The 72,089-nt window shown below is 39.7% G+C and overlaps 2 protein-coding genes across 2 annotated transcripts; both read left to right on the top strand.

Moving 5' to 3' along the window:
- Positions 1 to 12,547: 12,547 nt before the first annotated feature.
- LOC309477563 (vitelline membrane outer layer protein 1-like) lies at positions 12,548 to 69,081 on the top strand (the record flags this gene model as incomplete). The annotated part of the gene is made up of 5 exons (XM_082140837.1): positions 12,548 to 12,625; positions 12,838 to 12,959; positions 13,063 to 13,176; positions 13,425 to 13,606; positions 68,965 to 69,081. 4 exons carry the CDS (start codon positions 12,548 to 12,550, stop codon positions 13,603 to 13,605), a joined length of 495 nt encoding a protein of 164 aa, XP_081996963.1. The 3' UTR covers position 13,606; positions 68,965 to 69,081.
- On the top strand, positions 17,375 to 19,974 carry LOC309477562 (uncharacterized protein; the record flags this gene model as incomplete). Its single annotated transcript, XM_082140836.1, has 3 exons — positions 17,375 to 18,685; positions 18,728 to 19,408; positions 19,962 to 19,974. Exons 1-3 carry the CDS (start codon positions 17,706 to 17,708, stop codon positions 19,972 to 19,974), a joined length of 1,674 nt encoding a protein of 557 aa, XP_081996962.1. The 5' UTR covers positions 17,375 to 17,705.
- Positions 69,082 to 72,089: the final 3,008 nt, after the last annotated feature.

Here is a 72,089-nt window from a genome sequence, read left to right as displayed (position 1 = left end):
TCCCACTGTGTTTCCTGCTCCATCCTGGCTTCTGCCACCCCATTTCACCTGCAACACAGAGTGAGAAGTGTTATGTAGCAGTACTTCAGAAGTTTTGATATAACATCATCCAATCAGGCATAACATGCACAAATGTAAAACTAATCCTTTGCATTGAAGATTGCATTAATGCATACAATTATCTCTAAAACATCTCATGACACAAGCTTTTTATTTGGTGGGGAAAAACAAAATCCCTGTCCAACAAATTTGAAAAAGCAGCTGAAAAGCAGTTAGTGAAAGATAACACACAGCACGTTCTATTATCCGACCCATTATTTCCCTATAGCTACAGCCATACCAGACTTAAAGTTATTGCATGTACCTCGCATTTTGCTGTATGGGCTTTGGCATGCATGACGCTCAGGAATGGCCTCATTTCTGTTAATGGCAGAAGCTCTGGTAAACCCTCTGCTACTTTGTTAAGGTAGGGCCAGTACCTAAAAAGCAGGAGCAGCATCATGTGAGTGTAACAAAGATCCATTTTTAATTGAAATCTAAAATGACTAACATCACTGTAAAGCTGAGAAACAAGACATTTTAATCATGGAGTTGGATTTGCAATATGACAATGAGGATTATCTGCATGTAACATCCATACAGAAGAAGGTAACATTTGCCTTCTTTGACATCTCTCTTTGAAGAAACATCGGGTAAGCAAATATTTCTCCACGGTAATGGTTCAGTCCTCGTAAAAGAAACCCATGTCTGATAAATCAGAAGAAAATCTAGTGGTTAAGAAACAATTGACCCAGTAAGACCTGGCTTAAGCTCACATCTCTGTCAACTGAGTGCCTATAACAAAATATATGATAAATATAATACTTGGCTACTACAAAGGATAGATAAATACCACTCTGCAAGCAAGCAAACGTGTGAAAGACTTGGATTGTCATTAAAACTCAAATATCAGACTCCAGGATCACACACACACACACACACACACACACACACACACACACACACACACACACACACACACACACACACACACACACACACACACACACACACACACACACACACACACACACACACACACACACACACACACACACACACACCTGCAAACTGCAACTTGAATGCCCTCCTCATCTATCTGAGCACCAGACTTTTTGGACATCTCTCTGCCAGCGGTGAACTTGGCAATACCGCAGACAGCACTGTCATTTGTCTATAAAGTCAGTTTATAACACATTTTAAGATACATAAAAACACAAAACTAAAATATCTGTATAAACAACTATTATTAAAAAAAAAAAATCTAATGTTCATACACTTCTCATGTTGCCTCTGACAAGATCAACAAAGGTAGCAACTTCCTCGTCCTTGGCCAGGAACAAGCCCTCATATATGGGTGGCTCCTCAGTCCTGTCCATGATAAGATAACATGCGTCAGTAATAAAAAAATCACAAGTACTACATTTACTATTTGTTAAAATGTAAGTTATGATCACTCAATGACAACCCGAAGGGCTACTATTTGTGTTAGACAAGTCTAAAATAAACTTCTGAAAAATACCTATACCTACCCTTTTGACTTGCTGAAGCGGTAATGCTTTCGGTTCCCATCAGAGCAGACAGCCAACATGTCTGGAGAACATGCTGGACACTCAAAATGATGGACCTGGCACATATCCTCTTCTTTGTATTCACAGAACGTAAACTCAAAAAAGCTCCGCTGAAATGTATCAGCACAGATACTACCTGTCTGCATATTAAGAAATGATTGGTTAGAATTTTTTGAAGCAATGCCCACAATTAAATATTAGGTATACAGTAATATAATTTTGTTTGTTATATGTTTCAATGATATTCAGGCAGATTTACCCTTCCAGCTTGAACAGATCTGTGCTCCAACATTTTCAGGAAGACCTGCCTGGACATGGCTGGTGCAGTCACCTTCATATGCTCAAACGAGGTGAAGACATCAAACTTGTATAGGGTCTGGCAGCTGGTGCTAGCTGGCCAGTACCGATAAACAAGCAGGTCCTTCACCTCGGGAGTCCATTCTGCAGAGCATGATGGACAGGATTTCCGAGGCAAGCAGACATTGTATCGTCCTGTGAACAAGTCAATATACTGTAGTAAAGTCTAAAATAATTTCAGTAATCAAATTGCAACAGATTGCCTTCTATACAGAGATACAAATATATGATATATTAGCTATTTGACATGGCATTTGGGCATTGCCTGAAAATGACATGGTTATAAAAAGCTTTGCGTTGCAAACAGTGGTAAAGTTCTAGTACAATAATACTTGCACAAAAAGGAGGGCTTTCAGAACAACATACCATTGATGGTGACCACAGAAATATGCTTCCCTGGAGTGATTGTGAGGTCATGAGTGCATTCACAAATTGACCTTGGTGCAGGAACAGGCAGTTGACATACTGCAAAACAGAAAGAAGTTATGAAGGGTGTATTTACAGCTTCTCCTCAGTCCCTTAGATGCATTTCCCAAAACGCTAACCTCATTTTCAAAATAGTGCTTTAAAATCCAACAATTAATCCAAACTGGCCACACCACTATTCCACCTGTAATTGTCATTAATGTTGAAACAACATGTAAATGCTTAAGCACATTTTGAAAAATATTAAGACGCAATTGACTTAGCTGGTCAAAGATATGCTGGACAGAACTGTCAAAACCAATCATACTTTTGTTATTCAGCTATTAAATTTCACACTTGCACTTTAGAGTTTTTAGAATAAGCTTAGAATGAGATTAGCATTTTAGAAAAAATGTCTAAGCCATTTAGAAACACTGTTAAATATAAACATGTGCACTATCTACAACAACATTTGGACAATTACACTATAAGTATGAGACAATTTGATATAATGCTAATTTTAACATACTTTGTTCACAAAACTGAGGCTGGCCATTTTCATTCACCACCACAGCAGTTGTAGGGGGAATGGGCTCAAGAAATCCATGGAACACAGCCTCTCTGTCATGGAAGACATTTCTCTTGTGGGCCTCCATGTCACAGGTAGCACAGAGGAACTCCATGTCCAGTGGTACACAGTCCAGGCACCTAATCATAGCTTCTACAGCACAGCATCTGTGACAGTTTTGGATGAATACTCTCTCGGCTGAGAGCTTTGCATCCAAAAGCATAGGCCTAGCAGTTTTCATTCTCACATCTGTGAGAAGCTGCCTTTGTTCCCAAGCAGAAACCATTCTGTCTGTTCCCTCCGGAACCTGGACTGCAGTTATGGTGTCCCTTAACTCTTGGAGTCTTGTTTCTAAAAAACAAAAATATACATTCACTTGTCCTTAAAAGGTCTTGATTATGATCACAAGTATATATCAGTTATACTGTGAGTCTGTAGTGGAAGCATAGACAAAACATAATGCTTAATTATGATTAAATAAATGGTGGAAATTGGAAAAACTGTAGTGTAGTGTAACTACACTACTGTACTACTGTAACACTCAGTATTCTCACCAAGACTTGCCAACTCTTGATCTTCTATCTGAAAGCCCTCCTCATGCACAGGATCCCTTCTTCTGGCTTGAGAAGCAGCTGCAGAGACAGTCATTTTGCTTAACCCTTTGATCAATTTGACATGAAACTAATTCATTTCCAAATGAAAATATTCCATAAGGACTGGAGGGAGGGGAACTATATAAATTATTAATACACAACACAAGTAAGGATTATCAGTCGCATGCTCTTTAACTATCTTCTATATTAGTAAGAACATTTTTCACAAACATTGCAACACCATTTTGTCAAAGTGGTATCTGACTCTCATTTTATAATACGTGTAACCACCAAAACACTATTTAATGAATTATCTTTATTCTTAGATACAGTAATCATGTTTTAGTAAAGAACAAACCTGATTCAGGGCAGTGTGTTTCCCAACGTTTCTCACGCCTGCCTGTGACCAGTGGATTAGTGAGGGATCTCTTCCTCCTTTTCCTCATTTTTTTTTTAGAAAAGGCAGTTTCCATGGCCATGGCAGCCTATATTGCAGAGCACTTATATCAGCAGCACTTATAATTGAGCATTATTCAGTAGTTGCATAAAAGGGTCTTACTAACCATTTACATCACATCTATAAAAGCAATAGCAATTAGTATTTTCAGACTTAGTCACTATTTGCTTATCATGACAAGCCTTACCCTGGCCTCATGGAGATAAGCATCACTAATTAATGCTGCCATGTGGATCCTGGCATCATTGGGATCATCAAAGATCCTCATGTCAGAATTGAGGGACATCACAAACAAATACAAACAATATAAAAAAAATACACAAAATGAAGAAAGAGAGAAAGAGAGAGATCGAAAGAACAAGTGAGAACGAGAGAGAGTGGCTCTTAAAAGTGCCGTTGGTTTGATTTGTGTGCGTGTGTGTGTGTATATGTGTGTGTTGGTGGAGTCAAAGTGTTGCAATATAGCTGTAAAACAAGAAAAAAGCAAAAGATTGTTAGAATAGCATTTGTAGTAAATGATCATTTCTTAATTGTTAGGACAGAGTAATTGTACTTATTAATTGACTATGTATCAATCACAAACACTACGTACAATACAAATCAATCCTTACTGTGCAAATATCAGATTTGTACCACATTCACTTGACACAAGCAAGTACCAACACAAATCTATTTTTATTTAGGCCTACAAATAATGGAAAAGGTGGTCTTCTACTGTCCTGTTACATAAAACGCTTCTCATAATATCTACTGCTCTCTCTTCTCAATGTCACACATAACTAAAGTAACAATTATGATTCAGTGTCTTCTAAAATGGCAAAGTCTTACAAAAGTATGGCACGAAAGTGTTACAGGATAATTATGTTAATTACAAGTTAATTATGCATTAATTATATCAGGTATGAACGGTCATTGACATTGAGTCGCACTGAGCAGTCAAATCCTCTGGAAAGACTCCCGGTCCACTTTTTTATTCTAGTCCATCCCCGATTGCGGTAATTCTCCTTAGTTACACTTCTGACATTTACTATGCACTTTGAATAAAACTTTAACCACTGCAACAACACGTTGTTAATTGTTGTCCTCACAACACATGGACAAATACATGAGTTTAAACTGATTTTTGTTGTGGAAGTGCCACATTCCTACTGTGCCGGGGACGGGACAGCTGTCATTTAGCTGGCTAGCTAACGTAACGTAACTACTTCGGCGGGTAGCCGTGTAAATGATAATGCAACACTAACAAATTCAACCTAAAATCCATGGATGATTAAATCCAGCTACAACTAAAGAAATAACAGCAAAGGTTTTACGTGCTTTTTAACAAACAAACACCCCGAGGGGTTGAGATACTTACTGTAGTCATGTGGCGGGAGAAATGAGTGGTAAAAGCGCGGTGATTATGGGTAAGAAGCGTGCGTAACGTGACGTATCGTTGCCGTGGTAACGACTGAAAGTCTTCTGATTCATAATAATAATAATTAATAATATTCGCTGCTATGACAGACAATACATTTGAAAAGAATAAAATATCGTAAATGGTTTAATAAAGTAAAGGGAACGATCTATTTAACACATCCTCGGGCCATTCTTTAAAACTACTCCATCTATAAATGGATAGTTATATCACAAACAATTTACTGTTATTTAGACAACAAAAATCGGAAGTAATACACTACAATAAATTATAAAAGGAGGACGTTTCGTAAACTAGAAAACAACATTTACCGCTGCCCACTGTGACGTTGTCTAACCAGGGAATCCGTGTGTCCACCACGACAAATGAGCCTCATTGACTTTGTATGGGTGTTGTTTTCGTGGTGCCGACACGTAATTGTAACACATTACGTGCCACCACCACGCAAATCGGGGTTAAGGGGTCGTGTTCATTTCACGTAATTCTGTGAGATCAGGTTGGTTTCGCGCATCTCGGTCCTAAGTTTCCATATTTGCAATGCAAAATTTGGATGCTAACTGTAAAGAAGGCTTTAAACTTCAGTCGAGTCCCAATACACGTATAGGCTAAATCATCATCTTCACAGCATGGGAAATGAGTTTGGAATAACTGCAGTGCGGCACAGCCTTTATATTGTACAACAGACAAATTAAATTAAGCAGAATAACTTTTTATATATTTGGTTGACTGTGTTTTATTTTAATAATGAACAGGCTGCGATGTCAAGTTAGCAATGCCAGAAGTGAACTGATAATAGCCTATGTTGTGAGAGCGAGCGATGCGTCGGCGCCATCACTTGGATTTGTTGCTCAGCAGGGGAAATAACTTCGTTATTTGTTACTCTGTCATTCGAAACAGTAAAAATTTATATTTTTATTTGTGTACATTCAAAATGACTACAAAATGCCATGCCTTTGAAAAATAAAGAAAACAACATGATTTCTACTTTAGTGCGTCTCAGTCTCCTTGAACATCTTTCTGGCGCACACCAAAAATGAACCAAAATAGAGTGAATAGCCTTCGGACGCGCCTACTTTTCAAAGTCAACATTTAGATTATTTGAAGTAAAATGCATTATATAGTCACTTAGGAATAAAACTCAGCGTGGTTCATGATAAAAAAGAAAAAAAAAATTACAGTTCGGATAATATGAAAATAGCAAACCCCTGGCACTTGAGAACTCTGGTCTACAAAGAAGAAAGCCCCGTCTAGTCTATTCCCCAGTACGGGTTGTGTCGAGCCATTCATAGTCTCGTTGATGGAAAACATGAAAAAGTTGCAATAAACGCGTTAAGAATCCACACAACGGAGGACTCTTATTCTGCAGTGCAGAACTGAGGAAGAACTGATGACGGGACAGTTTGATCTTCGGCTGACAAATCAGAGGAAAGGGGCGTTTCATTCCCGCCCACGTGTAGAAATCGAATTTTCCAGCTGTTTATTAATTTTGCTACCTCAGAACGAAAAACGAAAAATCAAGCTGAATTCTTGTTTTTCGTTTTTTTGGAAAAATGAAAAATCGAAAAAGGAACTGTTTTCTCATTTTTCTACTTTCAATATTAAATCAAAAAACGATTGAACGAATGATACACGGATTTATTTCATTTGACTGATCCTATCTTTACCCGGAAGTAAATTACACCGCTGTGCGAAGTGATAGATAGCCTATATGTCGGACGTGTAACTTATTTATGTCCGACACGGTCAGACATGTATTTATCATTGAGTCCAGAGAAAATGTAAGGTTTTGATATTAAGATAATCTACTTCTTTTTCAAAATATAATGCAGACACAGTGGCGCTCGGGCCTTTTAAATATCAGGGTAGATCAGCGCTGTACCAAAGCCCTGGAGCCCTGGAAAGATAGTGGTACCAGCAGGGTCTGATCTCAGAAAGGAGGGTTATCTCAACAGATGCTTCCAACTCAGGTTGGGGAGCCCTGTGCTAGGGCAGGCCCGTATCCGGCCTCTGGTCGAGCTCGGAGCAACGCCTTCATATCAGCATTCATATCAACATATCGAGGTTTTTCTAGCCCTAAAAACCTTCCTTCCATACCTGGTGGGACACCACGTCTTGGTCCGCACGGAAAACATGTCAGTGGCGTCTTACATAAATCACCAGGGCGGCCTCAGGTCCCCAAACCTGTTAGCCATAGCCTCACAGCTACTGCTATGGGCTCAAACCAACTTGCGCTCACTCAAGGCAGCTCACGTGCCAGGCACGATGAACGTGGGAGCAGACATGCTTTCTCGGGGCAACGTTTCCCCAGAGAAATGGTCTCTCCATCCCCAGACGGTTCTCCTGTTATGGATTGGGAGGTCTACGACAGAGCAGAGGTAGACCTCTTTGCCTCAGAGACAACTGTCACTGCCCAATCTTTTTCTCAAAGAGCAGGGATGCGCTGGCCCACGAATGGCCCAGCCTCACCCTCTGTGCGTTCCCTCCAGTCTCTATGATTCCTCAGGACATCAAACGGATCAGGTCATCGAACGGTTTAGCTCGGAACCTCGACCCAAATACGTGCGAAGTACCATTGGTCCTCTCCTTCCTGAAAAAAAGGACGCTTTACAAAGTTGACTAATGTAAGCGTTGAACGTCAGTGCAGGGTCAAGAATAATACCCAAGTTTTTGACAGTGGCAGATGGAATTATTGCTGTAGCTTCGAGGTCAAGTCTGGGAATGTTGCTTAAATTTTTTGTTAGAGATGGAGGGCCAGTGATTAATATTTCTGTTTTAGTCAGATTCAGACTGAGAAAATTGGAGTTGAGCCAGGCCTTTAGTTCATTAATACATGATGATAGTGATGTGGTCGGGTGAATAGAATCCTGTCGGCAAGCAGTATATATCTGGTGGTTTATGGTGAGTTTTCTCCCTATTTATACTCTTCTGACATGTCGCTCAAGTTGGCAGGGCATCAAGCGCTCCTATTGGACCACGCGCGCCCGGGCACTCACCATAGGTTTGTGCAGTTGCCGCTGCACAGTCAATCAGCCCGTTTCGCGGGCTATTATGCTCTTGCTGTGCAGCTGCAATGCGTTTTAAAATAAAGGCTTCAATATTCTCGAGAAAAGGAGTTTTCCCACAGCGTTTGCAATGCAGTACTCGTTCCCTTATCTCTAACGAAGGGAAATGTCTCCGTTTTTCAAAATAACCATGTATGTGTAAACGGGGCAATTAGCCGTCAAAGCATGCCCGGTTTTGATAAAAATAGCATCTACTTTATTTAAATTTAGGCCCCGTTTACATGTACATGGTTATTTTGAAAAACGGAGACAATTCCCTTCGGTTGTGCCCCTCGGAGAGCGGGTTCAGCAAAAAATCGACAGCTGGCAGCAGGAAGTAGCCGCTAATAACCAGAAGTCGGAGGTGGATGCAGCTGTGCTTATTTATATAAAATACCTATATTAGTAAATATTTTATATTATTTTATTATTTTTTTAAATTAAATATAAATTATTATTAATTACCAGAACCACATCCTCTTCTACCACTGTTTGAAGAATTCATCTTCCAGAATACGTTTTAATACGTTTTGTGAGTTTATTTTTAGTCCATCTCCTACCCTGAAGTCCGTTTTGCAGAGATGGACTAAAAATAAACTCACAAAACGTATTAAAACATATTCTAGAAGATGAATTCTTCAAACAGTGGTAGAAGAGGATGTGGTTCTGGTCCTTCAAGAGTCACTCTCAATCTGTCTGTATAAAGCCTATAAAAAAACAGTCTTCATGTATTTTACTACTCTTCAGTTTGTGATTCTTATTAAGAGAGGGTCGTTTTTTAGGATTCTTTGCCTACCCCAAGTCTCTGAGACCCTGACACCTTGCTCTTCTGGAGACTCCAGGTAGGCTGCAGTTCTGGAAAATGGTGGCGCTGAAGACTAAAGGGTTCCTGATGGTTTCACACTTAATTCTTCACCTTAATTCTTCATTCTTTTGCAGTTAACATGTGTTTTTTCTTCTCCACCTGTTTTTGTCTGACCCAATGAGCATTTCACTGTCCAGTGGTCATGCCTTAACTGCAATCTCTAGTATTGCATTAGTATTGCATTCTTCTCATGGGGATTTAATCATTTTTGACTTTTCAGTCTTTGTTAAATCTCTTTTTTGGCTTATTTTATCTGTAAAAGAAAACTTGCCTAACAATTCTGCACACCTGAAAATAAAAAGACATTTTTCATTTCCAGCCTTCATGAACAATTATATATCACTTATAAATGATTAAATACAAAATTAATAGTAATTATTAAGATTAATATGGTTTGGAATTGGCAAAATGTTCCTGGAAATAAAATATGATCAGAAAATCAACGTGCCTAATAATTCTGCACACACTGTAATAACCTCTAATACCGCATTGGGGGAAAAACTACTAGTCATATATTTCAAACCTTAGCTAAGCAAAATTATCTTGCATACTCTATGTACTCTAATGTACTTAACGTATCAAGAGTAAAAGTAAAGGAATTCTGCAGGAAAATAACCTCGTCAGGGTTTTTATGATGGTTCTGCTTTTATTTTATGCCTACTGCATATGTTGCATTTTACTTCCGAATATTTTCAAGGTTGATACATTTAAACTATATACTTTTGTGTAGTTTATTGTAAAACTGCATCATATTGTAAAATAACCTAATTTTATAGTGTTGCTGTCCTGTGTGGGAAAATCACTTCGAGAATTAACGATGTAGTTCCTTACATACCACCACTGGTTATTTTGAAAATTAAAGTAACAAAATGTAGACCTATTGTCACAATATTAACAAATTGTTGCTATACAGCTCCGTCCAATTTCAAAGGGCGCATCTGAAGCGCTCGGACCGGTCTTGCCTACGGAGGATTGCTCTTGTTGCCTAGCAACAGTGACTGACAGCTGCCGATGACGAGCGGGAGTAACATGCGCACTGGACTTTTTATATTCAGCTGAGTTTTATATTCAAATAGGGTTGAAAACCTGTGTAAATATATTTACCAAGGTCCATTTATGTACATAATAAAAAATAATACACTAGCCTACAAAATCGCATCAAGGTAAGATATAAATGAACATTTTAATCTTCGGCTATCCGAAGATTCTAAGCCGAAAGTAGGCTACATGACCTCAAACATCCTTAATACCATGTCCTCCAGTAAAATATAAAACATAAAAATGACAATAGCCAATTCGGGCTCCATAGCTGTTTACTCAATTATATCAAATGAATTGTCAGGATGGCAGGATACTCTCGCACCGTTGCTTGGCACCTGGAGCGGTAATCGGGAACACCTGGCTGCACAATTAGGAAATCCTACGAAGGCTACATGGTGCATCGTTCGGAGGACGCATAGGCTGCATCGTTTGAAGTCCGCAGCCTTCTAAGGATGCAGTCTTCACATTGGGACACAGCTATAATGAGCATTTGACAGAAATAGCGGCCATCTTGAAAAAATGGCCACCATGTTGAATTTTTGGATGGCCAATGCCTTTTTCCAAAAAAATTGACCCTTAGATAGTATCTTTGCCAAATTTCATGCTTTTATTCCAATTTGAACGATTCTCTTGAAATGTGCCATTAATCTTCTGCACTATTAGAACCTTAAAAAGAATCATATCAGCCATCTTGGTTGAGTTTACTGGAGTTCAGGTATATGAAAAGGTGAAGATTAGAACCTAAATTTGGTGGAAAACAACAGGTTTCTGATGAGTTGATTGCCTCTTTGGATAATGATATGTCATTAAACCACCAATACCTAGTGATGCTACGTCTGACACCGACGCTCCGAAGCTTGCTTCGAACTCGACCGGTCCTTGCAATGAACCACTGCTTCGGAGCTTGTATCATTACGTCACTAGTCACGTGAAAATGACTTCTGAAGCAAACACACTGGTTCAGTCCTGTAGTGAACCACCTGACGCTTTGACAGCCCAATCCAGTGTTGACAGGTTTGAAACCTGGCGGCTGTATTTCTTATAAAAGTTAAGGTAAAAAAACAACAACATAGAAACCATTACAGAAATTCTATTGGATTTAATGGTTTTCATGGGAATTTTATTGGTTGTAATGGGAATTATAGTGGTCTCTGTGGGTCCACTGATATGTGTTGGGCTGTATTGGTGGGGGCATTAAATCCTAATGCAATATGTCCCAAACACACAGTTAAAAAAATAAATAAATTATGTAGTGGTTTAAATGGTAAAAGCCAATGGTTCCCATTTTAATATAAACCCATTAGAATTTCTGTGATGGTTTCCAACTTTTTTTTAAGCTGGTCTGATCTTCTGTCCTTGTCTAAAGAAATAATTACACACACACAAATCATGCTTAATGTTTTATTATCAAGGTGAACACGTGAAATTCATCAGTATCTGTAAAATTCACCTACATGAGTTTCACAGCACTAACACTGTGTCAGCTTTGATCGCCTCGGTGAACACGTAATAAACGGGGCGTTACTTGCATTTTATGGTTGTCAGCTTTGTTGCATTACATTTACTTCACCAGGAGATGGTGCTGCAATTTCTATCTGAATGAAGCTTCGAGTAATGAACCATTTTCGACACAATTGTATCAGAAAGCAACAATGCTTCGAAACGCTTCATTTGGCCATCACTACCAATACCCAGAGCTGAGGAAAATAAACCCCGAGTGAAATACAACAAGCTCGGAGTTGACGACTCCTTTGACTCAAAGTGTGATTATCTGCTGAATATATATACACCTCTTAACTCATTGATTGGGTTGATTAACTGATTGTGCTCCACAGGTGTTTAATTAGGGTTAATTATCTGAACGTGCTCCTCCCGAACTTTGTTAATAAAACATTATTTCTTAATATGCCAAATATGGTAGGGGTTGATCTTTGAGTATTATGATTGGATGGAATGGACATCGTGGTTAATGATTCTTGTGTATAAATATGAGGCTTCTTCCTAACTAAACTTGAGAGTGTTATGGTACTATACGGTCTCTGTTTAATTATTCTCTGCAAATTAATCTAACTATCAGTGTTCAGGCCAGTGCTGTAGCAATGCATCACTTCTTTTCCATGATGTTTTCACTGCTAGCCATTATTGGGCATGTGAGCACCGACCGGTCTTACAGATCTGAGCTGAAGGTGACGAATGGCATGGGTTGGGGATCATGGGGGGCCTAAGAGCATGTGTCCAAGTGGAACATACGCCGCAGGGTTTAGTCTGAAGGTAAGTTGGGCATTGACTCTGTGGCTAATGTGGGGGTGGATGAGCGCTTCAAAGATTCAAAACTATAGAGTTGCTGTTCATTTAATGCCAGGGAACTGCACCTGCTTAAGATTTAAGTGCCAGTATAATATTAAAGAGCATGAAGATAAATGTTACTAAGTTTTGGGTTAGAGTTTCTTTCAAGTGGAAGATTGTCTCAATGTTGTTTTAAGGTGGAAACACTTCAGTTGGGTGATGATACAGCGCTCAATGGGATTCGTCTTCACTGTGTCGATCGGTCCAAAGATTCATCAAGCTCACGTGACTACACCGTAAATGAGTCCAACGTAGCAAAGTAATGGACTCCGATTATGAACAATTATTGCATTTAAGCTAGATAAGTAAATTGAGGATTTTCTTGAATAACAATGATTTAATCAGGCAGCTGTTTTCTTCAGGTGGGGTTCTTGGCGACGTATCAGATGGTGTCCTTCTGGATACTTTCCAGCTTTCCAGCTGAGAGTTGAATCTTCCCAAGGAGACGGAGATGATACGGCCGCAAACAACATCAAGTGAGTGTGTGCTGCTATAAGTTCTACAACATCTCTTACCCAGTGTAAACCTCTTACACCATCTCTTACCCATCCTGGTTTTATTTTGCCATTTAAGGACTCAGTTTTCCCCCATCAATAGTTTAGGTAATGTCACACTTGCAGTGGTGCTGCTGTTCAAGATTGTGATTGCTGCAGGTGATCATGCGACTGACACAACAGCACAATATATTTTATCATAATATTGTCACATCATTTTTTTTTTTCAGGTTCAAATGCAGTGGAGGTCAGGAGGTGGAGGGTGGCGGCACAGACTGGGGCAACTGGGGCGACTGGAGTCCAACGTGTGAAGGAAAAGGAATCTGCGGCTTACAGACCCTGGTAGAAGAGCCACAGGGAAGTGGAGACGACACCGCTCTCAATAACGTGATCATGCTCTGCTGTGATTAAGGTGATGTGATTTCAGTCAAACTCAGACTGACGCAGACACTGATGCTTCAGAAAGTTCATAAAGAGATCGTAAAACCTATTCATATTCGTCAAGCGGTTTAGTCCCGATTTTCAGAAGAGACTCACTTTATATGATGAGCAGATTTAATTTAGGCTTTTATCTACACACAAACTTTGATCAGCAAACATAAAAAGAAGCACTTAATGTGGAATAACAAACTTCATGTGTTTCTAAAAGCTAAAACATTGTGTAATTGGTCCTCATTCGTCAAGCAAGCATGTTTCAGCTTCTATTTGTGCTTACTGATGTGTGTTATGTTTAAATATGGATATGTGGTGAACCACCCCTTTAAAACAAAAATATATAATATATAAATAAAATATATTTGTCTTGACAGTGGCAGTGAAGAGGTTCCCCAATGTGTCCAGAGGAGCTTTGGGGATTGCAGTGAATTCTAAGCTGGGGGAACTGAGACTGCTTGAAAGGAACATGTTAAAACATTATATATTTGGTTTAGAATATGCTCCCTGCTTGATTGATTGTTAAATGTACATGTTTCAGACATCAAATAAAAATGTTCTTAAAATGTTGCATGTGAATGTATTTTCTTAGATTGAAATAAAAAAAAAAATCGTACGGGTGTGTAGACTGTCACTTGAGAGACAGAAATCTGAGATTTCATTAAAATACCTTCATGGAAATGTGGACATTACCTTTATTAATTCCAAGAACTTTATTAATTCACCACATTATGATTTATTTTATTCCAAAATTTTTGTAACAAAAATTCTCAGGAATACACATAATATACTCATTTTGCCATTGTTTGCTCCTAAAACCATTGTTTCATGCAGGAAATTTAAGGCCATGCCCATTGAGGCAGAGGTTAGCAATGCCTCTTTGGTCCATAGAATGTAGTTTACGTAGGTTTGCGCATGCGCAGTCAGTTCTCATGCTGTCTTGAATTATCAACATTGAGGCAGAGACCGAGCTTGCTTCATGCCACGTGATCCACTCGCTCTCACTCAATCCGCGCTTCCCGATCTAGCGGCGCCTAGGGTTGGCTGTCAACAGGCCCGGGGTGGGTAATCGGGAGAATTCCCGGTGGGCCGGTCGAGGATTTTTGTTTTTTCACATTTGTCACGTTAGATGCATTAGGCTACACTCGTTCCGCATTGACACCGCAGCGCGCAGCCCAATATTATGAAGCTGCAGAATCGGAGCCTGCATCTACAGTCCCGCACCCAGAGTCCCACATTCTCAGACCCCTCGTTTTTTCGAGACAGCGCCTCCTGCTGTTCGGAAGATCGTATAACAACCGCACCCAGAGTCCCGCATTCTCAGACACCTCGTTTTTCGAAACAACTGTTCGGAAGATCGTATAACACCCTTATCCAAATGCCACTGAAAACAATAGGGTGCAATATTACTGTCACAGTGTGAGAGTGTGTTTTGTGTGTATTGTATTGTATTAGTGTTGTTCCCTGAGTTGCCACCAGATGTCTCTTCCCCTCACTGTCATATGTATCATGAACTGCATTTCCCATACTCCTGTCTGTTAATCATTTATCATTTGTCACCAGCTGTTTCCCATTAACCTGCATATATAAGCTGTGTCTTTGTGTGTCTTTTGCTGGTTCATCGTTTGATGTCACTGGTTGTTCTGTTGCCTTCTCTGTCACCTGTTTGGATTATCATTTTGCGTACGGCTGTGAGTTTTATGTTTTTATTAAACACTGTTAACCTGCAAATCCTTCTCTTCATTTGATACCGTGACAGAATGAACCAGCCATTAAGGAAGGAGCGGGTTATCAGCCACAGGAGTTATTTGTAGCCGGAGTTATTTTTGTATCACTGCTATGGATCTTACACAGGAGAGCAACTTGGAGCGGGTGAGAGAAGCACTGAGTACCAGGGTGGCGGATTTGCAACAACAGCTCCTGTTGTTGCAGAGTGGTTCCGTGTCGCTCCCACACCATCCATCAGGGTGTCTACAGATATAAACAAGTTAAATTTAAGACTTTTTAAGACCTTTTTAATGCCACTTTGAATGAAATTTAAGACCAAACCTGTGATGGAAATACACATTATATTACATGCGTATATGTAATATTTAACCTAAGTAATTGAAATAATTTAATAGTCACTACTTGTTTATTGAACTAAAATCAATGTAACATTTGCAATCGTGAGAATACTCAGCAAAATAGCTCCTGTCATGTTATGTTACTCAGGGGTTTTTCCTGGCTCAAAATGAGGCGGAGGTGGTAAAATCGTATTAATGTATTTTAATAATAAGATAATTAAATTTCTATTTTTTGTAGATCATCATATAGCCTGTGTTTCCCACATTATTTTTGTGGGTGGAGCTTGGTACCTCTAGGGGGATCCAGGGGCATGCCCCCCCGGAAGAAAATTTTGTACTTTTTAAAGATAAATTCATTAATCTGGTGCATTTTGAGTCACCCGAATCCACTGTTAAAAATAGATAATCCACCTGCAAATAACCCATATTCTTTGATTTAGATATCTGCATCCGATCATCACATTACAATTATTCAAATTCTTAGTGTTAAGCAGATAAAGTGTTATTCAAATTCTTAGTGTTAAAGCTGATTTAAAATGAACATTTATTTAAAATAATTAAAAATTTATTTAAAAGTTCTTCTTTAGGCAAAATTACATTTCCTTAATAGCCTAAACAGAGGCTTTACTCACTTCAAACTTAAATTGTCAATGTTTCATTACATCACTGTTTTATAAAGGGCATTTCCCCCCTAATTGTATTAAATGTATGCTCCATCTTTCATTTCAAATTCTTAAATTTGATCAATATATTCAATTAAAATAATAAGACACTAGGCTGTTACCAATCAAATTAAATAATTTACATTGAAAAATTATAACTGTATTAAATGAGATTATTTTAAATATTTTTTAATATACAAATAAGGAATGTTGAAAAGAATGATACTTTATGAAACAAACCGCCAGTAGGAGGCGGCAGGCGACCGTCTTAATGAGCGAATCATTGAGTCATTCATTCAAACGATTCGTTCAAACGGCTGATTTATTCAGAATGAGGCAGTTTATGAATGGGTAATTGAATCTTTGACTCAACCGCTGAATCATTCAGTAATGCTGCTGCAACAAGTGTTGCTGTGAGATGTGCTATGGGGGTTCTACTGTGATCTTTGTTTGGAACTATTTTCGCTGCTGAAACAGAACAAAAACAGTCATTGCGTCTAAAATGTAAGTGACTTAATTTTAACTACCGGTATTTGTTTATTGAACTTATGAAATCAGTCTCGGTTTCAATCTTGATGGCATTCAGGAAAACAGCTCTCTGGTCGCGTGTAGCCTAGCCTAGTTTCTTAACTATAATATGTTATAAATAACTGCGCGAGCCTCAACAGCGCAACATTGTTACCGTCAGTACATTAGGTAACTTAGGCCTATATTATTATCAACTAGGCCTATAGGCTATCAATCGCCACTTAAATTAAATGAAATAAAACAGAATCATCCTCACGTTTTCGGTGATTCCCAGTTATTTGTTATTGTCGAGAGCCGGACGGCCGCCTCATAATTCTCTATGCAGGAAAAACCCTCAACATTTTGAATTTTTACCTCAGTATGTTTCTTTATGTTTGCCATTATGCTCATTTGTTTAGATTTTTTTCCTATACAGAGACAAGCAGCGCGAGCCTCAACAGCGTTACCAGAAAAAGCCTTCAAATCATTATCAATAGCTGTTTATGTAATCAAATCTGAATCATTCTGGCGATTCGATGCTTCACTTGACGGGCATTAGGTCCGTCAAACTGTAGAAATTTTTGCGGTAACGTGACCAGAAATATTTAAGACCTATCGAATCTGAATTTAAGACATTTTAATACTTTTTAAGGCCTTTTATTAGGAAAACTTTATTTAAGACATTTTAAGACTTTTTAAGGACCCGCGGCCACCCTGATCCATTTCCCCCAACCCCACGGAGTCGAGTGGTCAGCCGGAGCCTAGCACGGACTTCCCTGAGAGATACGCTGGTGAGCCTAAGTTATGTGAAAACTTTATTAATCAGTGTTCTCTACATCTAGATATGCATCACAGGACTTTCGAAACTGAGGAATCGAAAGTAGCGTTTGTGCTACTGCTGCTGACCGGTCCAGCAGCCACATGGGGAACAGAGGTGTGGGAGAGACGGGACCCATGCTGTGCCTCTTTCAAGGCACTTACCGGGGAGATGATTCGGGTCTTTTCCAAGACTAAGGTGAATTCTTCTCGGAGGTCAGGGAGGAGACCCCGTCCAAGCAATTTTTTGAGGGGAGGTAGTGCGCACCGGTCGTTGTGTGTTGGGACTCTGGGCCTGCGGGAATACACACCCGAGTCATATCACAAGATGGCTGCCACACCTGAGCCTCTTCACAAGATGGCTGCCACACCCGAGCCAATTATGGATGTAGCGAGTGCTAGAGACATGATTGTTTCACTCTTTCCCGAGCGTCGGCCACGAGAGAGGGAGATGGAGAGGAGACCCAAGCCTATTCACAAGATGGCTGCAGCACCAGAGCCACTTCACAGGATGGCTGCCTCACCTTTCTCTCCTATCCATGCCAGAACCCAGCGTCTGAGGTCTAGTCTGGCAGAGACTCCATTAAGGTCATTGCGGAGGGCTGGCTTTCCAACCCCGGTGCCGGTTTTCACGAGGACCACTGCCAAGCCTGCACCAGTCCTCAAAATGGCCGCCGCCAAGCCAGCAGCAGTACCCAAGATGGCTGTCACTATACCTGCACCTATTTTTGAGACTGCTGGGGTTATACCTGCCCCTACACTCCAGATGGCTGTTGTCTCAGCGTCACCTGTTCTAAGCAGGGCTATCATCACGCCTGCACCTGTTCTCAGGAAGGCACCAGAGGTATGTTCATTGGACTCAGTATTTCCTGTGTTTACCATAGCTCTGTGGTGTGTGTGGTCTGCTTTCTGCTCTTCTGTTCAGCAAGATGTCTCTCAAGCCCATGAACCTGAATCGGCCGTTAAGTCTGAATCGGAGTCTCTTGAACTTCCTGTTACGGCTGAGAGGTCTGAGCCTGAGTCCCTTGCACTTCCTGTCACAGCTGAGAGGTCTGAACATGAGTCTACTGCACTTCCTGTCACGACTGAAAGTCTCTCCATCCTGCCCAAGATGGATGATTCCGAGGTTTCTGAACTCTCTGCCTGGCCCAAGATGGCCGATCCTGAGCTCCCTGAACTCTCTGCCCGGCCTAAGATGGCCGTCCCTGAGCTCCTTGAACTCTCTGCCTGGCCCAAGATGGCCGATCCTGAGCTCCCTGAACTCTCTGCCCGGCCCAAGATGGCCGTCCCTGAGCTCCTTGAACTCTCTGCCCGGCCCAAGATGGCCGTCCCCGAGCTCCTTGAACTCTCTGCCTGGCCCAAGATGGCCGATCCTGAGCTCCCTGAACTCTCTGCCCGGCCCAAGATGGCCGTCCCTGAGCTCCTTGAACTCTCTGCCCGGCCCAAGATGGCCGTCCCCGAGCTCCTTGAACTCTCTGCCTGGCCCGAGATGGCCGACCCCAAGCTAGTTGAACTGTCTGCCCTAGCTAACCTGGCCCATAGGGCCTCTTGTGCTTCTTTGCCCAGGTTCCTGTTACCGCCAGCACCACCATGGTTTGCAGCTCGGCTCTGGTGTCTGGAGATGCCTGCAGCACCACCCTGGTCTCCAGCGCCGTTCTGGTCTCTGGTCCCGCCTGCGGCCCCGCCCTGGCTCCCTGCACCGCTTGCGTCTCCGCCCTGGCCGCCCGAGGGGTCTGCCGCCCGAGGGAGAGTCTCCGCCCTGGCCACCCGAGGGGTCTGCCGCCCGAGGGAGAGTCTCCGCCCTGGCCGCCCGAGGGAGAGTCTCCGCCCTGGCCGCCCGAGGGGTCTGCCGCCCGAGGGAGAGTCTCCGCCCTGGCCGCCCGAGGGAGAGTCTCCGCCCTGGCCGCCCGAGGGGTCTGCCGCCCGAGGGAGAGTCTCCGCCCTGGCCGCCCGAGGGAGAGTCTCCGCCCTGGCCGCCCGAGGGAAAGTCTCCGCCCTGGCCGCCCGAGGAAGAGTCTGCTCCGCCCTGGCCGTCCGATGGACTCTCGGCTCCGCCCTGGCCTCCAGAACTGTCCATTTTCCCTGCCCCGCCCTGGCTCCCTGCACCGCCTGCGGCCCCGCCCTGGGGTTCTAGACCCTCCATCCCTCCCCCAGATCCACCTCCGTTCCTCCACCCACCTGAACTTTTGTGCTTGGTCTTATGGAGTGTCTGGAAGCCACTCCTTTTAGGGGGGAGTACTGTCACAGTGTGAGAGTGTGTTTTGTGTGTATTGTATTGTATTAGTGTTGTTCCCTGAGTTGCCACCAGATGTCTCTTCCCCTCACTGTCATATGTATCATGAACTGCATTTCCCATACTCCTGTCTGTTAATCATTGATCATTTGTCACCAGCTGTTTCCCATTAACCTGCATATATAAGCTGTGTCTTTGTGTGTCTTTTGCTGGTTCATTGTTTGATGTCACTGGTTGTTCTGTTGCCTTCTCTGTGTCACCTGTTTGGATTATCATTTTGCGTACAGCTGTGAGTTTTGTTTTTATTAAACACTGTTAACCTGCAAATCCTTCTCTTCATTTGATACCGTGACAATTACGGTCTAGTTTTATTTAAAGTTATACAAATAAATATTTGTGTTCCCTACTTAATGCATGTGCCAAAAAAACCTCATTGTGTTCTCTGACTAACAAATTACCCAGTAATTTGAGCGTGGGTGTAATTTAAAGAAAATTACTGATAAAAGGGATATATCTTCTGAAAAATATTATGTGATATTATATTGTTACAATGTTTTTTTTAATTCAAATTCCAATTTTTCTTTCAGTTCAACCTATAATGGTCTAATTAACATGTTACCATGCTAACATTACAAAACCTGTTTTTTGATATTTTAAATGCGAAGCAAAACTCAAATAAGAATAGACAAACAACAATAATAAACAATTCTGTACTTTATTTAACGATCACCTAAACATCATCTTGCTGTAAACAGGACAAAGCAAAGAAAAAAGGAAGAAAGAATTGTGTTAGTGACTTTACTTTTTGTCTTCAATTGCATAAAAAAAACTAATTTATAAGTCGCTTTGGATAAAAGTGTCTGCTAAATGAATAAATGTAAAATGTAATGTAAATGCATAAGGTAAAATAATTACTTTCTGGTAGGCGAATGTTCCTTCTTTTTTCATTCTTTTTGCAATCACTGTCAAATTCATCGACTTCACTAAAATAAAAGATGAATGACATTGTCAAAAATATTGTGTAATAATAAATAATGCAAATTACAAGAACCTAAAGGTGATAAGTAGGGCCGCGGAAAAACACCACCTCCTTCTAGCTCACGTTAATACCATAGACTGGTTACAGTGAAGGCAACAACTTCATATCACAGTTAAATTAATATTGATTCGTTTTAATAGGCTACTTACTTTTTATAAGAACTAATTTAAGTAGTCTACATAAATTATATAAAGTAAAATAGTTACTCCGGCATTGATTCATTCAATTGATAGTTTTAGGAGTAAAGGTCCGGTAATTAAAAAAAGGTCAAACGGTAAATCGAATTAAATAATTAATGATGGCATTCTTTGATATTAACACACTTAATGTATTTAATTGGTCTACTTTAATGTCAACTACTTTTAATCAAATCTTTACAATGGCTTGTCTACAAAAAGACCAAGGTTAAAGGCTAACGTTAGCTATCAAAATATTTTTGGCGGAAAAAAGGCGAAAAAAACATACATTAACGGCTAAAATTTGGTTACAAACTATCTTTACAAATATTAAATGGACTATTCATATGTTGGTGTATCGATGAGCTAAGTAGTTTGATTAAAAAAAGAAATCGAATGAGTAGGCAATGATTTGCTATATAAAATTGACGATAGGCTACTCACGTTTCGGCTTAAGTTCTTCACATGTTTATCCGATCCAATTTGATAGGAGGCGCTGTCTCGAAAAACGAGGGGTCTGAGAATGCGGGACTCTGGGTGCGGGACTGTGGATGCAGGCTCCGAGTCTGCAGCTTCATACTACTCCAGGAAACAGCTACAACCATAGACATGTATAGAAAGGCTAGATGGCTCAAGGCGGAGTCAGCTGTGTCGTCACTTGGCGGCCATCTTAGGTCAGGAGACTGCGCTGCTGCTCCCTGCTGCTGTGGACGGAAGGTGAGTGACATACGCCAACTAAAATGCTCGTAACTTGCTGAATTCTTGAAGGATTTACAAACGGTTTGGTTTATTACAAACGTTATTAACGTGGCTATAATTCTGAATGCTTAAACATTTTGAACATAATTATTCATATGTATGCAGTATAATAGCTACATCTCTGACGTTTATAACAAACCAAACCGTTTGAAAATCGGTAGAAAATTGAGCAAGTTATGGTTATTTAAAAGTACATGCACCATGTTATGAGTGAGCGAGCATCCTGTCGTAAGATGGCCGCCGTGTGCGGATGTCGAGCTCCATTGGCCAGCAGCGCGGACGAGACATCTAGCCTTTATATGATATCTATGGCTACAACGACCAATAAACAACAACTGAAGCGCAGAGGTATATATACACAGGCAAACAAGCTAAACAAGATAACAAGGGGGTGTGGTTAATCAGAAACACCTGGGGAGACTAAACAAGAAAAAATACAAAGGACTACAAAACATGGCACAGGACAGGAAACAACAAAAGTCCATACAAGACAAAGGAAACACAGGACGGGAATCATGACACCAGCAACAAGTGTCCCTTGTGAGAGGATTTTTTCAAAGGCTGGAGAAATTATTTGTAAAAAAAGAAGTAGGCTAAGCCCTTCCACAGCAGAGAAACTAATATTTTTTAATAAAAATCTATAAAAAAATTAAGACATTGTGGCTTGATTTCTTTTATTAATATTCATTTTCATGACCAAAAAACATGCACAGTGAGGAGCCTATAGGTTACAAGCTTCACATATTAAAACAAAAATACAAAAATAAAAAAACACACATTTTTAATGGCTCGTCAAGGTTGTTTCAGATCAACACCTGCAAGTGACCACTAGGTGTCACCGTTGAGACGGGTGTCGGATTGTTTCGAAGCCTCGGCACAATATGGCCCATTTGCTTCAACTGTTTCAGTGTTTCACAAAGCCTCGATCTGCCCATCACTAGGTCTCATGGTGCCTTCACGTGCTATGGTAATTATGGTAAATACCAAAAGCCGACATGGAAAATGCACATGAACACCCCCTCATGTGGTATTTTCCACTGGGCAACTCGTAGAATATTTTGTTGCACGAGTTGCCGAGATGAGATAACCTTTGACCTTTTCAAAATGGCGGAGAGCAACGCAAGAGTTGTGAATACTGTTAGCGGATAGTTTTTGTAGCCTATACAATGTTGTCATTAACGATTGTAATATAATGCGTTAACACTCAATTTTCAACTTCGCCGCAATTTCCTTAGTTCATATATAATCATTTTATGTCATGTTTTATTTTTTTAAATTATTAATTATGTTTTAATCATCAGAAAGCACCACATTTAAGTTTTTTTTTTTTTTTTTTTGATAAAAAAAGATACTCTACTGACACAGACCTTGCGGGTACTACATTACAACAACAAAAGCACTTGAACACAACACACTGGTAAATACCAGTTCACAAGTGGAAAATATCATCTTTTCCATAGCACGTGAAGGCAGCATAAGTAGTCCAGGGGCCTGTTTCAATAAGGAGGTTCAACCAACTCTGAGTTAAAACTTGAACTCTGAGTTGACTTACCCTGAGATGGGAAACTCTGAGTTTTTGGTTTCAGAACAGCTGAAATGAGTTAGTTCAATCAACTCTGAGTTGACCTACTCTGAGTTAAGCGCGTGCACCACAACTATAAAAAGCCATTATCAATGGAGCGCAGATATTATGAGTCACCATGGCAATAGCGCCAAACAAAAAGAGGTCTTCATATTTCTTCACATTTTAATTACTGTTATACAGTGATGGGTGTAATTAATTTCCAAGTAATCTAAATACTGTAATTTAATTAAAGGGATTACTCTTAATTCTTCTGTAATTTAAAGTTAAATCTGATGTAATTGTATTAGACTATAGAACAATTCTGTATAGGCTATTTAACATACATTTTTAAAAGGTATATTTTTAATGTAACTTTCTCCCTCTACACACTTTGGTCAATGCAATAATAATTCATGCAATTGTATATTGTTTATTTGAAAGCATTAAAAGTGCTGTTTCTTGTCTCTCCTTGTATTGTTCAAGTGTTTAAGGTTGATATGGGATTTAGTAATTAGTAATAAGTAGACCAATAATTTCTAAAGATAGTCATTATTACATTAATCTAATAACACTGTTGAAGATGTCATTTGTAGTTAGTAATATAAGTAACTTACCCAACTGTTAAAATATCAGAGGTGAAACTGGAAGAACAGTATGTTATTCAACCTAATTTTAATTTTCATGTAGGTGCAATCCTGCAGGCATTAAAAGAACATGGCAGCAGCTGAAATTTCAATATAAACACATAATTCAGTCAAGTAAGGCTGAGCATATCATGAGTGTAGGGTACCTGACTTTACAAACATTTGACTTAATAACCCTCTGGGCTTCTTCCCCGAAAATGGGCGAAAACTTGAACGTTTTGAATTGTTTAATTTTTTTTGCTTCATCGGATGGGGGTGAAACTTGGTGACTTTTGTTTTATTACCTATATGAACACACAAAAAAATCAAGGAGATGATTCTGATATGTTAAAGGGTCGTAAAAAAAAAAGTCACACTTAGCTTCCTCCCGCCCGAAAACGTGCGACATAGGAAATGAATGGGAAATACGAAAAAAATAGGAAAACTCAGAGAAACTTTTGGTGGTACAAGCTACAGATCAGCCACTGTGCTGAAAAAAAGTGTACAGCAATGAAGGGGTGACACTCTAAAACATCAAGAGTGCAAATAAGACATCCGCCCCCCCCCCCCCCCCCCACACACACACATACACAAACACACAAACACACACACACACACACACACACACACACACACACACACACACACACACACACACACACACACACACACACACACACACACACACACACACACACACACACACACACACACACACACACACACACACACACACACAGAGAAATGAACTGGTAAGACTGAAACAGCAAATTTTGCCCCAAACTATATAAAAATTATATAATCATAATAACTCCAAAACTAAAGCAAGAAGCGTCAAAAGGAAGGTATCGTTTGAAAGAACTCTTAAAATTTTTTGAAAATATAAATTACATTACCTTTGGACATTGTCCTGCCAAGAAACAGCGGAAAAAAGACAATATATATATAATTTTTATTATGATTTTGCATATCTTTCTTATTTGTCATGGAATAACTCAGGAAGGAAATAAGGTAGGAGGAAAATTCTTTTTTAGTGAAGTCCCCCTACATGTTAGCTGCATCTGGATAAAAAAATATAATTTTTGGATAAAGGAATCAAAAGTTACAGCATTTGGAAAAGAGACAGCCTTTTTGTACAGTCTTTGACACCCCCTCATGGGCAATTTTTTCTCCACGAAGAATATCTTGTCATAAAAGCAATAGATTATGTTAATTTTGGGCTCATTTTAATTGTAATAATATGCTGTAAAAAATGAAGTGCCATTTTCAATTATCTGAGAATGTTTCATGAGCTGTATGATGTTTTTGACACATTGCAGTACATTATTTTTTCAAAGTACATGAGTTTTTCAAAGTGGATACATTCACTGTAAAGCTTTCAGCCTCTAAGCTTTCAAATGACATCAACTTTGTGTTAATCAAGGCAAGATTTGTTAAAAATATGGTAAAGAATATTTTCGCAGCTAGGTGGCGCCTGCTGGCGGTACACTCGGTTTTAGAGGGATTACTCAGCACTCGTTAGGAGTTAATAAATCTAATTAGATGTATTAAAAAGCTGAGATCCTCAGATTTAAAATGATGTATAATTTGTGTTGTTCCATTCAGTGGTTGCTTAGTAATACATTTTTTTTCTTTCTGAATGGGAATAAATCAAATAAATAAATAAAAAAGCTATAGGCTGCCTATAGGCGATTATAGGACATGACACAAATTAATACATTTTGAAGCCACTAGATGGCGCTCTTCTCGCTTGAAATATATATATTTTTTTAGGCCTGCACTCTATTTTGATGTGAAATGTTGCATTTATCGAAAAATAAAATAAAACAAATAAAATAAATATATATATATATATATATTAATTCTAATGGAAAATATAGCTCATAAAAATTATATAATTAATGCAAAGTATCATAAAAAATCAAAAAATTCTAAATAATAATCAGAAAACATTATACAACACAAATATATTTGATTGGTTATCCTGGGAAAAAGGAAAGTAACATTTTAAGGCTTCGCCCTTTTTCGGGCGGGAGGAAGCTAAGTGTGACTACACTGTTAGACTTTTCTGTAATTTCTACAGTTATTTACTTTAAATCCCCCAGTATTATACTGCTATTTCTCTTTACAGTAAATAACTGTGATTCCCATTGCACCATGGGAATTTTCTGTGACGTCTAACACCACATACAGAGACTTACTGTATTTTTAAAATTTGCTGTATACTACTGTATTTGTCTAACACCACATACAGAGACTTACTGTATTTTTAAAATTTGCTGTATACTACTGTATTTGACGTAACGGCCTCTCTGGCTGGTGGCACCATTCCATCGTGCTTTTTATTCACTAATTTTTGCCTTACACCGTGTCTGCTATAATAGCCAGAGGCTGTCTATATTGGACACATAGAAGCGACTGGGCCAGACCATTAATGCAAAGTGTAAACCTGTTTGTCCCTTGCCAGAAATAGCGCGAGCGCTTGGACTCGGAGTAACGTTCCCGTACGTCAGAAATATAACGGCGCATGGATTTGTCGTGTCTCGCCGGAGCATCCAGTGTAATATCACCGGGGCTGTCTTTTGCTGGACCGCGCCGTTCGTGTCTGGCCCGGGGAAGAGACGGATTTCACTTCACCGAGAGAAAGACCAGCAAGCAAGGTAAAAAACAAACAAACAAAAAAACCATTCTGTGTGTGTTGATAGGATTGTGCCTAGTTTAACCTGTTATTCTCGTCAACATGGAGGTAACGAACTTTACCACAGTAAACTGCGCTTACGTTTCATTTTACAGACTTTAACATTGTATGTTAGTTAACGTTAAGTTTTATTTGGCTAGCTGCCACCTTTCTAGTTTTAGCATTAGTTTGCAATCTATAACATATTATAGTTTTTTTTTTTTTAAATGGAATTTAATATTTAGGCCTACTTCATTTTTTGTATGTGTTTAAAGGCAACTGCAACAAAGCGCCAATTCGCGCCAGTGACATCTAGCAAGATTCCGGAGATAAGTTAACGTTAGGCCATTTGTGATATATTTTGACATAAGTTTGCTGAAATGATTAGCAATATGTGATAAGTGCTTTGGAGCCACTGGTGCAGACTATGTAGCATCCAATATCTTATAAAATCTCTATAAAATTGGCTAACTTTATAAGTGACCTTTGCATCATGTCTAACTTTATATTTATTTCACAGCAAATGAAACAATTAGAAGATGGACCATTTTCTATGTTCAGTCTCACCAGATTAAATGTATTCAGGTAAGCACTAAAACTCTCACTAATTCAAATACCAAATCTAGCATTCTAAACAACTTAAGTTTATATTTTTGCATTATTTTGATATTTTATTAGGCAGAATACTCTCTATCATTGCAGTCCCACCTGACCAGGAAGGTCCTAACATCAGCGCACAGGTGGGTTAACTACTGTAGGAAGGAGAATGATCATCACTAGTGATGTTACGTTCGTGAACGAATCGTGCTTTTTGAACGAATCTTTTAGTTGAACGAATCGTTCTCGTTCACGTAATCCATTGACTCATATTTCTCGTTCACTGAAATCCCTCCCTCCACAGCAGCGCGGCGCTATTAGCAGCGCATGCGCAGCTCAGTGAACCGGCTCTGTGTTTTCAACCTGACAAAGAGTGACTAAACCTCGAGCCAATAGCCTTCGAGTATGAGATGTGACGGAGCATGTGATTTGTTGAATGTAGTGAACGAATACGCCCTTCACTGACAAGCGGGAAGGAAGTCGACCGGAAGTTGAAGTCGGCCGGGTGCCGCCATCTTGAGCGGAACTTCACTTGCGTTAGCAATCCCATTGACTTCCATTCATTTTGGCGTCACTTTGACAGCGAATAACTTTACATCTGAGGCGTTTGAAGACTCCATTTGTCAATTTTTTATTTCTAAAGAAACACGGCAATGTATAAAATGCTCCATTACCTTGTAGCTTATGTTATGGGCCAGCAGTTTTTGTAAAAGTAGGCTAACGATTGCGTCATAACCACGCGACTCTCTGTCGCACAGTAGAGAGATTACCGTATGGACAGGAGGATAAGCTCGCGGCAATCGGGGAGACGTGGAGGGAAAATGGCAAAGTAATTAATCAGAACACCTACTAAAAGTTTCTCTTGCTCATCGCTCATGGACAGCTCGTACTCACACTCTCCGTCTCTGCAAGATTCGGAAGAGAAAGATTCAGATTTCTCTCGGCACAGCCACTAGAAGACAGACGGTTTGCTCACGTGGTCCGTGTAACGCTTTGCTCGGTTTGAGTCTGCGCGTCAGGAAAGGAAGTGCTAAGAAATCGCTGAAAATGGGCTTCACTTGTCTCCATTGAGTTCCAATGGGGTCGCTGTGTCCATTTCTTTTACTGTCTATGTTCACTGACTGTGACTGAGTTGCTTTTGAGTCTGAACGAGAGACGAGTTGAACGAACTGGTACATGTCGTTCGTGAACGAAAAGAACCAGTTGTTTGAACGATAATAATGGCGAACAGATAGAGCTAGGTTTGTGTAGTTAGCATATTTCCATCAAAGAAAGAAATTTACACTTTACCATTGTAATGAAAACAGTTTAATAATACAAGCTGATGGCTACACAAAGACAAATTAACATGGTCATTTTTTACTTGGTTTGAGCTACGTGGGCGGGGGGCACTGACTGTTTACTTGATTTAAATTTACACTTCTCTTTACCTGCTTTTCTTATATTTGTTTGTGTGTTTTAGACTTAGTTTTGTGGTATTTTGCACTGTACAATACTGTAACTTAAGCACTGGTGATTTGTGTTCGTTTTGTATGATCAAAAATGAATTCATTACATTTTATTCATGCAATGCACTTCTCTAAAAACTAAAACTAACCAAAAAAATATGACGGTTAGGTCTCATTTGCGTAACGTCAGCTAAAGAGCATTTCAGTTCGGGCTGTGAAGGGGCATGTAATTGGTTGGATCTACTCAGGGCCGGCTCTAGCCCTTTGGTTGCCCTAGGCAAGATTGAGTTTTTGCGCCCCCCCCCCCATCCCCCCATCCCCCCCGCTCTTTATAAGAAAATAAGAAATAAGAAAATTGATAAGTGTCAAGCCTTTATTTGTTATAATTTTGATGATTATGGCTTACAGCTTATGAAAACCCCAAATTCAAAATCACAGAAAATTAGAATTGATATGAATTGATATGTCATAAGCTGTAAGCCATAACAAAGTCTTGAAATATCTCACTTTGCATGTAATGAGTCTATATAATATATTAGTTTCACCTTATAAGTTGAATAATTGAAATAAATGAACTTTTGCAATATTCTAATTATTTTAATGATACACTCTAATAAATTGCACATACAAAAATGCTACAAAGAATGTTCATTGATGAACAAACAAAAATGCTCTAATAGTCACTCCAACACTTCAACAAGCAAATTATGACTTGAAGAATCAACTGTAAATTGTTTATACACAAATTCTATAAAGAATGTTCAAGGATATTTACCAAATTGGATTAATTTAAGCAAATTATGACCATTAAACTGGTTTAACTATACCTTCTACAAACAAATGTGCTATTATGGATCATGTATGTACCACTACAAAATTAAAATATTTAAGTTCTTTTAGTTCTATCTCAAATAATAAAATATTAACAGTTGTTTCTGCCATTTCTATTCACCTTCAAAGTAACTATAGATAGCAAACTATAGCTTAGTGACAGCAATGAAACGTCCAATATTAGGTGATGTAGGCTACAATACTAAATAAATTTATTTCATTGGTAACCTTAATAGCTAAGATGAGAATACTTACTCTATACTGAGCTTTATTTTTTATCTTTATTTTTTATCTTCTTCCTTTCTCCGTTTTCGTCCCTGTGCACCAGAGGTTTAGACCGCTTCATTTTCGATCAACGCGCCACTCGCCAGCAGCTGAGCACTTCCCTAACGTAACGCAACCCTCCCGCCCCCCGCCAATCCAGAAATGGTCGACAAAAATAATAAATTCAATCTAATAATCAGGTTGACAAGTAATTAAACGTGTGGTTGAGGGGGCGCCCTTTGCCCTTTGATCATGTTTAATAAAAATGTTTTATTTCGCGTTTCGTTCTAATTTTATGATTAATATGGGAAGTAGAAAGGGCGACACTAGAGTGCATCCGCGCCCCCAACACATTTGTCGCCCTAGGCAACCGCCTAGTTCGCCTATAGCAATCGCCGGCCCTGGATCTACTGAACGAATACACCCATCACTGACCGAGATCGCTCTGTTTCGAGTCTGAACGAGAGAGAGCTCTCGTTCGTGAACGAATTGAACAAACTGGTACATTTCGTTCGTGAATGAAATGAATGAGAGTACCGGGTAGATCGGTCATTTAGCATGTAATTCAAATCTCATTCAAAGCGCAGTTATAGGTGTGCACATACAATAAGGATTGCTAATGTGTCGTCATCATGACGTATTCCCAGTGGTGAACGCAAAGCATTTTGGGAATCCGCGGCACAAACAAAACGCGCCAGACTTCATCATTGCATGGAGGGAAGAACGTTGTGTTCAAGATGCCGTCTACCTGCTGTGTTATAAACTGCAATAGTCGTTATCACCATAGATATCATATAATAAAGGCGTTTATATATGATATCTATGGTTCTCACGATAGAAATGGCATAAGATTAAGAACGGAATCGTTCGAGAGAGAGAGATTTTGGTTGGGTGACGGCTGTAGCTACAGTTTGACGAGTTTACAGTTTGACAAAAGCACAATGTTGTGTTTTATTGCGAGTGTATGATACCGGCCTCAGACGTAGGGGAATCTGGGCAGGTACAAAACCACAGGCTGGATAGCACTGTGGGTTGGAAAGAAGTGGATATACAAAAATTATGTCTTTCTCAAGCGCTGGATGTTTATTTCTGAGCGCTTGAGCTACCGTCTCCACGGCAACCCAACTAAAGCAGTGCAACGGCTTTTTTTAAGTAAAAAAATAGAAGTTTTTTTTTAATTAAACTAATATATGTGGTCATTTTCTCTACCCATTACATGTACACAAATATAAGTAAACACTTGGCAGTTTGAATGATGTCCATGCACAAAATACGGAGCATATTTTTATGTTTTCACTGTTCGATCGCGCCCGCGCTTCTCTCACGAACGCACGCACACACACAGACACACGTTGGTTTCTTGAATTCTGACTGCATGCAGATAGATGAGAGAGCGCGAGGAGTGTGGTGCTTAAGCATACTACATTTTCTGCCCCACTTTTACAATCTCCAGCTCCATTATTTTCATGCCAGAATACTAGCCTACTATGCAGCCCATGGAAACGGGCCAAACATACCCATAATTCTTTGCGTTCTGATGACGTTGCCGCCCAGTTGGTCACATGTCTTAGCGATCTCTATTGTTTATATATTCATATTTAACATTCAGAACTCAATGTTTAATATAATCCTTGATTTATGAATGTGTATGTCTGACCAAACACTTTAAAATGTTCATTATGCAAGAAAACCTTGCTTTGGTCATCTGAACCTCTTATTTAGACTTATTTTATTAATTTAGTAAATAAGGCATACATTTTAACGAAGCCAAATCCGTTTTTTTTTTTTTTTGTAACAAGTAAATACGTTCGTTAAAGCATAGCATAAAACACACTATTTTTCGCCACCTACTGTAGTATTTATGTAATTATGAAGAAATTGTCACTGAACGAATCAGTGAACGAATCTGAACGAATCATTTTGGTGAACGAACTGAAAATGAACGAGTCTCTGGAAAGAATCAAAATTTCCACCACTAATCATCACACAGTGATTTCTTGCATGTGTCGTCTTACTGTGTATTTGTCTCAAACAGGTACTCCTTCACTGCAGACAAGCTGAAATGGGCTAAAATCATCGATTTCAGTTGTTCTTTCTATGGATCTCAGCATTTTTGGACAGAATTTAGGATTTGTTAGTATTAAAATTTAATCTGGAATAATTTAATTTAGTTCAGTTGAAATGTTTGAATATGCTATTGCCAAAGCTGTTTACAAATACATATTCTTAAGTTATTGTAAACATAATAATAAAAATGTAAAAAAAAAGGAGGTTAAAAATATTTTGACACTAATATTTATTTCTCTCTCTCTCTCTCTCTCTCTCTCTCTCTCTCTCTCTCTCTCTCTCTCTCTCTCTCTCTCTCTCTCTCTCTCTCTCTCTCTCTCTCTCTCTCTCTCTCTGTGTTTTATATAGTGTTGGAACCGGGATCTCCTCTGAAGGACTGAGTACGTTTGTGGACACGCATACAGATCAGGGAACATTCTGATGTTGTCAGTCAAGTTCTGATCAGGAACCAATCTTTGGAGAAGTTCATTTATTCACAAAGGTGGACAAAAACATTGTGTTGACTTTTTAAAGATTATTTTGATGAGGATTTTTACTCGTAGAAGTAGAAGTAGAAGTACACTGAGGGGTAGACAGTCAGACATTGATAATAATAAGAAATGTTTCTTGAGAATCAAATAGACTTCGAAAACATTAAGACACTTAAATACTTCTTTTGGCCACCAGTGTACATGAATCCAACACATTTTTGGAAATAAGTGAAATTATTTTGATGGTAGGGTTATGTGTCATGTATTGTGAAAAGAACTGTGTTTTGTCCTGTGTTGGACATTTCCTTTTTGACTGCTTAAAAATGTATTTATATTTTGCAGTTTTATGAATGTAATGGTTGATATTTCATTATAATACTTGTATAAGCTAAACAACCAATGACTCTACATTCATTTTGTCAAATGCTAACGTTTTGTTTATGATTTTATGTATGACTTTAACTATGTGTGCAGTGAAGGACATCACATAATGTGTTAATTTAACACGTTTACACATCTTTGTGCTAACCTTTCTGACATATTTACTTTGTTAAAATCATTAACACAATGAATGAGTTAAAAATTAACACAAAAAACGTTGACCCTAAACTCACCCATTAATGTGTAAAAATTTCACACATCATTTCCAGCATTGGCAGACTGTATATTTTGTGATATATATGAAATGTTTTAAATAAAAAAATGGTATTTTGTAATAACTTTGTCTAATTGGTTTGTATGTTAGTAGTATTTATGAAGGATAAAAATAAAATGAATTATATATCAAAATTATGAAATCTAATTTAGTACAAATAAAAAATATTTACAGTAGTGTACTGATTAGCCTTGTTTTTACAGTAATGCACTGTATTACACAATTACAGTACCATACTTTAAAACTGAAAACGGTAATGTACTGTAAATCCTAATTACAGTAACTTACTGGCAACAGTGCATTTAACACTGCAAATTAAATCGACCTCTCTCATTTTTTTATTAAAAGTTTTATTAACAAAGTAAAGGCATTGAACCAGTTTATTTGTAGTGCACTGACTGTGCACATTATATAACATTATATATGTTTTATATAATTAGTTTATTTATTAAATTAATAAACCTTTGTTTTTCTTCATTTTAATTAGCAGTAACTTAAACACTTTGCAGTGTGAATGTCCTGTACAAACAAAATTACGGATTATGTTTTTATGTTTCCACTGTTCGGTCGCGTCCGCGCCACACACACACGCGCACGCACACAAATGTAAACACTTTGCGACTCTCCGATCGCGCCCGCGTCTCTCTTTCTCTCTCTCTCTCTCACACACACACACAAATGTAAACACTTTGCAACTTTTCGATCGCGCCCGCGCCTCTCTCTCTCTCTCTCTCTCTCTCTCTCTCTCTCTCTCTTTCGGTTCAATACGAATAGGCCTACATGTACCGTTCCACCCCTAGTTCTTGCCTTTGACCTCAATGAATTTGAAGTAGTGCTTATATCTCCACCTTGAAAATGCCAACTTTTCATCGGATTGCTCCTGACTCGCCATCTCTGCTGCTGCTTCATCGAATCTCTGTTTAGCTGGGGCCTGTACCATGAAGCCGGATTAGGTGGCTAGCCAGCTATGTTTCAGCTTAGTTTCCGCCAACCCTGGGTTTTAGGTACTATGAAAGTAGCTTGGCTTTAATCGGTGTTCGTCGCCATGGTATCTTACGCTGCACGGCTAACCTGCTCCGGGGCAGGTTATGTTCTGGATTCAAGATCTCAGACTGAAGTTTGACCAATCAGCTGTGAGCAAAGAAACATATAGGTGACGTAACTAATTCCCAGTGTCTGTTGCAATGTCTTCACCTTTTAATTTTTTTCCTTATTTGTTATTTGATTGTTCATAAGCAAAATAAAAATAAAAACCTGTGGACATCTCAGTGCAAATTGTTAGACGAGCACTTCGTAGAGAAAGAGTTTCAAGAGTTTTGTTTGAAAGATACAGATTTTCCGCGGAAGGAATATCTTATTTTTGCAAACTTCTTGGGCCGCACATAAGGAATTTGACACGTCGAACTGCACGAACGACACGTCATGCACTTACTGTACCGCAAATGGTATTGCATTGCGTTTTTTCACAAGGTGGTCCTCGCGCTGCAGGAGTAATAGTTTCATAGAGTTCCCCGGACATTTATTGACCATGTCCATAAATATAGGGCTTTTATAAAATTGCCGGTAAGATTGATAGGGCGACATCACATGAACACATTTTTTTTCTTTCAAAAAGCAAATTTAAAAAATGTATACTATACAATACAGTAGCCTACATGTTAAGAATTATTTAAAATCTTTTTTTATTATTATTCTGTTAATCTTATGATAGGATTCCCTAGAGTTATTGGAGCAATAGACTGCACACATGTTGCAATCTCCACTGCTCCAGGAGAACATGAGGCACATTATGTTAATAGGAAGTCCTTTCACAGCCTTAATGTTCAAGTAGGCCTTCATGTGAGATGATTATTTTCTGTGAGATGAATCTTTAAATTAATAGTAAGTAACATTAACATATATAACAATTATCTACTAAACATTTCATCTGCAGATGACTTGTGGTCATGGACGTATGATCACAAGTTTGGATGCCAAATGGCCTGGCTCCAGTGCATGACCAGGAATTTTCTGTGAGTCTGTGTTGTGTCAGCGCTTTGAGGAAAGAAAGTTACATTTGGTACAGTACAAAACACTGTTAATTTGAATTAGGTCAGAAAAACCTATACACAATAACCCCCTATCATGACCCTCAGACAGGGCCACAGCACCGCTTCAGTGTGGCCCTCAGTAAAACCAGAGTGAAGATAGAGATGACCTTTGGCCTCCTAAAGGCACGTTTCAACTGTGTTCGGCCCTTAAGAGTCACCAGAGCGGGCATCACAGATAGTGCCTGCATGCTATTCTGCACAATATAGCCACCAGTAGAAAGGAGCGAGAACCACCACAAAATCAGCTTCTCCCCTATGAGTGTGACCCGATCACACTTGACCACCCAGCTGATGCATATGTAGACGCAATCACCATACAATATTACACTTAATAAAAGCACAGAAACTGCAGATAGGCCTCAAACTGTTTTATTGGTTTTGTGGGATGGGAGGAAGAAAGAAAGAGAGCAAGAGAAAGTTGCATTAATAAATATTCGTGTTACTTGGTTAAAAAAGTTCAAATACTGAGGTCAGTTTTATCCAGCTGTTTGATCTCCAATTTTTTTTTTTTTTATTTGGAGCCTCCTCAGCTCACAGTCCAGCTCCTTTAGTCTGCAGTCTAGTTTGAGACTCATTTAGTGTGCAGTCTAGTTCAAGACTCCTATTGTACAGGGCCCTGACTGAGTCTGTTTCCTCCTGAAACATAATTCCACCACAAACATGATCTTTACAAGTTTTCTGGAGGCTAATCAAATCACAAAAAAGTTCCTTGACTTCCTACGTACAAACACAGGACTGACTGTAATTTATGTCAAGGTTTTTAAATCCTTGTTCACATTTGTTCTGAAGCCCATTGAGGTAGACGGTAGAGGCTTCAGTTTCTGTCAGGTTGTGAAAAATCCTACAATAAAAGAGATGTGTAAGGGCAAGTCCCTTTTTTAGCCACACATTAAAATGTTTGCCATAGTAAAAACTTAAAAGCCCTATGCATTCACCTCAGCAGCTGTCTCAGAACACACAGACAGTGTCTTCATCATTTCCTTCACCCTAATAAATAAAAGTATGCCAATAAAGCATAACTGTTGTAAAGCAGGTTATGTTTCTGGTGTTCTGTCTGTTGCATACTGACCTCTGTGTGGGAGACTGTGTGTATGTGTGTTGGCTTCAACAGGGACACTGTATTAACTCCTCGCAATTATCAGAATTCTGACTTTATTTCACGCAATTCTGACTTTATATCTCACAATTCTGAGAAATAAAGTCAGAATTGCGAGATGTAAACTCGCAATTGTGAGATAAAAAGTCGCAATTATCTTTTTTTATTTTTATTTTGTGGCGGAAACAAGCTTCCATAGCAATCTTTCTCCAACAGTCTTATCTTCTTTTTGGCAGCAGACAGTATTGTTTCGAGCTTGAAATACATATTTAAATTCATGGTAATTCTGAATGATTATCTCTTGCCCCTCCGCGGAAAAATATATCGCTCTCGCTCTATCCATATCGAACGCGATTGGTTGTTCGGTGCCAACGTGACTTTGGTATGTGCACGCGCGCGTGGAGTAATCATAGCTTAAAGCTCAAAGCCTGAGTTGACAGAGAAAGTTGATGAGCTGGGTCATGGCACCAATAAAGCCTGATCGCATCGGTTTGGTTTTGTCAACTCAAAACTAATCCTGTAACCCCGAGTTTGTTCAGCTACCTTCATGGTACAGGCCCCTGGTGTGTGTGTGTGTGGCGCGTGTGCTGGCATGTGTGTAAAAACACTGGCTCTGATTGGCTACCATGAAACACATGATTCTGCCTTAGCCAATCATAATCGCTTACCTTGTTATTAACCCACCTCCTCACTCGCTGTGTGAGCCAGGGGTGCATTCGGATTACACAGTTTATTCAATCAATGCATAGTAACGCACCGCATTTAACGTCCAGTAATGTTAACGGCGTTGTAACGGCGGGAAAAGTAATTAGTTAGATTACCCCGTTACTGAAAAAATAACGCCGTTACCTAACGCCGTTCTTTTAAACGCCGTTATTCCAAACACTGATCACGATATATCGATACTTCAGGATCGATCCGCCCGCCTCTACTGAACACACAAGTCCAGCAGTCTGAAGAAAACTTCTCCCTTACATGTTCACTGCGGATCCTCGTGTGTGACTTTATATTCATCATATTCAATGGTTATGAACATGAACGCTGCACTGGATAATCCTACATTTCCTCTCAACACAGGTGATATATTTGAACATCATTTTAAAATATTAATATGTGTTTTTAGGGCAGTCATTTATTTAATCTTAAGTACTTTACTATTTTAAGGAGCTTTGTAATCAAACATTTTCATATGGATTATGGATTTGATCACTGGATTATTTGATCTTTAAATGAAATACTTTATTTACTGTCATTTGTGATTTATTATTTACTACAGTGTCACTCCAGATAAGAGATTAATGAATGAATATTAAATGAGTAAATGCATGAAGACAGGAGAGAGAGAGATGAAAACACACACCAGTGATAGTGTAAACCTCATCAGATGGAGGAGTTTGTATGATATAAGACCGAACTGTGAGTAAAACAATATCAGCCGGTCACAATCCAAACCGTGGATCTTCTGATCATCAACAATAATCAACACTAATACTCTGAGTATAATGAATAACTCTTAATGAGAGTTAGCTGACATGTAGTTGCAAAGTTATAGAAGAATGTCTAAAGTAGACTATCAAAATAAAGTGTTACCATAAATTGCTTAAGGTTGTGATTAACCCTTTCGTTCCTCGTGTCCTTGTGTGATCCATTACACTCGTTCAACATCATTCATTTCATGATATTCTGAATAATTAAACCCATCTAAAACCAATATTGATCTTTTGTTATTAGCGTATGAAAGGCTTTATCAACTGCACATTAAAAACAATTCAATTCAATTCATTTCAATTCAAATTTAATTGTATAGCGCTTTTCACAATACATATTGTTTCAAAGCAGCTTTACAGAAAGTGCATTTCAAAAATGTACATAGAAAAATACAGTTAGTTAATCATGTATTGATTTAGGGCATAAACATATCGCCAGCGTCGATAGTAGCATATCTCCTGGAAAGACATCAGACTTGTTCTTACTGTACATTACACAGTTATTTCCTTGTTCTAATGTTGTCTGTGGATGTGCTGGATTTGTAGAATGAATTAATCTGCTGTATTTAATTATGAAGATAACCAGATGTGTGTGTTTATCCTCAGTCTCCACTGTAAAGTGTCCTTCTGGTGTGTCAGAGAAGACCAAATATCAGGTGAGATATTGATACATCATAAGCAGAGAGGAAACAAAGTTACATTGCTGCAAAAATTTATAATCTTTCTTTAGTATTTTTGTCTTGTTTTATAAAACAAGATTATTTATAAATCAAGATACATTTATTGGAGAAGCAAAATGACTGAAGATATTAAATCTTGTTTCTAATGGATTAAAACAAGAACAAATATATGCAAATGGTGTCAGAAATATAATTCTGTTTTCCCTTCTTTTTTTAATTAAGTTTCTTTTTCTGCCCACTTTGGCAGATATTTGTTCTTGTTTTAATCATAAACTCACTTCATTTGAATGAATGTTTCGATATTTGTACTGGAAAACAAGTCAAAATACTGAGCAAGAACATAATTTTTGTAGTGGAAATCATCAATATTTCAATTGTAATATTTACTTGATCATGAACATTTTTCTGGACAAAGAAAAATTACATCTTTTGGTAACACTTTACAATAAGGTTCATCAGTTAACATTAGTTTATGTATTAAATAACAATGAGCAATACATATGTGACCGTATTTATTAATCTGTATTAATCTTTTTTTAAAGCTGTTAGTTACAGCTTTTCATTGTGTGTTCATGTTAGTTCACAGTGTATTAACTAATGTTAACAAATTTAACCTTTGATTTTAATAATGTAGTAAACGCTGATATTAATATTAACTAAGATTCAATTTTAAGATTAAGATTATGCTATATAAATAAAGGAGACTTGACTTGAATGCTGTAGAAGTATTGATCATTTTTAGTTTATGTTAACTTATTAACCGTGAAGTGTTACTTATAATTTTAACATGCTAATATTTAAAAATGATACAATAATATTTAAGATGATGAATGTGATTTGAGTATTGGGCATAATTTCATACAGGCATCTATGATGCTTCAGTTGCTACAGTTTTTTAGTTATGACTTTATTATTAATGTATCTTGTTATTATTTTCCGAAACAGCCACTAAAGTCTCGTCTGGACTCTCAGGCTCCTGACGGCATCTTCACTCGTGATGTCAGGATAAAAACAGAGACTCATCCTTTGCTTTTCCGTTCTTTCCACGTTTACTGAGCCTTCGTTGCCCATATTTCTGTTTGCATATTGCTGTTGTATTAAATTTTTCTTCTAAATCTAAAGTGTTATTTAAATTTGCATCACATGCCACAGTAACTTCCATTCATTCAAATTTTGTTACAAAAAGCATTCTGCCTTTTACATGTTAAAAAATTATTTTTCATGAAGCATGTTGTTGCTGCTGTTCTCTTACGAGAGGTTCTCTCGTATTGCGTAAGCTTGCTTACGCTGCGGGAAAGTCTTCTTTTCTCGAGATACTGAAGCCAAAAATTATCCTTAATTTCATTTTTTGTCAAAGCAGTGCAGCTGCGGGCAGCTGAGCTAGAGCGGCATACTGCGCGCTCATTGGCTGCCGCGCGGCAACTGCTTAAGCCTACCAGTGAGCCTGGCGTGACGTCACGCCCAATGAGGGCGCGCACGCCCAATGAGAGCCTCCAGCCTCATCGACTCTATCTCGCATGGACGGAGCCACGGAGAAAGGGTATGACCGGATTCCTCTGGTCGAACCAGCGGTTGCAGCGCATCTTTGCCCCCCATCCGCGAGATGGCGCTCAAAGACTGCCCTCAAAACTTGACAAATCTGCTTTGACCGACCTGCGCAGTGCGACGGATCTCTCCCTTCGCACGACGAAAACAGCAGCCCAAGCGATCGGACGATCTATGGCTTCGCTGACTGTCATTGAGCGCCACCTCTGGCTAACGCTAGCCGACATGGGAGAGCAAGAGCGGTCCGTCTTTCTTAACGCCCCGCTCTCACCCGCCGGCCTCTTCGGCCCCGCGGTAAGTGGCTTCGTGGACAGCTTCTCGGAAGTTCAGAAGGCGTCACAGGCCATGAACCTCTTCCTACCCCGCCGCTCGAGCTCCGCTGCAGGCCGCTCTAAAACTCAGCCTCCTGCACGCAGCCCCATGTTCATCACTACACACAAGCACAATCTCCCCTGTGTACCCCACAGAGTGCACTCACATAAAGCGCACTACGGCCGCTCGAGTGTTAGCTGTAGGTCACGTGCCCACAACCCAGTGCTCACACCTACACAGTGCCCGCTCTGTCTCACACATTCGGGGACGAAAGCACTCCGCCGCCGGCTGTGTGTTAATAAAGAGTCCTGTGCCCGCTATACAGCACGCACACTCTCATGTACACACTCACAAGCCCGCCCCGCTTCCGCGCCGCGAGCCGTCCCTCAAAATGCTCTCTCACAGCGTCACTCAGCCGGCTGCCGCTATCAGCGAGCCCCCGTTTCCCCTCACTGTCACTGCGCGACTCGCGCACATACCGCCACAGGCTCCCCGTCCCGCGCTGTGCGGCGGGACCCGGAGGCAATCCGACCCCTAGCTATGAGTGCGAATGCATGGAAAGCTATTCCGGGAATGTCGGAATGGGTATTAAATACAGTGATAAAGGGCTATTCGCTTCAATTCGCTCGCCGCCCCCCGCGTTTTCGCGCCCGGGTCGAGACACAAGTGAAGGCAGATGCAGCCCATCTGCTTCACACAGAAATAGCGAATTTACTGCACAAAGGTGCGATAGAACGGGTTCACCCTCTGGCTACCGAGGCAGGCTTATACAGCCGCTATTTCCTCGTACCCAAGAAGGGCGGAGCGCTCAGACTTATATTAGATCTGAGATATTTGAACAAAGCGCTAGTGAAACGACCGTTCAAAATGCTCACGACCGGTCAAATCCTCGCGCAGATTCGCCCGGGGGACTGGTTCATCTCTCTCGATCTGAAAGACGCGTATTTTCAGATTCAGATTATTCCCCGTCACAGGCCATTCTTGAGATTCGCCTTCGACGGTCAGGCATATCAGTACACCGTCCTGCCGTTCGGCCTGTCCCTGGCACCCCGTACCTTTACGAAGTGCATGGACGCGGCCCTCGCACCCCTGAGATCGAAAGGGATGCGAATTCTGAACTATCTGGACGATTGGCTCATTATAGCGCAGTCAACAGAGGAACTAGTTTCTCACAAGAAAGCGCTTCTCGGTCATTTGGAAAGCCTGGGTCTTTCCGTGAACTGGGACAAGAGCTCTCTAACCCCCAGCCAGTCTATCACTTTCCTGGGTATAGATCTGGATTCGGCGGCGATGACGGCCAGACTGTCAACACAGCGCGCGCGCCGTGTTCGGCACCTCGCCGCTTCTGTTCAGCTGGGAAAAGTTTTTCCCCTAAAAACCTTTCAGAGGCTTTTGGGCCATATGGCGTCAGCCGCAGCGGTCCTGCAGCTGGGTTTACTTCGAATGCGCCCGCTTCAGTGCTGGCTAAAGTCGGAAGTGTCCCGCAAAGCATGGATGTCGGGCCGTGCACCAGTCAGAGTGTCTCAGCGCTGCGTTTCAGCCCTGCAGCCCTGGCTGGCGGCCGAATGGTATCAGCGGGGAGTGACGATGGGTGTCATCACACACCGCAAAGTGGTCTCGACAGACGCGTCCAACATGGGTTGGGGAGCGACTCACGAGGGCAGGCCGATTTGCGGCCGGTGGTCGAATACGGAGAAAAGCCTTCACATAAACTGTCTAGAGATGCTGGCGGTCGAGAAAGCGCTGTAGCACTTTCTACCACTTCTACGGGGACACCATGTGCTAGTCCGCTCGGACAACATGTCAGTAGTGTCCTACGTGAACCGCCAGGGCGGAATCAGATCCAGAGCCCTGCGCGCTCTCACAGAGCGCCTCCTATCCTGGGCTCAGGGCCCGCTGCGCTCCCTAAGGGCAGCTCATGTACCCGGTCGTTTCAACGACGGCCCGGACAGACTGTCCAGGGACAACGTTCCCCCAGGGGAATGGTCTCTACACCGCCAGACGGTCCAAGCGCTTTGGCATCGTTTTGGCAAAGCGGAGATCGACCTCTTCGCCGCGAGCGAGAACGCTCAGTGCCAGAGGTTTTTCTCAAAACACGAGAGCGTGCTGGCCCAGACCTGGCCCAGCGTTCCGCTGTATGCGTTCCCCCCGATCTCGATGCTGCCTCAAGTGCTAGCGAGGATCAGAGAGGCGAACTGCGCAGTGCTCCTCATAGCCCCGCGCTGGGAAAACCAACCATGGTTTCCCGAGCTAATGAGGCTGGCAGGCACAGCCCCGTGGCCGATTCCGGTGAAGAGAGATCTTCTCTCTCAAGCCCGAGGATCGATTCTGCATCCCCATCCAGAGCACTGGTCTCTGCATGCGTGGGAAATCAACGGATATTCGTTGATCTGCCAGAAGGGGTAATTAACACGATCACGCAGTCCAGAGCCCCCTCGACGAGGCGGCTCTATGCATCTAAATGGTCGGTGTTTAACAAGTGGTGTGTGAAAATGGGTTCTAATGCTCAGTCCTGTGGAGTTCCACAGGTATTGAACTTTCTCCAAGAGATGTTGGACGCGGGCAGGTCCCCCTCCACGCTCAAGGTTTACGTCGCGGCCATAGCAGCGTTCGCCGATTCGGCGCGCAGCCGCTCACTGGGCAGGGATGAACTCATCACCCGCTTTCTGTGCGGGGCCAGGAGGATGAACCCTCCCCGGCCCCCGTCAGTCCCTATTTGGGACCTGTCTCTGGTCCTAGAGTCCCTGAAAGTGCATCCATTCGAGCCTTTGGACTCTGTGGAGTTGAAATACTTGACGTTTAAGACCGTTTTTCTGCTAGCTCTGGCTTCAGTCAAACGAGTGGGTGATTTGCATGCGCTGTCTGTCAGCGCGTCGTGCCTCGAGTTTGGACCTAACGACTCGTTAGCCATTCTCAAACCGAAGCACGGTTATGTCCCCAAAGTGTTAGGTACTCCATTTAGGGCTCAAGTCATTACCCTAGCGGCCCTGCCGTCATCCGGCAGTGAGGAGGGTGTCAACCGCCTTTGCCCGGTCAGGGCATTAAGGTGTTATGTCACGCGCTCTGCAGCCTTCAGGCTCTCAGAGCAGTTTTTCGTTTCGTTTGGAGGGCGCGCTAAGGGTCGCGCCGCCTCGAAACAGACGCTATCCAGATGGATAGTGGACGCTATTGCGGCAGCATATGCGTCAAAAGACCTGCAATGTCCGTTGGGCATACGGGCTCATTCCACCAGAGGCATGGCCTCATCGTGGGCATGGTCCAGCGGGATTTCCATTCATGACATTTGTATGGCGGCGGGCTGGGCGTCCCCCTCCACTTTTGTTAGGTTTTATAACCTGGAAGTTCCCGCCCTGCAGGCAAAACTTCTGTCAGTCTAGTCGTGTCACGTCCTGCTCTTGTGCACAGGCTGTACTATTGACTAGCTTGTCTGTTGAGCTGCACGCTCAGGGTTTCAGTATGCATAGACCGGCCGTGCCGTTCTTGTGTTCCCTAGATGTGCTTATGAACATGTGTTGGCCCGCACCGCTGGCCACCTGTTTTTCACCTCTATGCTCTTCATAAAGAGTCATATGTGATCGTTAGGCTCGCACGGCGTGGACAAGGGGTTCCCGCAGCGTAAGCAAGCTTACGCAATACGAGAGAACCTCTCGTAAGAGAACGATACTCGGTTACTCACGTAACCTCGGTTCTCTCTAGAGAGGGAACGAGTATTGCCTTCCCTGCCGTGCTTGACGCCTGTAGCTCGTGTCGCTTCATTCGACAGAAAACAGAGAATATAGCCTACGAGCCTTCCTTATATACGCTCTGACGTCGCCCATTCTGGCGGGCTGTGACGCGTGCGCCCTCATTGGGCGTGACGTCACGCCAGGCTCACTGGTAGGCTTAAGCAGTTGCCGCGCAGCAGCCAATGAGCGCGCAGCAGAGACGTCACTAGAATTAGAAGAAAGGGTACACTTTACAGGGTTTTTCCTGGTTCAAAACGAGGCGGACGTGGTAAAATCCTAATAATGTATTTTAATAATAAGTTAATTAAATTTGTATTTTTTGTATATCATCATACAGCATATAGCAGGGTACACTTTACAGGGTTTTTCCTGGTTCAAAACGAGGCGGACGTGGTAAAATCCTAATAATGTATTTTAATAATAAGTTAATTAAATTTGTATTTTTTGTATATCATCATATAGCCTGGTGTGTTTCTCACACTATTTTTGTTGGTGTAGCTTGGTACCTCTAGGGGGGTCCGGGGGCATGCCCCCCCGTAAGAAAATTTTGTACATTTTAAAGATAAATACATTAATCTGGTGCAGTCTTTGAGTCACCCGAATCCACTATTAAAAATAAATAATCCACCCGCAAACCGCCTATATTCTCTGATTTAGATATCTGCATCTGATCATCACATTACAATTATTCAAATTCTCAGTGTTAAGCATGATAATATGGTAACATATCACACTGAAGGCTGATTTAAAATGAACATTTATTTAAAATAAAAGTTCTTCTTTTGGCAAAATTACATATCCTTAATAGCCCAAACAGAGGCTTTACTCCCTTCAAACTTAAATTGTCAATGTTTCATTACATCACTGTTTGAAAACACTCCTTTATAAAGGGCATTTTTCCCTAATTTTATTAAATGTTTGCTCCATCTTTCATTTCAAATTCTTAAATTTGATCAATATATTCAATTAAAATAATAAGACACTAGGCTGTTAGTTATACCAATCAAATTAAATAATTTACATTGAAAAATTATAACTGTATTAAATGAGATTATTTTAAATATTTTTGAATATACAAATAAGGAATGTTGAAAAGAATGATACTTTATGAAACTAAACCGCCAGTAGGAGGCGGCAGGCGACAGTCTTAATGAGCGAGTCATTGAGTCATTCATTCAAACGATTCGTTCAAAAGGCTGATTTATTCAGAATGAGGCAGTTTATGAATGGATAATTGAATCTTTGACTCAATAAATTCGTTCAAAACGCTGAATCATTCATTAATGAAACACGGCTGAGTTTGCTGTGAGATGCGCTATTGTTCTGTTGTTTGGAACTATTTTCGCTGATGCTGAAACAGAACAAAAACAGTCATTGCATGTAAGTGACTTAATTTTAATTATTTGTTTATTGAACTGTTATGAAATCAGTCTCGGTTTCAATCTTGATGGCATTCAGGAAAACAGCTCTCTGGTCGTGTGTAGCCTAGGCTATATATTGTTTCTTAACTATAGCCTATGTTATAAATAACAGCGCGAGCCTCAACAGCGCAACTTTGTTATCGTGGGCATAGATAGGCTATCTATGACCGTCAGTAGCCTACATTATAGGGCTATCAATCGCCACTTACATAAATGAAATAAAACAGAATCTTCCTCACGTTTTCGGTGATTCCCTAGTTTTTTTATTTTTATATTAAAAATTGTTTTAATCAGGGCATTTGTCCGGATGGGCTACAATTCTCTCTCACTTTCTCCCTTCAAAAAAAAAAAAAAAAAGCGGTATTGTCGAGTCCTTGTTTTCGATATGTTCGATGTTTGCCTTGATTGGTTTTCCCTGAAGAGAATTACGTTATTGAAAACGAAAGTAGAGTGATGCACGTTTCATTGTTTTACCGTGATGAGGGGGGGAGGGGTGCATAGCAAGTTCAACTTCAGACTAGAGTAACGACGAGACGAGATGAATCCTCCAGTTTCTTGCAGCGCTCCGGTCTGCAACGCTCTGAAAGCTGCCACAGTTCACACCAATGCAACGAGACGGTGCGGTGCATCATCTTTATAGCACAACGACTCTTTGTACTTCAGTCCAACTTCCGACTTTTCGGCTATTTTTTATAGCTGTATATATCATTTGTTCCGTCTAAATATGAATGAGGATACGGTTATTGATAAATCGAATTGTTATTGTTGTTCCTATTTTGATTTAGGGGGGCTTAGGAACATTTTGGGGTAGCTTCAGCCCCCCTAAAATAGGCCTAACGACGTCCCTGGCGCGCAGTATGCCGCTCTAGCTCAGCTGCCCGCAGCTGCACTGCGTTGACAAAAAATGAAATTAAGGATAATTTTTGGCTTCAGTATCTCGAGAAAAGAAGACTTTCCCACAGCGTAAGCAAGCTTACGCAATACTCGTTCCCTCTCTAGAGAGAACCGAGGTTACGTGAGTAACCGAGTATCGTTTTCTGTATTTTTAAAAAAAAGGTTTCTATAATGATTTATGGTTTTCACGTTGCGTGTAATACACACTCACCCCACACACCACTACTAAACCCACACATGCGTATCATATGCACGTAAAAACTAATTTTCGCGTATAAATTGCACAATAAACACAAAGCGTGTTAAAGACGCATTTAGTGTGACCGTTCAGAATTATACACACCATGACCCTTTTTGTTACACTTCCAGGTTTCTCAGAAGCATAAGTCGTCATAGTTGGGCAAACTTCTGTAAATACTACATTTAATATATGTTTTTGTGTTCCGATTTGCTCAAATAGCAAAATAAACTCCACAATAGTGTTTTCACAGCTTTCAGAAATAGAAGAAAAAATGTATAATAATAATAATAATAATAGAGATTGATAAAGCCAGTCAATAGAAAGAAATACCCTCCCAATGTTAACTAGTTTCTTGTAATTATTATGCAAATTTAATCAAGTATAGTGTTATAAATGTACATAAATGTTTTGAAGACGAAAAGGGTTTCTGATTCTGATGACCGTTAAACTGTTTAAATGTTCTGTTTCCTCAGTTTCCATTAAAACTGCATCCCGGAGATGCAGAAACACTGTTATTCAAATAAAAGCTGTGAAACAATTCTCAGATGTGTCTCTGTGTTGATGTGCAACTAAACACACTCTCACACTCAACACAGCAGAGGCTTTAGAGTGAAAATGAAAATGAGTTTGAGTTGAAAGGTTGATATCTGAGAAATCCTCATATAAAGTCGTGATATACATGTTATTATGAATGTTCATTTCTCTGATCCTAGAACAGAATGCAGACTCTCTTAGGGGGAAGGGGGAAGGGCTAGATAGCCCCTGAAACGGAGATTTTTCGGGACCACACTTCAAACGAAGGGGTATGAGAAATGTACCTGCATACACCGGCTAGAGGCAACATGACTGCCAATAATCATTTTCTTTATGTCACATTCAATTTTTGTCACATTCAATCTTATCATTCACATTCAATGTTTACGGTAATGTTCTTCAAAGAAACGGTTGCAAAAAAAATCGTTAAAGTTCGTTAACAATATGACGCGTGTAAAAAGCAAAAGTTTGAAGCGAAGTGGACGCGCGAATGAGTCGACTTCACGTCCACCGCGTCGCACTAAACGCCTCATTCGCGCAGCAAGACCTCCAGACGCGTGTAAACGCGACTTACCCCGGAATTCCACCAACTGCGGAACGGCTGCGGATCGGCTCCGCTGCGTGTCGACTCCGTGCTCCGTCGTCCTTCAATTATGCCACCTACGTCACTACAAATAGAACGCCGCCATATTTGCGACCGACTCGCCCGGTTGGCCGCCCAAACTGCCCATTTGAATGAGAGAGAGAGACAGAGATACCTGGAGAAAATTTCTATTTTAGGCTCCGATCCTTATTTTTTAGCCCCAGTTTTCTTTAGTCCATTATTATCTGCCCCATGCTTGCCCCAATTGGCCTTTCATGATATAGAAAGAAATACTCAAGTCATAGAGCATGGCGCGCGTTCATGAGAGTCGAGGCGATGTCATGAATGAATCTATGAATCTGCAGCTGTTCGGCTGGCATGAATGAATCTATCTAATCCGTCCATCAGCACAGCCAGAGACATCAGCCGAATATCATAAAAGACTGCCATATCTGTCCGAAAGAACAGATGTTAAATTACAGAGAGAAGGTTTACACACAAATATCGAAATGAAAGAATCTTTCGAGTCGAATCTTTTTGAATGATTCGGCTGCGATTAAAAGCTATCAAGAGGTAAGCTCAGTGTCAGTGATAATATAACGACTTAAATTGCAGTTTGTTTGTCACATAAAGCTATATGAATAAATAACGATATTAATATAACAGACGAGTCGTATTAGATCACTTTTATGATTTTTTTTTGTCTTTTACTATTTTATTTTTTTGCGTGACAGCCCCCAGTAGGCTAACGTTACTCATTCACTTTTCATTACATCGACAAGAAGTCTCTCCATTCAAAAATGTCCCTTTGTCTTCCACGGAAAGTAAATTTAAGGATTTGCACATGAAGGTGAGTAAATGACGGCAGAATTATCATTTTTGGAAGAACTAATCCTTTAATATGCATTTCAAGGCTGAGATTATGCATCGTCTGCAGAGCTAACGTTAACGTTACTTACACAAAATAACATCTAAAGCGCATGTGACGAAGACAAGATCTTTATGAACTTCAGAAAAATATTTATTAGATTTATGTAGGTATTAACTAACAGACAGACAGACAGACAGACAGTTATATTCAAAACAACCCCAAATCTTACTAACTTAGGCTACCATGATAAAGTGCATTTAAACAGATCCAACAATAAAATGAAGACAAAACATTATCTGTCGATATCTGTCTATATTTGGCCACTAAGAGTATAATGGAAATATAATTAACCACAAACCAACATGAGACTTCAAGTCTTTTAAATAAATGATTCTCTCTTCTTTTGTTATAGAAAATACCAGTTCAGGATTCTTCTTTCGGCTGTTGTTGCAGCCAACTGCACGACATATTGCACATTGCAGGCATTACTGAGACCGCCGCGGTCGCAAAGATGGCGGCGCAAAGCTACAGTGACGTCATGTGAATCGAATGAATACCCACCAGGTCCGGATTTGTTGCGGTACGGCTGCGTCCATGACTGACAGCTGAAGTCACGAGGACCCACGAGATCTCGCTAATTCACGTATGATCGCGCGATATATAGTTTCTATAATCAAAATGTTATGAGGAATGGTATATTATGACGTTTTCAAGGTGTAGTGTAGGGAAATATGATCCGCCATGATCACGGTGTATTTTATTTAGAAAATTAACCGGATCTTTTATTTTGTTTTTGGTTTGTTCTGTTTTTTTGCTCGACTTCCTGTCCTGCGCACTCTGCCCTGTAGTGCTGCGGAGCTCTCCGGCATCCATCCAGCAAAAACAGAAGCTCTGCGTAAATGCTCCAGAGGGCTGCGGATCGCCGGAGTCGGAACGCAGCCGTTCCGCAGTCAGTGAAAATACACACATTGACTTTAATGGAAACCTATTGACTCCGCCACCGTTCCGGAGCGGATCCGCAGCCGTTCCGCAGTTGGTGGAAATTGGGGGTTACGGTGTGTTCACACAGGGCGTCAGCGTCAACGCTTCCCATTGACTTTGAATGGGTGACGTCAAGTGTTGCCGAAAAGAATTGTGGATCCGTCGGCGGCGCTTCACTGGCGTTGCTCGCGGCAGAAGTTGAGAATTTTTCAACTTCTGCCGCGAGTAACGCCAGTGAAGCGCCGCCAATGGAAGCGTCAGCCAATCAGGATCGCTCTATGCAAATACAGTAGCCTAGGCGCTAGCGACGATGTATAACGACATGTAACGGTGTAGTAGTGGTGTCCCATTTCTTAGGGGAATATTTTCACCTCTACGCCTTGACACTCTGTTTCAAGGGGCAAGGGTTAGGGGGAGGCGAAGGGGTATAAAATAGAATTGGGATTGAGCCTTACAGTAGCCTACTTTAAGAATGACATAAAGAGGTCATTGAAAACTTGTGCATTGTTCAAATTTGGGACATTTCAAGTCCAGCATGTCTTTAGTCTTAAAACTGTCCATGTATGATCTCAGACAAACTCTCTTCAACAGTCCTGTACAGAAGAAGAGGATGATATCTGAGATATTGTGAGAGATGACACATCTGAGCTCTGACTGAACAAACACATGAAGACAGGAGGAGTGGAGCTTTAGAGGTTCAGTGGATCAGTGTGTCTCTGTACTGGAGATATTCAGTATTACAGCAACATCATATCACACTTCATAAGACATGTCTGCTTTACAGTTTACTTCACTGCAACTTTTACTCTTAGAAGGAATGTGGAAAAATTACACAAATTATGTGTAACACTCTAATTTGCACATTAACGAAAACAGTGTATATATAAAAAAAAATCTATTTTACACATCCATGTGTAGTTTAAAGTTTACACAACTTGGGTATTTACTTTAAAGCATTTAACACAATATGAGTAGACTGATGTGCTTACACACTTTAACATGTTATTTTTTGTAACTTGACCGTTATTTAAATTAGCTAGTCGAACTGAACCAACCAATAAGTTGTAGCTGTATATTCCATATATTCAAGTGATCTCTAATGCCAAAGTCATATAGCCTACTAAACACTAAGTTGTAGCTGCACAGTAAAGAGTGAGATAGTGAAAAACTCTAAAAACGTACATGTGGTGGGAGATATCCCATACGATAAGAAAAAAATAAAAATTCTACAATATATTTTGAAATATATTTCAAAAAATACAAAGCCAAAAAATATATTTGCTAAAATACATTTCAAAATATATGTACATAAATACATTTTGTATATTTTAGAAAATATATTTTAAAAACATTTAACAAAATATACCACAAAATATATTTTGCCCTCCATATATTTCAGTCTAAGAAAATAGTCACATGTAACATTTTAAGAACATTTTTATTTGATGTCTGAAACATGTACATATAACACAATCAAGCAGGGAGCATATTCTAAATCAAATATATATATATATATATATAATGTTTTTTCCTTTCAAGCAGTCTCAGTTCCCCCAGCTTAGAATTCACTGCAATCCCCAAAGCTCCTCTGGACACATTGGGGAACCTCTTCACTGCCACTGTAGAAGACAAAAATATATTTTATTTATATATATTGTACATTTTTATTTTAAAGGGGTGGTTCACCACATATCCAGATTTAAACATAACACACATCAGTAAGCACAAATAGAAGCTGAAACATGCTTGCTTGACGAATGAGGACCAATTACACATAATGTTTTAGCTTTTAGAAAAACATGAAGTTTGTTCTTCCACATTAAGTGCTTCTTTTTATGTTTGCTGATCAAAGTTTGTGTGTAGATAAAAGCCTAAATTAAATCTGCTCATCATATAAAGTGATTGAGTCTCTTCTGAAAATCGGGACTAAACCGCTTGACAAATATGAATAGGTTTTACGATCTGTTTATGAACTTTCTGAAGCATCAGTGTCTGTGTCAGTCTGAGTTTGATTGAAATCACATCACCTTAATCACAGCAGAGCATGATCACGTCATTGAGAGCGGTGTCGTCTCCACTTCCCTGTGGCTCTTCTACCAGGGTCTGTATGCCGCAGATTCCTTTTCCTTCACACGTTGGACTCCAGTCGCCCCAGTTGCCCCAGTCTGTGCCGTCACCCTCCACCTCCTGACCTCCACTGCATTTGAACCTGAAAAAAAAAATTATGTGACAATATTATGATAAAATATATTGTGCTGTTGTGTCAGTCGCATGATCACCTGCAGCAATCACAATCTTGAACAGCAGCACCACTGCAAGTGTGACATTACCTAAACTATTGATGGGGGAAAACTGAGTCCTTAAATGGCAAAATAAAACCAGGATGGGTAAGATATGGTGTAAGAGGTTTACACTGGGTAAGAGAGGTTATAACTTATAGCAGCACACACTCACTTGATGTTGTTTGCGGCCGTATCATCTCCGTCTCCTTGGGAAGATTCAACTCTCAGCTGGAAAGATGTCAAGTATCCAGAAGGACACCATTTGATAAATACCCAAGTACCCCACCTGAAGAAAACAGTTGCCTGATTAAATCATTGTTATTCAAGAAAATCCTCAATTTACTTAAATAGCTTAAATGCAATAATTGTTAATAATCGGAGTCCATTACTTTGCTACGTTGGACTCATTTACGGTGTAGTCATGTGAGCTTGAACCTTTGGACCGATCGAAACAGTAAAGACGAATCCCATTGAGCGCTGTATCATCACCCAACTGAGTTGTTTCCACCTTAAAACAACATTGAGACAATCTTCCACTTGAAAGAAACTCTAACCCAAAACTTAGTAACATTTATCTTCATGCTCTTTAATATTATACTGGCACTTAAATCTTAAGCAGGTGCAGTTCCCTGGCATTAAATGAACAGCAACTCTATAGTTTTGAATCTTTGAAGCGCTCATCCACCACCATATTAGCCACAGAGTCAATGCCCAACTTACCTTCAGACTAAACCCTATGGCGTACATTCCACTCGGACATATGCTCTTAGGCCCCCACGATCCCCAACCCATTCCATTCGTCACCTTCAGCTCAGATCTGTAAGACCGGTCGGTGCTCACATGCCCAATAATGGCTAGCAGGGAAAACATCATGGAAAAGAAGTGATGCATTGCTACAGCACTGGCCTGAACACTGATAGTTAGATTAATTTGTAGAGAATAATTAAACAGAGACAGTATAGTACCATAACACTCTCAAGTTTTGTTAGGAAGAAGCCTCATATTTATACACAATAATCATTAACCACGATATCCATTCCATCCAATCTTAATACTCAAAGATCAACCCCTACCATATTTGGCATATTAAGAAATAATGTTTTATTAACAAAGTTCGGGAGGAGCACGTTCAGATAATTAACCCTAATTAAACACCTGTGGAGCACAATCAGTTAATCAACCCAATCAATGAGTTAAGAGGTGTCTATATACTGTATACAGCAGATAATCACACTTTGAGTCAAAGGAGTCGTCAACTCCGAGCTTGTTGTATTTCACTCGGGGTTTATTTTCCTCAGCTCTGGGTATTGGTAGTGATGGCCAAATGAAGCGTTTCGAAGCATTGTTGCTTTCTGATACAATTGTGTCGAAAATGGTTCATTACTCGAAGCTTCATTCAGATAGAAATTGCAGCACCATCTCCTGGTGAAGTAAATGTAATGCAACAAAGCTGACAACCATAAAATGCAAGTAACGCCCCGTTTATTACGTGTTCACCGAGGCGATCAAAGCTGACACAGTGTTAGTGCTGTGAAACTCATGTAGGTGAATTTTACAGATACTGATGAATTTCACGTGTTCACCTTGATAATAAAACATTAAGCATGATTTGTGTGTGTGTAATTATTTCTTTAGACAAGGACAGAAGATCAGACCAGCTTAAAAAAAGTTGGAAACCATCACAGAAATTCTAATGGGTTTATATTAAAATGGGAACCATTGGCTTTTACCATTTAAACCACTACATAATTTATTTATTTTTTTAACTGTGTGTTTGGGACATATTGCATTAGGATTTAATGCCCCCACCAATACAGCCCAACACATATCAGTGGACCCACAGAGACCACTATAATTCCCATTACAACCAATAAAATTCCCATGAAAACCATTAAATCCAATAGAATTTCTGTAATGGTTTCTATGTTGTTGTTTTTTTACCTTAACTTTTATAAGAAATACAGCCGCCAGGTTTCAAACCTGTCAACACTGGATTGGGCTGTCAAAGCGTCAGGTGGTTCACTACAGGACTGAACCAGTGTGTTTGCTTCAGAAGTCATTTTCACGTGACTAGTGACGTAATGATACAAGCTCCGAAGCAGTGGTTCATTGCAAGGACCGGTCGAGTTCGAAGCAAGCTTCGGAGCGTCGGTGTCAGACGTAGCATCACTAGGTATTGGTGGTTTAATGACATATCATTATCCAAAGAGGCAATCAACTCATCAGAAACCTGTTGTTTTCCACCAAATTTAGGTTCTAATCTTCACCTTTTCATATACCTGAACTCCAGTAAACTCAACCAAGATGGCTGATATGATTCTTTTTAAGGTTCTAATAGTGCAGAAGATTAATGGCACATTTCAAGAGAATCGTTCAAATTGGAATAAAAGCATGAAATTTGGCAAAGATACTCTCTAAGGGTCAATTTTTTTGGAAAAAGGCATTGGCCATCCAAAAATTCAACATGGTGGCCATTTTTTCAAGATGGCCGCTATTTCTGTCAAATGCTCATTATAGCTGTGTCCCAATGTGAAGACTGCATCCTTAGAAGGCTGCGGACTTCAAACGATGCAGCCTATGCGTCCTCCGAACGATGCACCATGTAGCCTTCGTAGGATTTCCTAATTGTGCAGCCAGGTGTTCCCGATTACCGCTCCAGGTGCCAAGCAACGGTGCGAGAGTATCCTGCCATCCTGACAATTCATTTGATATAATTGAGTAAACAGCTATGGAGCCCGAATTGGCTATTGTCATTTTTATGTTTTATATTTTACTGGAGGACATGGTATTAAGGATGTTTGAGGTCATGTAGCCTACTTTCGGCTTAGAATCTTCGGATAGCCGAAGATTAAAATGTTCATTTATATCTTACCTTGATGCGATTTTGTAGGCTAGTGTATTATTTTTTATTATGTACATAAATTGACCTTGGTAAATATATTTACACAGGTTTTCAACCCTATTTGAATATAAAACTCAGCTGAATATAAAAAGTCCAGTGCGCATGTTACTCCCGCTCGTCATCGGCAGCTGTCAGTCACTGTTGCTAGGCAACAAGAGCAATCCTCCGTAGGCAAGACCGGTCCGAGCGCTTCAGATGCGCCCTTTGAAATTGGACGGAGCTGTATAGCAACAATTTGTTAATATTGTGACAATAGGTCTACATTTTGTTACTTTAATTTTCAAAATAACCAGTGGTGGTATGTAAGGAACTACATCGTTAATTCTCGAAGTGATTTTCCCACACAGGACAGCAACACTATAAAATTAGGTTATTTTACAATATGATGCAGTTTTACAATAAACTACACAAAAGTATATAGTTTAAATGTATCAACCTTGAAAATATTCGGAAGTAAAATGCAACATATGCAGTAGGCATAAAATAAAAGCAGAACCATCATAAAAACCCTGACGAGGTTATTTTCCTGCAGAATTCCTTTACTTTTACTCTTGATACGTTAAGTACATTAGAGTACATAGAGTATGCAAGATAATTTTGCTTAGCTAAGGTTTGAAATATATGACTAGTAGTTTTTCCCCCAATGCGGTATTAGAGGTTATTACAGTGTGTGCAGAATTATTAGGCACGTTGATTTTCTGATCATATTTTATTTCCAGGAACATTTTGCCAATTCCAAACCATATTAATCTTAATAATTACTATTAATTGTGTATTTAATCATTTATAAGTGATATATAATTGTTCATGAAGGCTGGAAATGAAAAATGTCTTTTTATTTTCAGGTGTGCAGAATTGTTAGGCAAGTTTTCTTTTACAGATAAAATAAGCCAAAAAAGAGATTTAACAAAGACTGAAAAGTCAAAAATGATTAAATCCCCATGAGAAGAATGCAATACTAATGCAATACTAGAGATTGCAGTTAAGGCATGACCACTGGACAGTGAAATGCTCATTGGGTCAGACAAAAACAGGTGGAGAAGAAAAAACACATGTTAACTGCAAAAGAATGAAGAATTAAGGTGAAGAATTAAGTGTGAAACCATCAGGAACCCTTTAGTCTTCAGCGCCACCATTTTCCAGAACTGCAGCCTACCTGGAGTCTCCAGAAGAGCAAGGTGTCAGGGTCTCAGAGACTTGGGGTAGGCAAAGAATCCTAAAAAACGACCCTCTCTTAATAAGAATCACAAACTGAAGAGTAGTAAAATACATGAAGACTGTTTTTTTATAGGCTTTATACAGACAGATTGAGAGTGACTCTTGAAGGACCAGAATCACATCCTCTTCTACCACTGTTTGAAGAATTCATCTTCTAGAATATGTTTTAATACGTTTTGTGAGTTTATTTTTAGTCCATCTCTGCAAAACGGACTTCAGGGTAGGAGATGGACTAAAAATAAACTCACAAAACGTATTAAAACGTATTCTGGAAGATGAATTCTTCAAACAGTGGTAGAAGAGGATGTGGTTCTGGTAATTAATAATAATTTATATTTAATTTAAAAAAATAATAAAATAATATAAAATATTTACTAATATAGGTATTTTATATAAATAAGCACAGCTTCATCCACCTCCGACTTCTGGTTATTAGCGGCTACTTCCTGCTGCCAGCTGTCGATTTTTTGCTGAACCCGCTCTCCGAGGGGCACAACCGAAGGGAATTGTCTCCGTTTTTCAAAATAACCATGTACATGTAAACGGGGCCTAAATTTAAATAAAGTAGATGCTATTTTTATCAAAACCGGGCATGCTTTGACGGCTAATTGCCCCGTTTACACATACATGGTTATTTTGAAAAACGGAGACATTTCCCTTCGTTAGAGATAAGGGAACGAGTACTGCATTGCAAACGCTGTGGGAAAACTCCTTTTCTCGAGAATATTGAAGCCTTTATTTTAAAACGCATTGCAGCTGCACAGCAAGAGCATAATAGCCCGCGAAACGGGCTGATTGACTGTGCAGCGGCAACTGCACAAACCTATGGTGAGTGCCCGGGCGCGCGTGGTCCAATAGGAGCGCTTGATGCCCTGCCAACTTGAGCGACATGTCAGAAGAGTATAAATAGGGAGAAAACTCACCATAAACCACCAGATATATACTGCTTGCCGACAGGATTCTATTCACCAGACCACATCACTATCATCATGTATTAATGAACTAAAGGCCTGGCTCAACTCCAATTTTCTCAGTCTGAATCTGACTAAAACAGAAATATTAATCACTGGCCCTCCATCTCTAACAAAAAATTTAAGCAACATTCCCAGACTTGACCTCGAAGCTACAGCAATAATTCCATCTGCCACTGTCAAAAACTTGGGTATTATTCTTGACCCTGCACTGACGTTCAACGCTTACATTAGTCAACTTTGTAAAGCGTCCTTTTTTTCAGGAAGGAGAGGACCAATGGTACTTCGCACGTATTTGGGTCGAGGTTCCGAGCTAAACCGTTCGATGACCTGATCCGTTTGATGTCCTGAGGAATCATAGAGACTGGAGGGAACGCACAGAGGGTGAGGCTGGGCCATTCGTGGGCCAGCGCATCCCTGCTCTTTGAGAAAAAGATTGGGCAGTGACAGTTGTCTCTGAGGCAAAGAGGTCTACCTCTGCTCTGTCGTAGACCTCCCATTAGGGGTGACCCCGAATAGTCGAAGATTCGATGCTTCGATAGGAGGAGCCTGATTCGACTACCGATCTCACGGTCGAATCTTCGCAGAGGTGTTATGAAAGGAGGATCATGCCACTTTGGCTATATGAGGGCGCTCAATGTCTGATTTCACATAGAACTAGCTTTTATGTCAATACGTTAATATTCAGCCTATTATGATAATGCTGTATATACAAATGTGCAAAGAAAGAAATAAGTATTTAAAAAATATTTTTTTAAGGTGCGTGAATAAATCCAAACACCCCGTGACAGATTTAAGTTTCACTTTCAATCCGTGACCGACAGAGGAGCGTCTTCGCGGCAAGGATTTAAATCTTTAACAATGTCTGGGATAAGAAAATCTAAAATGTGGATGTACACCATCAGAAAGAATATTCTCCAAGGCTGGATTTAGCATCAGGAAAACCATGATCGCACTTCTCCCGGCCATCGTTAACACGTTTCACGCATAGACTGGGTTTCATCTTAGAATGTATTTTATCCGCGCGCACAATTTGAAAAGACTCCAACGGACACAGACAGAGTGAAAGACTGGATTTGTTCTCTCGATCAGGTAAGGTACAAGTGATTTCAAAACTTGTCAGCCGGTTCTAATTTGATTTTTGGATGCTGTGAGTGTGAACATTTTTAGCTAAAAAGACTGCCTCTCCAGTTTAGCATTTATTGTTGTTTCTGCAGTTAAAAAGACAAAGTTGAAAATTCTGGCTACTATCGTTATTTTAATAATTTCTTTATTTTTATTTTATTTATTAATCTGTCAGGGTTATCTAATCTAACTATTTGTGGCTTGTGTTTTGAATATGTTCCCCTCCACTTTAGGCATTTTGCACACATTTGCTCCTCATCTTGTGACTTGATTCTGATTTATTTCGTTTTGTATTTTTATTTATTAGAAAGGTATATTCTGTTCTAATTAAATTTAGTAAATTAATTGTTAATTTTTTCTGTGCATCGATGTTGTGCTGTAGGCTGGCCTGCTCGCACAGGTAATTTATCCGATTTAATTTGATTTGCATGTGAAATGCAAATCCTGCCTGCAGTGTGGCCTTTCTGGAGTTATTTATTTATGTTATTTCTTAGTTTTATTGATCCAAAATGTTTTTATACATTTTCTTCTATATCTTTGTGTGATTTACTGTACATCGCAAAAGTCCCGCCCCCATACACAAGATTCGACTATTAGTCGACCATTGGCCAGACATGACGATTCTGATTCGACTATGAAAATCCATAGTCGGGGACAGCCCTACCTCCCATAACAGGAGAACCGTCTGGGGATGGAGAGACCATTTCTCTGGGGAAACGTTGCCCCGAGAAAGCATGTCTGCTCCCACGTTCATCGTGCCTGGCACGTGAGCTGCCTTGAGTGAGCGCAAGTTGGTTTGAGCCCATAGCAGTAGCTGTGAGGCTATGGCTAACAGGTTTGGGGACCTGAGGCCGCCCTGGTGATTTATGTAAGACGCCACTGACATGTTTTCCGTGCGGACCAAGACGTGGTGTCCCACCAGGTATGGAAGGAAGGTTTTTAGGGCTAGAAAAACCTCGATATGTTGATATGAATGCTGATATGAAGGCGTTGCTCCGAGCTCGACCAGAGGCCGGATACGGGCCTGCCCTAGCACAGGGCTCCCCAACCTGAGTTGGAAGCATCTGTTGAGATAACCCTCCTTTCTGAGATCAGACCCTGCTGGTACCACTATCTTTCCAGGGCTCCAGGGCTTTGGTACAGCGCTGATCTACCCTGATATTTAAAAGGCCCGAGCGCCACTGTGTCTGCATTATATTTTGAAAAAGAAGTAGATTATCTTAATATCAAAACCTTAAATTTTCTCTGGACTCAATGATAAATACATGTCTGACCGTGTCGGACATAAATAAGTTACACGTCCGACATATAGGCCATCTATGACTTCGCACGACGGTGTAATTTACTTCCGGGTAAAGATAGGATCAGTCAAATGAAATACAATAAATATTACAAATTAAAAAACGATCGGAAATGTCGTCCAATTTTCTAATACTATTATTTGATGACAATACATTTGGAAAACAAAATACAGCCATTTCTGCTTTCCTTCTTTTAAACAAAAAACAAAGCGGCACCCTTTTTTAAATTTCATCTTTCATTCCGAAATAGAATAATGAATGAACGAAAAAGTACACGGACCCCTACAGGTTACAAGCTTCACATATTAGAGAAATACAATAATAAAAAAACACCACATTTTTTTAATGGCTCGTCATTTTTTTTCAGATCAACACCTGCAAGTGACCACTAGGTGTCACCGTTGAGACGGGTGTCGGATTGTTTCGAAGCCTCGACACAATATGGCACATTTGCTTCAACTGTTTCAGTGTTTCACAAAGCCTCGATCTGCCCATCACTAGAGCTGTGTCCCAAAGTGAAGGCTGCGTCCTTCGAAGGCCGTATTTGAAGGCCGGATGGCCGTATTTGAAGGCCGATTGCGTCACCGCGGCGCGACGAAGGACGTCCCAATTCAAAGGCTGCATCCTTGGAAGGTCCCATTTGAAGGCCGATTGCGTCACCGCGGCTCGATGAAGGCTGTCCCAATTCAATTCTCCATCCTCCGAAGGCCGCATTCGAAGGCCGGTTGCGTCATCGCGCCGCGACGAAGGCTTCCCTGATTCAAAAGCGACGCCAAATGCACCCTTCCTTTCCCCGTGAAAAGAAGGATACATAAATGGACACTTAGCGGCCTATTCTACCCCATAAGTCATTGCGCGCCGTTGACGACAGCATTTATTTATTTATTTTTAAAGGCGGCCGAGACTAGAGATCGGTGGTGGACAGCAAATTCACATCTAAATGTAAGTATGATGTTTTCATTTACTCAAATAGCTAGCGAAACCAGAGTTAAAGTTTCTTATAAACTTCTTCTTAACTCCTTCGTCACCATTGCATGGCTACATTTATCAGGTAGTTTTAGGCAAAACTTGTGGTAATAACGTTATTAGTTTAACGACCTATTTGTAATATTTGCACTTGTGTATTATAATAAATATCACTCACCCAATAAAGCCCAAAACAATAAGAAAAGCAGTAACGTTAGATAAGGCAATGGGGTTTCACTTTTATGTGTTTTTGTAGTGCTGTCATGCAAGCTATGTGGTTTTAACCAAATTTTAGTATATAGAAATATGATTTCTTAAGAATTTTTTTTGTATGCATGTCTTGATGTGTCATATTTTGCAGTGTTAACAATGCATTTAAGATTGCTCCTCTGTGTTAAGTACCCTTTTCTGCTTTTTTAGAACAATTCAGGAAAAAATGGGTCTATATAAATATAAAAAGAAAAGTAATAGAACATCTTTGCTGAAATGTATTGTCCTGTTGTTGTTAACAAGCCATGGTTCATTTGCTCTGCCTTTAGGATTGTGTCCTGGGACAGGAGAGGGTGTGAGTGGGAAACCCACTGCTGAAACTTGGCCCTGGTTTGTCCTCATGGATGAGGTGTTGGGACAGAGGCATTGCACCAACCCCCCTGTCCTCATCGCCTCAATCCCTGAGGACACACCAGGGCCGAGTTCAGTAGTGGGTGCCCACGGTGAGAAGGAGACAGGGGCAGCAGCACCAGCCCCACCAGTAACAGCACCAGCACTAGCACCCACACCAGCAGAAGCACCAGCACGAAGGCGCCGAGACAGGACGAGTTTTTGGACTTGATCAGAGAAGAAATGCAACTACAGAGAGGGAGGCAGAGGCGAGGAGAGCACAGGAAAGAAGGGAGAGGATGGACAGGCTGTTTTCTCTTCTTGAGAGAATGATTGAAAAATATATTTCCTACATATTCTTGTTTAACTTTTTTCACTTTTATTTTTTAAAAGAAAAATTATGTGCATTTATTTTTATGCAACTTTAATTGTGTAAATAAAAGAGAATGAATTGTTCTGGACATTGTTTATTTTTGTAATGACAGTAATACTTTCTGCATGAAACAAATGCTATACCTTTTTATTTTTTCAAATAAAATTAGTAAATGAAAATCATTTGTTCTATAGGCTACATTAAAGTATTTTTTCCAACTATTTACAAAATACGTTAAACATATCAAAATCAACATAAACATAAAATAAGAAAAAAATTATGTAGACTGTTGAGCTGAGCTTCTGGACTGGAATGGGCTGCCCCTGGTAAGGCCTCCTGCTGGTGGGACATCATCTGGGACGGTCTCCAGAGTGTTAAAGAGCATATTTCCACGATCCACTAAGTTGTCTACCAACAGGTTTGCAGGGCTGATTCAATCGACGCCTTTCTGAAAAAAGTACTTTTAATAACTACTGCATTTATATTAAGCTACTACTGCACCATATTGTGATGTGAGGGAAAAAAGTAGGCTACTTCAGGTTACTTCACATTTGTAAGTGAATACTTAACGAAATATGCAGTTCCGAAAATTAAAGTAACAAAATGTAGGCTTATTGTCACAATATTAACAAATTGTTGCTAACTACAGCAGCGTCCCATATCAAAGGGCGCATCTGACGCGCTCGGACCCGTCTAGCCTACGAAGGGTTGTTCTTGTCGCCTGGCAACCGTGACAGCTGCAGATGACGAGCGCGAGAAATACTGGACTTTTTATATTAAATTGGGTTTTGTATTTAAACAGGGCTAAACCGAAAATACATGATCCGGCAGCGCCGGGGCTCACCATGTCCTCCAGTAAAATATAAAACATAAAAATGACAATAGCCGATTCTGGCTCCATAGCTGTTTACTCAGTTATCAAAATGAATGATCAGGATAGCAGCTGTCCTCTCGCACCGTTGCTTGGCGCCAGGAGCGGTGATCGGGAACACCTGGTTGCACAATTAGGAAATCCTAGGAAGGCTACATGGTGCGTCCTTCAGAGGACGCATAGGCTGCATCCTTGAAGTCTGCGTCCTTCGAAGGATGCAGCCTTCAACATTGGGACACAGCTTAGGTCTCAGTAGTCCAGGAAGCCTCATTTTGCCATCACTATTGATTGCCTCTTTGGATAATGATACGTCATTAAACCCCCGATGCCTAGTAGCCGAGAGCTGAGGAAAAGAAACCCCAAGTGAAAGATAACAAGCCTAGAGTTGACAACTCCTTTGACTCAAAGTGTGATTCTTCTTCTTCTTCTTCTTCTTCTTCTTCTGATGTTTAATGGCGGATTGGCAGACCAACATAAATGGTGCATTTCCGCCACCTACTGATCTGGAGTGTGGAGTGTACTTGGCTTTGGAAGAAATGGAAAAAAATATATAAAAAAAAAATATATATTTATTATTCCTGTTTTATTTAGATATTTAATTAGTAATTCATGAATTCTTGATTGTCTTGTCCCATTTCCTAACAATACCTTTATTGAAATTGTATCACATCCCATCCTTCGTAACTCTTGACTTAACTGTTGTCTCTCCCTTTCATATGCAGCACATTCCTAAATTATCACAGTTTCCTGTATCATGCTTCCCTATTTTATAAAGACTATAATTTAATGCAGTGTGACCAATTCTTAACCTTGTAATAATGACATCTTTTTTCCTATTTCCATATATTTTCCTCTCATTTCCAAACCCGTTCCTGAATTTGATAAAGATGTCTTCCTTTAGAGTCACTATTCCATATCTTTTGCCATCTTTTACTAATTTCAATTGCTATCAATCTCTTGATTTCTGATTTACTTAGTGATACATTAATTTCTATCTGTGGATGATTTAATGCTTTCTTTGCCAACTGGTCTACCTCCTCATTACCATCCACACCCACATGTGCTGGCACCCAGAGGAAGAATACCAATACCCCTAACTGCCCTGCTCTAAACAAACATAGCAAAACTTCAAATATTAAATCTTGCCGAGATTCAGATTTTCCCCTCATAAGACTAGTGAGAGCAGCCACTGAATCAGTACATATCACAGTTCTTGCTGGTTGAACTTCTTCAATCCACTGTAGTGCTAATATAATAGCTAATAATTCAGTAGTAAATACCGACACATTATCCGATATTATTTTTGCAATTTTTATATTAAATGTAGGAATGAATACTGCTGCTGCAGTTCTACCAGACTATGGTTCCTTTGACCCATCTGTAAATACCTGTAATACTGAATAATATTCTCGATCTACATACTGTTTAACTACTAACTTAGTTGGTATGCTTATTGGTTTATTTCTTTCTTTATGTATTTGTAAGTCAATTAATGGCATAGGATACATCCAAGGGGGAATTGCTGGTATTGGAACAGAAGGGGCTATTAAATATTCTTTCAATCCCAAGCTATTTGCCTCCTACTACCCAACCAAAGCTTGCTATTTCTTTGTATTCATACTCCCAACATTCCTTCAGAAGTATTTTTACCGGATGACTTTCCAGATGTCCACATACACCAGACCAGTATCTCATCCTCAATTGAAGTCTGCGTTGTTCCAACGGTAATTCTCCTAACTCAACTTGTAGTGATACTACCGGAGAAGATCTAAATGCTCCACCACAAATTCGCAATGCCTGATTTTGTATTACTTGTATTTTTTTAAGTAAAGTTTTATTCGCAGAACTGTATACCATACTTCCATAGTCTATATTTGACCTGATCACTGCATAATAAATTATTTTCAGTGACTGGCAACTTGCCCCCCCAATCTGCACCTGACAAGCATCTTAAAACATTTATTCCTTTTTTACACTTTTCTATCAATTTCTGAATATGAACTCCAAAGTTTCATTTATAATCCATCCACATACCCAGAAATCTCACTACTTTGACTTGTTCCAGCTGATTACCATACATTTTAATATTTAACATAGGATTATTTTTCTTATTTGAAAAACAAATGACTTGTGTTTTTACCACAGAAAACCGAAAACCCCAACTATTTGCCCATTTCTCCACCTCCTTCACTGCTTTTTTCATTTTGTTTTCTACATATAGCATATTACGCCCCCTTTTCCACAATGCCCCATCGTCTGCATACACTGATCTTCCTATTCCAGTCTCAATATTACTAAATATGTCATTAATCATTAAGTTAAAAAGAATAGGGCTGCTCACACTTCCCTGGGGAGTTCCATTCTCAATTGAGACAATCCTAGAATATGCAGACCCCACTCTAACTTGAATCGTTCTTCCAAACAAAAAACTGGAAATCCAGTTATACATTTTTCCCTCAATTCCCAAACTTTCCAATTTCATTAACAGCCCTTCTTTCCACAACATATCATAAGCCTTTTCAACATCGAAAAAGACTCCCACCAAAATTTCTTTATTAACTTGAGCTTTTCGAATTTCCGCCTCCAAACTCAGAATTGATCCATCGTATTTCGCCCTTTTCTAAATCCGCTTTGACATGCTGACAGCATACTTTTACTCTCCATTTCATATGTCAACCTATTCATAACCATCCATTCCATAAGTTTGCATAAATTGGATGTCAATGGAATAGGTCTATAACTAACTGGCTGGGAATGGTCTTTTCCAGGTTTAGCGATTGGAACTATTACTCCATGTTTCCAAGAATATTCCCTGAATCCCAAATTTTATTAAAAAGTCTTAAAATTATATTTAATGATCCATCTGACAATTGCTTAATCATCTCATAACAGATTTCATCCTTTCCTGGGGAAGTATTCTTCTTCTTCTTCTTCGTTTGGTGTTTTATGGCGGTTGGCAAACCAACTTTCGGTGCATTACCGCCACCAACTGGACTGGAGTGTGAAGCACTAAAAAACAATAAGTAACTAAATAATAAAATAATAATAATAATTAAAAAAAACTTTATCCCCTATACTTCAAATTCTCCAATCTACTCCTATTGCTTTGAGATACTTCATTATCGCACTATATATTTTTACTTGTTCTACTTGCTTTCCCAATAGACTTTCCATACTGAATACTACCACACCCAATTTTCTTACTATCCTCTTAAGTACTAACCTTTCTTTTCCATATTTTAAACATTTTATTAAAACATGTTCTATTGTTTCTGCCTGATCACAATAATTACATTTTCCCGTATCATGTGTTCCTATCTTAAACAAGGAATGATTTAATCGTGAGTGCCCTATTCTAATACGAGAAACAATCGTATCCTCTTTCCTATTCCTAAAAACACTTCTTCCATTTCCTACTTGCTTCTGTATACTATACAACTGTCTTCCCTTGACCTCATTATTCCATAGTTCTTGCCATTTATTGTTTATGAATTATTTTATTTTACTTTTAACTTCATTTTTGCTCAACGTCACTTACACATTTATCTCATTATGTTTTCAAAGGGTGATTCTTCTTCTTCTTCTTCTTCTTCTTCTTCTTCTTCTCAAGTTTAATGGCGGTTGGCAAACCAAACTTAAATGGTGCATTCCCGCCACCTACTGGATTGGAGTGTGGATAACGTTATGGTAGTAGTGACCTAAATCCTGTTACTTAAATGAGTGTCTTTTAAAAAATGAAATACTTCTTCATATATTTTAAATTGCTTTGGGCCATTACCTAATAATGCTTTGATATAAAAAACTTCCATTTCCATTTCTCTTAATGCTTGAAATAATTTAAATCTTTCTCTTGCATAAGCCTCACATTTTAATAATACATGTTCTACTGTCTCCATATTTTCGGAACTACATTTGTCACAATACCCAGTCTGGTGTTTCCCAATCCTGACCATACTTTGATTTAGTAGACAATGGCCAATGCGCATTCTTGAAATTATAACATCCTTCCTCCTATTTCCAAAGTTTCTTCTTTCAAAACCAACTGTTCCTTGAATTTTGTATAAATGTCGACCCTTATTTCCACTGTCCCACTCCTTCTGCCATTTCTTCCTAATTTCCTTTGCTATTATACTTTTTATCTCAGTCTTACACAATGCAATTTTAAAATCAACTTCTTGAAATTTTATGGCCTGTTTGGCTAACTATCCACCTCTTCATTTCCTGCCACCCCCATATGAGCTGGTATCCAAAGAAAATGAATAATGATTCCCAATTGTCTGATTCTAAAAAGACTTTGTAATATGTCATAAATTAAGTCCTGTCTAGCTGTAGAAATACCACTTGCTAGACTTTCAATTGCAGATAAAGAGTCTGTGCATATAACTGATCTGGCTGAACTTCTTCGACCCACTGTAATGCTAATATAATTGCTATTAATTCTGATGTAAATACTGAAATGTGATCTGATGTTCTTTTCAAAATGTTGACTTTAAATTGAGGTATAAATACTGCTGCAGATGTAGTACCAGAATCTGGATCTTTTGAGCCATCAGTATATATCTGGATGGCACTATAGTATTTATAATCTATTTAATCTTGTACCTTTACGCTATCCAGGATATTCTCCTCATTATGTTTGTCTTTGTGTAACTGGATATCTATAGAAGGCATTGGAGAAAACCAAGGAGGAATTGCTGGCAGAACCACACATGTAGCAATATTAACATCTTTAATTATTTCTCTTGCCTCCTCATTAATAAACCATCCAAAACTTGTTAGTTTTTTTTTTATAGTTATATTCCCAACAGTCACTTAAAACATTCTTAACTGGATGATTTTCCAATTTACCTTTTATGTTTGCCCAGTATCTCATTCTTAACTTAATCCTTCTCATTCCTAGTGGCACTCCCATCTCAACATTAAGTGATGACACTGGTGAAGATCTTATTGCTCCACAACATATCCTTAATGCTTGATTCTGAATTCCCTCAATCCTAGCAAGCTGAGTTTTTGAGGCAGAACTATACACCATGCTACCATAATCTATAGTTGCTCCAATTAGTGCCACATAAATACTTTTGAGCGATTGCCGATTTGCTCCCCATTCAGCTCCAGCAAGACATCTCATTATATTTATCACTTTTGTACATTTATCTATTATTTTCTGTATATGTACTCCGAAATTTAATCAAAGTGTGATTATCTGCTGTATATATATACATCTCTTAACTCATTGATTGAGTTGATTAACTGATTCTGCTCCACTCGTGTTTAATTAGGGTTAATTATCTGAACGTGCTCCTCCCGAACTTTGTTAATAAAACATAATTTCTTAATATGGCAAATATGGTAGGAGTTGATCTGTGAGTACTGTGATTGGATGGGATGGACATCATGGTTAATGATTCTGCTTAATCTTGTGTATAAATATGAGGCTTCTTCCTTAATAAACTCGAGAAGGTTATGGTCCTATATGGTCTCTGTTTTATTATTTGTTGCAAATAGTCTATCTACAAATTAATCTAACAGTCAGCTTTCAGTGCTGTAGCAATGCATCACTTCTTTTCCATGATGTTTTCCCTGCTAGCCATTGTTGGGCATGTGAGCACCGACCGGTCTTACAGATCTGAGCTGAAGGTGACGAATGGAATGGGTTGGGGATCGTGGGGGGATAAGAGCATGTGTCCAAGTGGAAGATACGCCGCAGGGTTTAGTCTGAATGTAAGTTGGGCATTGACTCTATTTTGCTAATATGGGGGTGGATGAACTCTTCAAAGGCTCAAAATGGTGGAGTTGCTTTTTTTCACTTAATTCCAGGTTACTCCAGAAAACTTTTTAAAAGATTTTTAAAGTGTCTGTATAATACTAAAGAGCATGAAAATAAATGTTACTACTATGGGTTGGGTTAGTTAACTTTCAAATGGAAGATTGTCTTGTTGTTTTAAGGTGGAAGGAATGGTTCTTGCTGCTGATGACACCGCGCTCAATGGGATTCGCCTTTACTGTGTTGATCTGTCCAGCAACTTTCGGACTATCCAAAGCTCTATCCAAGTGGAGTCCAGCGTAGGAAAGTAATGAGTATTAACAAATCTTGCATTAAGATATGACTAAATTTAGGTTTTTCTTGAAAATGATTGATTTGATCAGGCAACCTCTGTTTTTTCTTCAGGTTTGGTGATGGGTGGGATGTTATCAGATGGTGTCCTCCTTCTGAATACTTGAAAGCTTTCAAGCTGAGAGTTGAATCTTCCCAAGGAGACAGAGATGATACGGCCGCAAACAACGTCAGGTGAGTGTGTGGTGCTATAAGTTATAACATCTCTTACCCAGTGTAAACCTCTTACACCATCTCTTACCCATCCTGGGTTTATTTAGCTATTTAAGGACTCAGTTTTCCCCCATCAATAGTTTAGTTAACTTCACACTCGCAGTCGTGCTGCTGTTCGTGATTGCAGTGATTAGGCTGTCAGCAGCTGGTGATCATGTGACTGACATTCAATCCAACAACACAATTACATATTTTATCATACATTGTCACATCTAATTTTTTTTACAGGTTCAAATGCACTGGAGGTCAGGAGATGGAGGCTGAAAGCAACTTATGGGGCTCCTGGGGCGAATGGAGTCCAACGTGTGGAGGAAAAGGAATCTGCGGCATACAGACCCGGGTAGAACCGCCACAGGGAATCAGTGGAGACGACACCGCTCTCAATGACGCGATCATGTTCTGCTGTGATTAAGGTGATGTGATAATCAAAAACTCAGACTGACACACACTGCAGATCAACTAAATCTGATTTTTTTTTTTCTTTCAGGTGTAAGAGGGTGACGACAAGAACATCAAATGTATTGTAATTATTCATCATACTATGATACACTAACATAAACCATGTCATACAACAGTTTTTTTTAAAGTCAGCCGGTCATTATCACAAAAAGACAAACTGGATGATCATGTTATTTGCACCCCGCTTACGAGTTTTTTTTTTTTTTTTTTTCTTGTAGGTTAGTGATTCTTCTAAAGACTCCTGAACTTCTGCTGAAATGTTTGTCAAATATCAGCATTAAAGACTTTCTAAACAGAACCTTGTAGTTTCACATTGTTTTGCACAACACTTTACATCAGATCGTTCAATGTGGCAGATGACCTAAAGTGACTTATATTGCATTCAAAGTAATAGTCTTATCTGTTCATGCGTTCCCTGGGAATAACCAACATACTCTACTACAGGAACACTACATTAAAGTGTAATATTGTCAATCCTGTTAGCCTAAATTCTAAACTGGGGGGGATGTGTTTTTTTTGTTTTTTTTTGCATTACAATGAGTATTGTCAATACATTTTAGTAACTAAAATGAATTTTATTAGGTTTAAAGACAACATGTTACAATGTTTATGGAACGATTTCTGGTAAGCTTTTTTATTGCTTGAAACAAATTTCACGATTTCAATTCTTGTGATTTGATTTAGTATTGACTCATTTGGATAAATATTAGGTACACAAGAGGTGTTTTTCTAAAGAAAAAAATATACATCCCTATTGCTGGTAAAATTATTTAAGGTTAAACTAAAATTAAATATAATAACTTTAATAAATAAAAATATAGTATGCAATATAGTACACACATTTAGCAAAATACTTTCTAAAGCTCTTTTTTTTTCTAGCCAACTAAGGTGCTATAGCCTATATTATGGTAATTTCCTGAGGTAAATGTTACACTGTAAAAAATTTCTAACCCTCCCAAATCAAATTTCAAGTGACTGATAACATCTAAATTTTTCAATTGGCCCAAGTGAAATTCTTGTTGCAATAGTCTGTTAACATTGGCTCAATGAGAAATAATACGTCAGACTAATTGAAAAATTTTGATGTTATCGGTCACTTGAAATTTTTGACTTGGGGATGTAAATTTTTTTTTTTTTTACAGTGTATGTGACATAATTGTTCTCCAGCTGTTTTATTGACCCTTTCCGCAGTAGAAAAACAGATATATGTATTATGAATATACATTTCGGTAAGTTGTACTGTATCTTTCAACAGTGTTCATTCGTGTTTATTTACTATTAGCCAGAGATGATCGGGTCACGTGCCGCTAGCGATCTGTCATGTCACATTTACAAACGCCAAAACCGTAGGGGAGAGCGGGGCACAAAGTAACGCTTTTTGACTTTCTCAGTTTGTGTAAATCTACTTATGGTTCGGAGTATTTATTTTTTCCCACTTTAATTTCCCACGTCTACTAAAATTATGTGTATTTGTTTTATTAATACAGTATATACTTTTTTCTTGATATACCCCGAAAGAATGGAAGTGAAATGTGACAACATGCCCCATTGGTGGGGTACATTGTAACATGACCATATATGACAGCTTAAAATGTTATCCGATCTAATAAAAAAAAAAAAAAAACACAAAACAAACTAAAATATTTTCCAAATAAAATACAATTAAAAAACTTTTTCATATAAAATAATGGCAATTTTTAATAATTAAATATAAACTAATTTTTGAGTTTTGACTACAAACACATGAAAACACAGCTATACAACATAGTTCAAAACAAATAAATAATTAGTAATTTCTGACATTCTAAACCTTTGACTCTCAGTCTTTATTCACCTTTTTCTCACGTTTTCTCAATAAAATTAATAAAAGTATAGAATATAATAGCATATTTCTAATAGGAGCACATTGTAACGCAGTGTGACAACATGCCCCCGCCTGCACAAATGGGATTTAAACCCTGCTTGTGTCTTCTGCTAGTTAGTGAAGCATTACAGTTTTTTACGATTGCTATGGCAGATTTTTCAATACTTTTAACAGTTTTCCAAAACTCTTAACACAGTTAGCACTACATCCGTCTGTGTAAGCTATACTATTAACACATTTCTTGATGCTTTAACACAAAATGCATACAATTAACACAAATTTAAAATGCTTGAACTTCTTTTACACACAAGCTCAAACAAGAACAAAACGTACTTGGTTACTTACGTAACCTCGGTTCCCTTAGAGATAAGGGAACGAGTACTGCGTTGAAAAACGCATTGGGAAAACTCCTTTTCTCGAGAATATTGAAGCCTTTATTTTAAAACGCATTGCTGCAGCATAAGCGAGAGCATCAAGCTCGCGCGAGCTAGCTGATAGGCTGTGCTGCAGGCAACTGCACGAACCAATGGCGAGAGAGCAGAGGCGCGCGAACCAATCAGAGAGCTTGGCGCCCTGCCATACTCGAGCGCGCCAAATAGGGCGCGGCAGGAGAGTATAAATACAGAGAAATCTCGCCATAAAACAGGTCTAATCGACTGAACGAAAATACCTGATGTTCGAGAATAGCACGGCAGGGCAACGCAGTACTCGTTCCCTTATCTCTAAGGGAACCGAGGTTACGTAAGTAACCAAGTACGTTCCCTTACGAGAACGTTCTCTCGTACTGCGTTGAAAAACGCATTGGGAACCCTTTTTAAAACGCCGTGCTAAGTCTCGTGGCTACTCTAATCCAGGAATCCCGGGATAGGAAAGTAGCCAGAATACCACAGACCAGAACATCGGGCCTAAAGATATATATTGTGTACATAGACTAGGGCAAAAAAGGCCAGCCTATGTAAAGTTCCCTTACAACTTAGAGAATTAACCTGGATCCAGAGAGCCAGGGTTAGATGGAGAGAACTCGTGCTTGTAAAGCCGGGACCTCTAAGTTATAAAATCTTGCAAATGTGGACGGAGCTGACCAGCCTGCCGCCGCACAAATGTCTTCAATAGGGACACCACTAGTCCAAGCCCACGAGGAGGCGATGCCTCTCGTAGAGTGAGCCCTGACACCTATGGGGCAGGAGAGGCCCAGTGAGGTGTATGCTAGAGCAATAGCATCAACTATCCATCTGGATAGCGTGAGTTTCGTGACCGGCAACCCCTTGGTTCGGCCCCCGAAACAGACA

Source organism: Leuciscus leuciscus, assembly GCF_965113295.1.
Source record: "Leuciscus leuciscus genome assembly, chromosome: 16".
Classification (NCBI taxonomy): domain Eukaryota; kingdom Metazoa; phylum Chordata; class Actinopteri; order Cypriniformes; family Leuciscidae; genus Leuciscus; species Leuciscus leuciscus.
Note: the sequence above shows the minus strand (reverse complement) of the source record. Positions and strands in the feature narration are given on the sequence as shown.